This window comes from Elephas maximus, chromosome 3 (assembly GCF_024166365.1).
Source record: "Elephas maximus indicus isolate mEleMax1 chromosome 3, mEleMax1 primary haplotype, whole genome shotgun sequence".
NCBI classification, from domain to species: Eukaryota; Metazoa; Chordata; class Mammalia; order Proboscidea; family Elephantidae; genus Elephas; species Elephas maximus.
Window position 1 is genome coordinate 198,252,590 of NC_064821.1, and position 72,089 is coordinate 198,324,678.

General features: G+C 40.5%; 2 protein-coding genes across 2 annotated transcripts; both read right to left on the bottom strand.

The window, feature by feature from the left end:
• Window positions 1-26,208: 26,208 nt before the first annotated feature.
• Window positions 26,209-57,742, bottom strand: CRP (C-reactive protein). The gene is given in 4 exon segments (XM_049880913.1): window positions 26,209-27,252; window positions 27,524-27,782; window positions 52,813-52,933; window positions 56,671-57,742. Coding segments are annotated over 2 exon segments (669 nt in total). The 5' UTR covers window positions 27,588-27,782; window positions 52,813-52,933; window positions 56,671-57,742; the 3' UTR covers window positions 26,209-26,647.
• On the bottom strand, window positions 41,238-42,851 carry LOC126073820 (C-reactive protein-like). Its single transcript, XM_049880915.1, has one exon. The coding sequence runs from the start codon at window positions 42,009-42,011 to the stop codon at window positions 41,400-41,402; it is 612 nt and encodes a 203-aa protein (XP_049736872.1). The 5' UTR covers window positions 42,012-42,851; the 3' UTR covers window positions 41,238-41,399.
• Window positions 57,743-72,089: the final 14,347 nt, after the last annotated feature.

Here is a 72,089-nt window from a genome sequence, read left to right on the forward strand (position 1 = left end):
GGCTTGAACATATCAATGATTGTGAGGAAGGTGCAGTACCATCGATGTTTCATTATGTTGTACATAGGGCCACTATAAGTCGAAATCAACCTATAGCACCTAACAACAACAGATTAGTAAGAAAGGAGGAAACCTAACTTAAGCCATTATGAGCTAAATCAGGAATCAGTTGGTTCACTGAACTAAATCGCTGAAAGGAAAGAGGTGTGGCTGCGCCTCAAGGATGACCAGAAGTAGAGCCAGGCTTTCTCTCACTTTCACTTACCTTTGTTTCTCGCTTCATACTGGCTTCATTTTCTCAGACCTGGCTCTTCCACGAAGCTGAAACATGGTTCCTGACAGCTCCAGGCTCACATTTTCTTGTAAGAATAAACTGATTTTCCCAATTTCAAGTGATCCAGGAAATGGTCCAGGCAGGTTCAGGTTGGACCAGGTGCCTATCACTGGGCCAACCACTGGTTCCAGTTTCCCAACATTCTTGGGGTGTGTGTGTGTGTGTGTGTGTGTGTCTGTGTCTGTGTCTGTGTTGAGGGGTGGGAGGGAGGAGATGTAATTCACAGATTCTGGGGTTTCTAGATTGTTGTATGGTTTATTTCTTTTGCTCTTTCATTCTCTCTTTTTTCCCCTTCTCTCTCACACTCCATATCCACAAATATACTTCAAATTCCTGCCACAAAATCATTCATTCAAATATTTATCTAGCTAGGTTTAGTTTTTTTAGTTTCAGTAACACAAAACTAAGTTTCTGAATTTTGCTGTTTTACTGTTATTATTCATTTACCTTCTTAAATTATGAACATTTAAAAATTACATTTTCCAGTGAGAGCATGGATTATTTGTTTAACTGAAAGCTTGCAGTATAAGCTTGAAATCTCTTAAAATAGGATAATCAGTGAAATTCGGAAAGGCAGTCACCAGTGAGGTTATGGCAGATGTGGTGGTGTCCCTTGTGAACCAGACAGAGAAGATAACAAAGCTATCTTTATCATAACGAATTGTTACTAAGCACCAGAATTCAAACTAAAAGGCTTAGTTGTTCTTGGAAACCTATTCAAATATAGGCTTTATTACAATTTAAAAGTGAATGAGCATAAACCATTTTTTCTTATATGAGAAAGTCTGCACACTTAGCTGCACTCTTACGTTTGGAGGCTTCACCCTGTATTTTATGAAAAATATTAACATGTACCCAACTTTAGACCCTATGAGTTCTACTCTGTACACACGGGGTTTCCATGAGTCAGAATCAACCCGACAGCAACTAACAACAACCCAGCTGTCAAACATAATTTTTTCCTGGAAAATTTTGAAACAATTTTATAGTTTTGATTTTGAAATTATTTGACTAAAGGTAATATTTAATTTAAGATTGGATCATATCAACTGACACAGAAAAGGCATTTGACAAAGTCCAACACCTATTCATGATAAAAAAAAAAAATCTCAGCAAAATAGGAATAGAAGGGAAATTCCACCACATAGTAAAGGGCATTTATACAAAGCCAACAGCCAACATCATTCTAAACAGAGAGAGACTGAAAGCATCCCCCTTGAGCACAGGAATCAAAGATGTCCTTTATCACCACTCTTATTTGACATTTTCTTGGAGGCCCTAGCAAGAGCAGTAAGGCAAGAAAAAAATAAAGGGCACCCAAATTGGTAAGGAAGAGGTAAAATTACCCCTATTAGCAGATAATATGATCTTAGAAAACGCCCAAAGAATCCTCAAGAAAACTACTGGAACTAATAGAAGAGTTCAGCAAAGTATCAGAATATGAGATAAACATACAAAAATCAGTTAGATTCCTCTACACCAACAAAGAGAACTTTGAAAAGGAAATCACCAAATCAATATCATTTATAATAGCCCCCAAGAAAATTAAGTACTTAGGAATAAGTCTAAACAGGTATGTAAAAGGCCTATACAAAGAAAACTACAAAATACTACTGCAAGAAACCAAAGGAAATCTATATAAATGAGAAAACGTACCATGCTCATGGATAGGAAGACAGCATTGTGAAAATGTCAGTTCTACCTAAAGCCATCTACATATACAATGCAACCCTGATCCAAATGCCAAGGGCCTTTTTTTAACAAGATAGAGAAACAAATCACCTACTTCATATGGAAAGGGAAGAGGCCCTGAATAAGTAAAGCATTACTGAAGAAGAACAAAGTGGGAGGCCTCAAACTAGCTGATTTTAGAACCTATTTTACCACCACAGTACTCAAAACAGCCCGGTACTGGCACAACAATGGATACATAGACCAATGGGACAGAATTGAGAACCCAGACATAAATCCATCCACCTATGAGCAGCTGATATTTGAGAAAGGCCCAAAGTCCATTAAATGGGGAAAAGATAGCCTCTTTAAAAAAATTGTGTGGGCATAACTGGATACCTACCTGCAAAAAAATGAAACAGGAGAGGCAGGGCCAAGATGGCGGACTAGGTAGATGCTACCTCGGATCCCTCTTGCAACAAAGACTTGGAAAAACAAGTGAATCGATCACATACATAACAATCTACGAACCCTGAACAACAAAAACAGACTTAGAGACGGAGAACGAACAAATACAGGGAAGCAGCAACTGTTTTTGGAGCCTGGAGCCAGCGTCCCAGTCAGTGATGGCTCAGAGACAGCAGTCGATATCAAACCACATAAAGAAGCAGACCATGACAGCTTCTACAACCCCCCAAACAAAAGAACCAAAATCTTTCCCAAATGAAGATACAATCCTGGAATTATCAGATACAGAATATAAAAAACTAATTTACAGAATGCTTCAAGACATCAGGGATGACCTCAGAAATGAAATAAGGCAAACTGCAGAAAAAGCCAAGGAACACACTGATAAAACTGTTGAAGAACTCAAAAAGATTATTCAAGAACATAGTGGAAAAATTAATAAGTTGCAAGAATCCATAGAGAGACAGCATGTAGAAATCCAAAAGATTAACAATAAAATTACAGAATTAGATAATGCAATAGGAAGTCAGAGGAGCAGACTCGAGCAATTAGAATGCAGCCTGGGAAATCTGGAGGACCAGGGAATTAACACCAACATAACTGAAAAAAAATCAGATAAAAGAATTTAAAAAAATGAAGAAACCCTAAGAATCATGTGGGACTCTATCAAGAAGGATAACTTGCGTGTGATTGGAGTCCCAGAACAGAGAGGGAGGACAGAAAACACAGAGAAAATAGTTGAACATCTGCTGACAGAAAACTTCCCTGACATCATGAAAGACAAAAGGATATCTATCCAAGATGCTCATCGAACCCCATTTAAAATTGATCCAAAAAGAAAAACACCAAGACATATTATCATCAAACTTGCCAAAACCAAAGATAAAGAGAAAATTTTAAAAGCAGCCAGGGAGAAAAGAAAGGTCTCCTTCAAGGGAGAATCAATAAGAATAAGTTCAGACTACTCAGCAGAAACCATGCAGGCAAGAAGGCAATGGGATGACATATACAGAGCACTGAAGGAGAAAGACTGCCAGCCAAGGATCATATATCCAGCAAAACTCTCTCTGAAATATGAAGGGGAAATTAAGATATTTACAGATAAACACAAGCTTAGAGAATTTGCAAAAACCAAACCAAAGCTACAAGAAATACCAAAGGAAATTGTTTGGTCAGAAAACCAATAATATCAGATACCAGCACAACACAAGGTCACAAAACAGAACATCCTGATATCAACTCAAACAGGGAAATCACAAAAACAAATTAAGATTAATTAAAAAAAAATGCTCATAACAGGGAATCATTGAAGTCAACATGTAAAAGATCACAATAATCAAAAAGAAGGACTAAATATAGGTGGCATAGAACTGCCATATGGAGAGTGATACAAGGTGATATAGGACAATACAAGTTAGGTTTTTACTTAGAAAATAGGGGTAAATATTAAGGTAACCACAAAGAGGTACAACAACTCCATAACTCAAGATAAAAGCCAAGAAAAACGTAACGACTCAACAAACATAAAGTCAAATACTATGAAAATGAGGATCTCACAATTTACTAAGAAAAATGTCTCAGCACAAAAAAGTAAGTGGAAAAATGAAATTGTCAACAACACACATAAAAAGGCATCAAAATGACAACACTAAACACTTATTTATAATTTCACTGAATATAAATGGACTAAATGCACCAATAAAGAGACAGAGAGTCTCGGACTGGATAAAGAAACACGATCTGTCTATATGCTGCCTACAAGAGACACACCTTAGACTTAGAGACACAAACAAACTAAAACTCAAAGGATGGAAAAAATATATCAAGCAAACAATAAGCAAAAAAGAAGAGGAGTAGCAATATTAATTTCTGACAAAATAGACTTTAGACTTACATCCACCACAAAGGATAAAGAAGGACACTACATAATGATAAAAGGGACAATTGATCAGGAAGATATAACCATATTAAATATTTATGCACCCAATGACAGGGCTGCAAGATACATAAATCAAACTTTAACAGAACTGAAAAGTGAGATAGACACCTTCACAATTATAGTCGGAGACTTCAACACATCACTTTCAGAGAAGGACAGGACATCCAGTAAGAAGCTCAATAGAGACACGGAAGATCTAATTACAACAATCAACCAACTTGACCTCATTGACTTATACAGAACTCTCCACCCAACTGCTGCAAAGTATACTTTTTTCTCTAGCGCACATGGAACATTCTCTAGAATAGACCACATATTCGGTCATAAGACAAACCTTTGCAGAATCCAAAACATCGAAATATTACAAAGCATCTTCTCAGACCACAAGGCAATAAAACTAGAAATCAATAACAGAAAAATTAGGGAAAAGAAATCAAATACTTGGAAACTGAACAATACCCTCCTGAAAAAAGACTGGCTTACAGAAGACATCAAGGAGGGAACAAGGAAATTCACAGAATGCAACGAGAATGAAAATACTTCCTATCAAAACCTCTGGGACACAGCAAAAGCAGTGCTCAGAGGCCAATTTATATCGATAAATGCACACATACAAAAAGAAGAAAGACCCAAAAGCAGAGAACGGTCCCGACAACTTGAACAAACAGAAAGTGAGCAACAAAAGAATCCATCAGGCACCAGAAGAAAACAAATAATAAAAATTAGAGCTGAACTAAATGAATTAGAGAACAGAAAAACAATTGAAAGAATTAACAAAGCCAAAAGCTGGTTCTTTGAAAAAATTAAACAAAATTGATAAACCATTGGCTACACTGACTAAAGAAATACAGGAAAGGAAGCAAATAACCAGAATAAGAAACGAGATGGGCCACATCACAACAGACCCAACTGAAATTAAAAGAATCATACCAGATTATTACGAAAAATTGTACTCTAACAAATTTGCAAACCTAGAAGAAATGGATGAATTCCTGGAAAACCACTACCTACCTAAACTAACACATTCAGAAGTAGAACAACTAAAAAGACCCATAACAAAAAAAGAGATTGAAACGGTAATCAAAAAACTCCCAACAAAAAAAAGCCCTGGCCCGGACGGCTTCACTGCAGAGTTCTACCAAACTTTCAGAGAAGAGTTAACACCACTACTACTAAAGGTATTTCAAAGCATAGAAAATGACAGAATACTACCCAACTCATTCTATGAAGCCACCATCTCCCTGATACCAAAACCAGGTAAAGACATTACAAAAAAAGAAAATTACAGACCTATATCCCTCATGAACATTGATGCAAAAATCCTCAACAAAATTCTAGCCAATAGAATTCAACAACATATCAAAAAAATAATTCACCACGACCAAGTGGGATTTATACCTGGTATGCAAGGCTGGTTTAATATTAGAAAAACCATTAATGTAATCCACCTCATAAGTAAAACAAAAGACAAAAACCACATGATCTTATCAATTGATGCCGAAAAGGCATTTGACAAAGTCCAACACCCATTTATGAGAAAAACTCTTACCAAAATAGGAATTGAAGGAAAATTCCTCAACATAATAAAGGGCATCTAATTTTTTTTTTTTTTTATGCAAAGCCAACAGCCAACATCACTCTAAATGGAGAGAACCTGAAAGCATTTCCCTTGAGAACAGGAACCAGACAAGGATGCCCTTTATCACCGCTCTTATTCAACATTGTGCTAGAAGTCCTAGCCAGGGCAATTAGGCTAGACAAAGAAATAAAGGGCATCCGGATTGGCAAAGAGGAAGTAAAATTATCTCTATTTGCAGATGACATGATCTTATACACAGAAAACCCCAACGAATCCACCAGAAAACTACTGAAACTAATAGAAGAGTTTGGCAGAGTCTCAGGTTATAAGATAAACATACAAAAATCACTTGGATTCCTCTACATCAACAAAAAGAACACCGAAGAGGAAATCACCAAATCAATACCATTCACAGTAGCCACCAAGAAGATAAAATACTTAGGAGTAAATCTTACCAAGGATGTAAAAGACCTATACAAAGAAAACTACAAAGCTCTACTACAAGAAATTCAAAAGGACATACTTAAGTGGAAAAACATACCTTGCTCATGGATAGGAAGACTTAACATAGTAAAAATGTCTATTCTACCAAAAGCCATCTATACATTTAACGCACTTCCGATCCAAATTCCAATGTCATTTTTTAAGGGGATAGAGAAACAAATCACCAACTTCATATGGAAGGGAAAGAAGCCTCGGATAAGCAAAGCATTATCGAAAAAGAAGAAGAAAGTGGGAGGCCTCACTCTGCCTGATTTCAGAACCTATTATACAGCCACAGTAGTCAAAACAGCCTGGTATTGGTACAACAACAGGCACATAGACCAGTGGAACAGAATTGAGAACCCAGATATAAATCCACCCACATATGAGCAGCTGATATTTGACAAAGGCTCAGAGTAAGTTAATTGGGGAAAAGATAGTCTTTTTAACAAATGGTGCTGGCATAACTGGATATCCATTTGCAAAAAAATGAAACAGGACCCATAACTCACACCAAGCACAAAAACTAACTCCAAGTGGATCAAAGACCTAAACATAAAGACTAAAACGATAAAGATCATGGAAGAAAAAATAGGGACAACCTTAGGAGCCCTAATAGAAGGCATAAACAGAATACAAAACATTACCAAAAATGACGAAGAGAAACCAGATAACTGGGAGCTCCTAAAAATCAGACACCTATGCTCATCTAAAGACTTCACCAAAAGAGTAAAAAGACCACCTACAGACTGGGAAAGAATTTTCAGCTATGACATCTCCGACCAGCACCTGATCTCTAAAGTCTATATGATTCTGTCAAAACTCAACCACAAAAAGACAAACAACCCATCAAGAAGTGGGCAAAGGATATGAACACACACTTCACTAAAGAAGATATTCAGGCAGCTAACAGATACGTGAGAAAATGCTCTCGATCATTAGCCATAAGAGAAATGCAAATTAAAACTACGATGAGATTCCATCTCACTCCAACAAGGCTGGCATCAACCCAAAAAACACGAAATAATAAATGTTGGAGAGGCTGAGGAGAGATTGGAACTCTCATACACTGCTGGTGGGAATGTAAAATGGTACAACCACTTTGGGTATCTATCTGGCAATATCTTAAACAGTTAGAAATAGAACTACCATACAACCCAGAAATCCCACTCCTCGGAATATACCCTAGAGAAACAAGAGCCTTCACACAAACAGATATATGCACACCCATGTTTATTGCAGCTCTGTTTACAATAGCAAAAAGCTGGAAGCAACCAAGGTGTCCATCAACGGATGAATGGCTAAATAAATTGTGGTATATTCACACAATGGAATACTACGCATCGATAAAGAATAGTGACGATTCTATGAAACATTTCATAACATGGAGGAACCTGGAAGGCATTATGCTGAGCGAAACCAGTCAGAGGCAAAAGGACAAATATTGTATAAGACCACTATTATAAGATCTTGAGAAATAGTATAAACTGAGAAGAACACATACTTCTGTGGTTACGAGGGGGGGATGGAGGGAGGGGGGGAGAGGGTTTTTTACTGATTAATTAGTAGATAAGAACTGCTTTAGGTGAAGGGAAGGACAATACTCAATACATGGAAGGTCAGTTCAACTGGACTGGACCAAAAGCAAAGAAGTTTCTGGGATAAAATGAATGCTTCAAAGGTCAGCGGAGCAAGGGCAGGGGTTTTGGGACCATGGTTTAAGGGGACTTGTAAGTCAATTGGCAAAATAATTCTATTATGAAAACATTCTGCATCCCACTTTGAAATGTGGCGTCTGGGGTCTTAAATGCTAACAAGCGGCCATCTAAAATGCATCAATTGGTCTCAACCCACCTGGAGCAAAGGAGAATGAAGAACACCAAGGCCACACGACAACTAAGAGCCCAAGAGACAGAAAGGGCCACATGAACCAGAGATCTACATCATCCTGAGACCAGAAGAACTAGTTGGTGCCCGGCCACAATCGACCACTGCCCTGACAGGGAGCGCAACAGAGAATCCCTGAGGGAGCAGGAGATCAGTGGGATGCAGACCCCAAATTTGCATAAAAAGACCATACTTAATGGTCTGACTGAGACTAGAGGAATCCCGGCGGTCATGGTCCCCAAACCTTCTTTTGGCACAGGACAGGAACCATTCCCGAAGACAGCTCATCAAACATGAAAGGGACTGGACAGTGGGCAGGTGAGAGATGCTGATGAAGAGTGAGCTAATTATATCAAGTGGTCACTTGAGACTGTGTTGGCATCTCCTGTCTGGAGGGGGGATGGGAGGATAGAGAGAGTTGGAAGCTGGCAAAATTGTCACGAAAGGAGAGACTGGAAGGGCTGACTCATTAGGGGGAGAGCAAGTGGGAGTATGGAGTAAGGTGTATATAAACTTATATGTGACAGTCTGACTTGATTTGTAAACATTCACTTGATGCTCAATAAAAGTTAATTAAAAAAAAAATGAAACATGACCCATACCTCACACCATGTACAAAAATTAACTCAAAATGGATCAAAGACCTAAATACAAAATCTAAAATGATAAGATCATGGAAGAAAAATAGGGACAATTCTAGGAGCCCTAATACATGGCACAAATAGTATACAGAACATTATTAACAACGCACAAACACCAGAAGAGAAACTAGATAACTGGGAGCTCCTTAAAATCAAACACTTAGGCTCATCAAAAGACTTCACCAAAAGATTGAGCAGCGTCTGGGGTCTTAAAAGCCTGTGAGTGGCCACCTAGGATACTCCACTGGTCTCACCCCTTCGAGAGCAAGGAAGAATGAAGGAAACTAAGGATACAAGAGAAACATTAGTCCAAAGGACTAATGGACCACATCTACCACCGTCTCCACCAGACTGAGTCCAGTAAAACTAGATGGTGCCTGGCTACCACCAGTGATGCTCTGACAGGGATCACAATAGAGGGTCCTGGACAGAGCTGGAGAAAAATGTAGAACAAAATTCTAACTCAAAAAAAAAAAAGACCAGACTTGCTGGCCTGACAGAGACTGGAGAAACCCTGAGAGTATGGCCCCCAGACACCCTTTCAGTTCAATAATGAAGTCACTACTGAGGTTCACCCTTTAGCCAAAGATTAGACAGGGCCATAAAACAAAATGAGATTAAAGGGGTACACCAGCCAAAAGGCAAGGACTAGAAGGCAGGAGGGAATAGAAAATTTGGTAGTAGAGAACCCAAGGTTTAGAGGGAGAGTATCGACCTGTCATGGGGTTGTTAACCAATGTCATAAAGCAATATGTGTAGTAACTGTTTAATGAGAAACTAGTTTGTTCTGTAAACCTTCATCTAAAGTACAATTTTTTAAATTTAAAAAAAAAAAGCCTTCACGAAAAGAGTAAAAAGAGAATCTACAGATTGGGAAAAATGCTTTGGCTATGGCATGTCTGATAAGGGTCTAATCTCTAAAATCTATAAGACACTGAAAATCCTCAACAACAAAAAGCCAAATAACCCAACTAAAAAGTGGGCAAAGGATATGAAAAGACATTTCACCAAAGAAGACATTCAGGTGGCTAACAAGCACATGAAATGCTCATGATTTTAATCCATTAAAAAAAAAAAAAAAAAAAAAAATTTTTTTTTTTTTTTAGAGAAACGTAAATCAAAACTACAATGAGATACCATCTCATCCCAACAAGGCTGGTACTAATCCAAAAACACACAAAATAATAACTGTTGGAGAGGTTGTGGAGAGATTGGAACTCTTAGGCACTGCTGGTGGGAATGTAAAATAGTACGACCACTTTAGAAAACAATTCAGTGCTTCCTTAACACTCTAGAAATAGAAAATCATAAGATCCAGCAATCTCAAGCCTAGAAATATATCCTAGAGAAATAAGAGCCGTCACACATATAGACATGTGCATACCCATATTCATTGCAGCATTGTTCACAATAGCAAAAAGATGGAAACAACCTAGGTGCCCATCAACAGATGAGTGGATACACAAATTATGGTACACACACAACGGAACACTATGCTACAGTAAAGAACAATGACGAATCTGAGAAACATCTCACGACTTGGATGAATCTGTAAGGCATTATGCTGAGTGAAATTAATCAGTCACAAAAGGACAAATATTGTATGAGACCAGTATTATAAGGACTCAAGAAAAGGTTTAAACACAGAAAAAATCATTCTTTGATGGTTATGAGGGTGCGGAGGGAGGAAGGGCGGAATTCACTTACTAGATAGTAGACAAGGATCAGCTTCAGTGAAGGGAAAGACAACAAACAATACAGAAGTTTCCTGGACATATCCAAACACTTTGAAGGGCAGAGAAGCTGGGGCTAGGGACTGGGACCATAGTTTCAGGGGACATAGAGGTCAATTGGCATAACAAAATTTATTAAGAAAAAGTTCTGCATCCCACTTTGGTGAGTGGTGACTGGGGTCTTAAAAGTTTTTGTTTGAGTGGCCATCTAAGATGCATCAGTTGGTCCCGTTATACTTGGAGCAAAGAAGAAAATCAAAGACACAAGGAAAATATTAGCCCAAGAGACTAAAGGACCACATGAACAAGAGATTTCACCAGCCTGAGACCAGAAGAACTAGATGGTGCCCAGCTACCACAAATGATTGCCCTGACAGGGAGCACAGCAGAGAGTCCCAGACAGGGCAGGAGAAAAGTGTGGAGCAGAACTCAAATTCATGTAAAAAGACTAGACTTAATGGTCGGATAAATACTGGAAGAACTCCCAAACTATGGCCCCTAGACGTACTGTTAATGCAGAAGTGAAACCATTCCTGAAGCCCACTCTTCAAAGACTAACCAAAAAATAATACACATGAGGAGTGTGCTTCTTAGTTCAATCAGATACACAAGGCCAAAAGGGTGGCTCCTGTCTGGAGGCAAGAAGGGAGAGGAAACCTGAACGAATGGACATGGGGAACCCCAGGTGTAAAGGGAAAGGGGAGAGTGCTGACATATTGCACAGATTGCGACCTATGTCAGAAGACAATTTGTGTATAAATTTTTGAATGAGAAGATAATAAAAAAAAATATTCACAAGGGAAACTTTATACATATTCCTTGCGGTGGATCCTGTGTATAGCTCCATTCAATCTCCATTTCAGCCTGTCTTTTGGAATGATGATAAACTAAACACTGAATGTCCCTATTCCTTTGCATCTAGGATTCTGGATGTGCATACGGTTCTGCCAACTCAGTGAACTCACCTGAAATCTGGAAGAAGTAACTGCAGTAGAGACCCTTTTCCTCCCCTCTTTTTGTTGGTTTGACAACATCACATAGACATGTGATTTTCTGTGGCAGTGTTCTAGTGCCCATTCTCCAGTATCCTGGGTGATAAGAAACTGTTGTACTGTTTCTTGATTCTTACTCTCTCATCCTGGGATAGTAGCTAGGGAATTGTGTTCCTAGAGTTCCAGAGGTAGCCTCAAAGAAGACTGCTGTTTTTGATTGTTCTGGGAGTCACTCCATTTCCAGAGACCAGCCAAGAGTCTTCTTTTCAGTTTTCTTCAATAATTTTGCTATATTCCACCACCCATCTGTCAGTTTTTTGTCCTGTGGTTGTTTACATGTTGCTGTAATGCTGGAAGCTAGGCCACCAGTAAATACCACTTGGGTCACCCTCGGTGAACAGGTTTCAGCAGAGGATCCAGCCTAAGCAGACTAGGAAGAAAGGCCTGGTAATCTACTTCTGAAAATTAGCCAATGAAAACCTTGTGATTCACAACAGAATATTGTCCAACTCCAACTCCCTTACTTGCTTTGGACACATCATCAGGAGGGATCAATCATGTTTGGTGAAGTCCAGGGCCAGCGAGTACATGGGAGACCCTCGATGAGATGAGTTGGCACAACAGCCACGAAGATAGACTTGATCAAGCTTTGATTGTGAAGGTGATGCAAGACCCGGCAATATTTTGTTCTGTTGTACATAAGGTCATCATGAGTTGGAGTTGACGGCAACTAACAACAATTCCCTGTATTAAATCATTCCAACTTAAAATATTTAGAGTAGTTTCTGTTTTCTACATGGAGTATTGGCACAATCCCATCACTTTAGAAGTTATATAAAAGTAATAACAGAAAGTTCCCACCCCTGCCTATTTATTGTTACTTCCCAGATAGAAACACTGCTAGAGGAATCTTTCTCAATTTATCTTGCTTGTATGTAGATCTGTAGCTTATCTATCCGTCTAGCTATCTACCTACCTAATGTACCATCTACAGTGAAACCTGTGAAAGCCGGAACTCACTGGGACTGCCTTGTTTTTCCAGGTCTCGAAAGTTTTCCCCCTTTGACAGGGCGCAGTCTCACCACTTTTCTATCGCTTTCTGTTAATGGAAAATATTTGAGTTTTCCTTCTCTGACATGTTTCTGCCTTACACAGATTTCAGCATTTGCAGGTTTCATGGTATATATCCAACACATAGAAATGTTTTGTGTTGCAAAATGGAATTATTCTGCACATACTGGTCTGCAACTTGCTTTTTTCCCTGAGCATCTTTCCTGAAGGGAGCATACAGCTCTATCTCATTATTTTTAGTAGCTGCACAATATTCCATAATATGGTTGTAGCATAATTTATTCAACCATATTCAAGAATTCCCCTATTGTTGGCCATTTATGTCTTTTTCCTAATGTTTGCTGTTAGAACACTGTAATAAATATGTTTTTACATATCTCCTTAGGGACTTTGATCTTATTGCTGAAGGATAGATTTCTAAAAGCAAAATTACTGGGTCAGAAAACATGAGCACTCCAAATTTTTAATAGATATGGTCAAATTAAATTCCAAACACCTCCTACAAATTTACCCTCCCAGCAGAAATGCAGGAAATTGCTTATTTCCCCAAAACCTAGCAATAACTGGATATTAACCCCTTTTTTTATTGCCAGTCTAAAACATAAAAAATAGTGTGCCAGCCATTGTCGTCTTCAAATTGCATTTCCTGGATTACAGGTAAGATTGTCATTTCAGAGATTCACTTGCTATCTGAAATTTATTTTCGGTGATGCTCTATCAAGTATACACTTTGCCCATTTAGTTTCTTGTTCTTAGCCGTATGTAGGCACTTTAATTATATTAAAGATATTAGCCCTTTGATGCATACACATACAGAGAGAGAGTCATAGAGGAGAGAGAATATTTGCTCCCTGTTTATCATTTGGTATTTGTTTTTGTTTATATTGACTTTTGCCATCGTATGGTTTTTATTCAGTCACGGGCTTCCTGTATTGCTTTAAAAAGTCTCCATAACCCTGAGATTTTATAAATATTCCTCTAAACTTTCTTTTAAAACTTGTGGAGTTCTGTTATTTTATGTGTAAAAATTTAACCCACAAAATTTTAGTTTTGTATGCGTTAATGAAATTAAGATTTAATTTCATTTTATTCCAAATGGACAGACAACAGGCGTTGGAACTGAAATGAATTGTTATATACCCTGATATGTCTCTGAATTCTTTATTGTGCTTCAATGATCCACTGTCAATTCCTATTCGAATGCCATATTGATTTGATTCTAGCGGCTCTATAGATAGCACGTTCTGGTATCTATTAAAAACAAGTTTCCCCTTACTATGCTTTTCTTTTCAAAAATTTCTTTGCATTTATTGTGTATTTATTCTCTAAGGTCAATTTCAGATTTATTTTGTTGGATTGAAATGAATTGGACTTTTTATTTAAATTATGTTAAATTTATATATTAATTTAGGGATGATTGACATCCTTGGAATAACTGAGGTTTTGACAATATGAAGTCTTCAATTCCAAGAATATGACATATCCCTCCAATTTATTCACGCCTTGTCCTTCAATAACACTTTTTCTTTCATACAGATCTTATGATTCCCTTATTAAGTTTCTTCCTTAAGAGATTAGCAGAATATGATAAACTACCATGGGCTCATGGTTCCTTCCCTTGATGCAAACTCTGGAGAAAACTACCAAAGTGAGAGGGAGATTGCTGGATTCAGTACAAAAAATGGTAGAAATGCTTGGGAAGACAGGGAAGAAGATTAGGACAAAAGGAAGCCAGGCCCCATGATCAGGGGACAGAGTGGGGACAGTTTCCTAATTGGCCCTTTTATTTTCTTCAACACATTGTCCTGGCAGGATGATTGCTCACCCTACTGCAAAGCCTGCTGAGAAAGCAGTGCTACCACCCCAACACCAGCACCAGCCTTAAGTAGCAGACCCATATCAGGGCAACTCTATCAGGGTGAAGAGTTGATAACAACAGGAGAGCATAATCCAGCCAATTACTGACCATTCCCTTCTTCACCTTTGTCCTTATAGCACCTATGGATGAATCAATCACAACAGATGAAGATAGTCTGTGGAAAACAGACATGCTTGGGATAGGATTATTAGGTGGGTGGGTGGGGGATCTTGAAGGACAGGGTCACCTGGTGAGGGAAATAAGGTAAATAGGAAATGGTTGAGGCCATAACACAATGCGAGAAGTTCTCTACCCTGAGATATCCCCCACTCCCACTCCCAAACTCACCTAAAAGGGAACAAATCAGGACAAAGGATCATATTTCTCCACCAACAGACACGTGGCCTGTTCTGGTAACTGACAGTTCCAAAGGAATGTGAGGTTGCACAAAAAAATTTAACCAAAAACCTCCTGCTGTCGAGTAGGTCCCAGCTCATGGCAACTCCATGTGTTTCAGAGTAGAACTGTTCCATAATGTTAGGGATTGAATTGTGTCCCCCCAAAATGTGTATCAATTTTGCTAGGCCATGATTTCCAGTATTGCCATTGTCTACCATTTTGTCATCTGTCATGATTTTCCTATGTGTTGTAAATCCTATCTCTGTGATATTAATGAGACAGGATTAGAGGCAGATGCGTTAATGAATCAGGACTCAATCTAAAAGATTAGGTTGTATCTTGAGTAAATCTCTTTTGAGATATAAAAGAGAGAAGTGAGCAGAGACAGAGGTCCCTGTGCCTGAGAAGCTCCTATACAAGGGGAATATTGACAAGGACCTTCCCCCAAATCCGACAGGGAGAGAGCCTTCCCCGAGAGCAGGCACACTGAATTTGTACTTCTAGCCTCCTAAACTGTGAAAGAATAAATTTCTGTTTGTTAAAGCCATCCACTTGTGATATTTCTGTTATAGCAGCAGAAGATGACTAAGGTGCATAAGGTTTTCTAGGCTGTAATCTTTATGGAGGCAAATATCCAGGCCTTTCTTCCACGAACACATCTGGGTGGGGTCAAACCACCAACCTTTAGGTTAAAGATTGGATGCAAACTGCTTACCACCTGTTGTTGGTGTTAGGTGCCGTCAAGTCGGTTCCAACTCATAGCAACCCTATGCACAACAGAACAAAACACTGCCCAGTCCTGAGCCATCCCCATAATTATTGTTATGCTTGACTTCAATGTTGCAGCCATTGTGTCAATCCACCTCACTGAGGGTCTTCCTCTTTTCTGCTGACCCTGTACTCTGCCAAGCATAATGTCCTTCTCCAGGGACTGGTCCCTCCTGACAACATGTCCAAAGTATGTAAGATGCAGTCTCGCCATCCTTACTTCTAAGGAGCATTCTGGTTGTACTTCTTCTAAGACAGATTTGTTCATTCTTTTGGCAGTCCATGGTATATTCAATATTCTTCACCAATACCACAATTCAAAGGAGTCAATTCTTCTCCGCTCTTCCTTATTCATTGTCCAGCTTTCACATGCATATGATGTGATTGAAAATACCATGGCTTGGGTCAGGCACACCTTAGTCTTCAAGGTGACATCTTGGCTCTTCAACACTGTAAAAAGGTCCTTTGCAGCAGATTTACCCAATGCAACACGTCTTTTGATTTCTTCACTGCTCTTTTCATGGCTGTTGATTGTGGATCCAAGTAAAATGAAATCCTTGACAACTTCAATCTTTTCTCTGTTTATCATGATGTTGCTCATTGGTCCACTTGTGAGGATTTTTGTTTTCTTTATGTTGAGGTGCAATCCACAGTGAAGGCTGTGGTCTTTGATCTTCACTAGTAAGTGTTTCAAGTCCTCTTCACATTCAGCAAGCAAGTTTGTGTCATCTGCCTAATGCAGGTTGTTAATGAGTCTTCCTCCAATCCTGATGCTCCATTCTTCTTCATATAGTCCAGCTTCTTGGATTATTTGCTCAGCATACAGATTGAACAGGTATGGTAAAAGAATATAACCCTGCCACACACCTTTCCTGACTTTAAACCAATCAGTATCCCCTTTTCTGTCCAAACAACTGCCTCTCGTTTTATGTAAAGGTGCCTCATTAGCACAATTAAGTGTGCTGGAATTCCCATTCTTCACAATGTTATCCATAATCTGTTATGATCCACACAGTCGATTGCCTTTGCATAGTCTGCTTTCATCCAAGATCCCCGTGACATCAGCAATGATATCCCTGGTTCCACAACCTCTTCTGAAACCAGCCTGAATTTCTGGCAGTTCCCTGTCAATACATTGCTGCAGCCATTTTTGAATGACTTTCAGCAAAATTTTGCTTGCGTGTGATATTAATGATATTGTTCTATAATTTCCACATTCAGTTGGATCACCTTTCTTGGGAATAGGCATAAATATGGATCTCTCCCAGTCAGTTGGCCAGGAAGCTGTCTTCCATATTTGTTGGCATAGACAAGTGAGCACCTCCAGTGCTGCATCTCTTTGTTGAAACATCTCAATTAATATTCCGTCAATTCCTGAAGCCTTGTTTTTCACCAATGGCTTCAGAGCAGCTTGGACTTCTTCCTTCAGTACCATCGATTCCTGATCATATGCTACCTCTTGAAAAGGCTGAACATCTACTAATCCTTTTTGGTATAATGATTCTGTGTATTCCTTCCATCTTCGTTTGATGCTTCCTGCATTGTTTAATATTTTCCCTATAGAATCCTTCACTATTGCAACTCGAGGCTTGAATTTTTTCTTCAGTTCTTTCATCTTGAGAAACACCGAGCGTGTTCTTTCCTTTTGGTTTTCCATCTCCAGCTCTTTGCACATGTCATTATAATACTTTATTTTGTCTTCTCGAGAGGCCCTTTGAAATCTTCTGTTCAGTTCTTTTACTTCATCAATTCTTCCTTTTGCTTTAGCTGCTCAACGCTCAAGAGCAAGTTTCAGAGTCTCCTCTGACATTCATCTTGGTCTTTTCTTTCTTTCCTGTCTTTTCAACAACCTCTTACATTCTTCATGAATGATGTCCTTGATGTCATTCCACAACTCGTCTGGTCTTTGGTCACTAGTGTTCAATGCATCAAATCTATTCTTCAGATGTTCTCTAAATTCAGGTCAGTTGCACTCAAGGTCATATTTTGGTTCTCATGGACATGCTCTGATTTTCTTCAGTTTCAGCTTGAACTTGCATACGAGGAATTCATGGTCTGTTCCACAGTCGTGTCCTGGCCTTGTTATGACTGATGATATTGAGCTTTTCCATCATCTCTTTCCGCAGACGTAGCCAACCTGATTTCTGTGTGTTCCATCTGGTGAGGTCCATGTGTATAATTGCCATTTATGCTGGTGAAAGAAGGTATTTGTAATGAAGAAGCCATTGGTCTTCCAAAATTCTATCATTCGATCTCCGGCATTGTTTCTTCCACCAAGGCCGTATTTTCCAACTACTGATCCTTCTTCTTTATTTCCAGCTTTCCCGTTCCAACAACCAGTAATTATCAATGCATCTTGATTGCATGTTCCATCGATTTCAAACTGCAGCAGCTGATAAAAATCTTCTATTTCTTCATCTTTGGCCCTAGTGGTTGGTGATTAAATTTGAATAATAGTCGTATTAACTGTTTTATTCCTTGTAGGCATATGGATAATCACTGACAGCGTTGTGCTTCAGTGATTCTTGAAATGATCCTTTTAGACGATGAACACAACACCATTCCTCTTTGAGTTGTCATTCACAGCATAGTAGACTATATGATTGTCTGGCTCAAAATGGCCAATACCAGTCTATTTCAGCTCACTAATGCCTAGGATATCGATGTTTATGTGTTCCATTTCATTTTTGACAATTTCCAACTTTCCTAGATTCATACTTCGTACATTCCAGGTTCCGATTATTAATGGATGTTTGTAGCTGTTTCTTCTTATTTTGAGTCGTGCCGCATCAGCAAATGAAGGTCCAGAAAGCTTTACCCCATCCTCGCCATTAAGGTCAACTCTACTTTGAGGAGGCAGCCCTTCCCCAGTCATCTTTTGAGTGTCTTCCAACATTAGGAGCTCATCTTCCAGCACTATATCAGACAATGTTCCACTGCTATTCATATGGTTTTCACTGGCTAATACTTTTCAGAAGTAGACTGCAGGGTCTTTCTTCCTAGTCTATCTTAGTCTGGAAGCTCAGCTGAAACCTGTCCTCCATGGGTGACCCTGCTGGGATCTGAATACTGGTGGCGTATCTTCCAGCATCATAGCAACATGCAAGCCCCCACAGTATGACAAACTCACAGACACGTGGGAGTCTTACCACCTAGCGGCCTTAGATTTACCATGTGTTTCTGTTGTGTTCCACTCAGTCAATTCAGACTCAGCAATCCCATAGGACAGGGTAAATCTGTGCCATACAGTTTCCCAGGCTGTAATCTTTAAGATCCCCCAAATGTCTGTCAATTTGTCATACTGTGGGGGCTTGGGTGTTGCTGTGATGCTGGAAGCTATGTCACCAGTATTCAGATCCCAGCAGGGTCACCCATAGAGGACAGGTTTCAGCTGAGCTTCCAGACTAAGACAGGCTAGGAAGAAGGGCCTGGCAGTCTACTTCTGAAAAGCATTAGCCAGTGAAAACCTTATGAATAGCAGCAGAACATTGTCTGATATAGTGCTGGAAGATGAGCCCCCAGCGTTGGAAGACACTCAAAAGATGACTGGGGAACAGCTGCCTCCTCAAAGTAGAGTAGACCTTAATGACGTGGATGGGGTAAAGCTTTCTGGACCTTCATTTGCTGATGCGGCACGACTCAAAATGAGAAGAAACAGCTACAAACATCCATTAATAATCGGAACCTGGAATGTACGAAGTATGAATCTAGGAAAGTTGGAAATTGTCAAAAATGAAATGGAACACATAAACATCGATATCCTAGGCATTAGTGAGCTGAAATAGACTGGTATTGGCCATTTTGAATCAGACAATCATATAGTCTACTATGCTGTGAATGACAACTCGAAGAGGAATGGTGTTGTGTTCATCATCTATAAGGAACATTTCAAGATCTATCCTGAAGCACAACGCTGTCAGTGATTATCCATATGCCTACAAGGAATAAAACAGTTAATACGACTATTATTCAAATTTAATCACCAACCACTAGGGCCAAGGATGAAGAAATAGAAGGTTTTTATCAGCTGCTGCAGTATGAAATAGATCAAACATGCAATCAAGATGCATTGATAATTACTGGTGATTGGAACGTGAAAGGTGGAAATAAAGAAGAAGGATCAGTAGTTGGAAAATATGGCCTTGGTGATAGAAACAATGCCAGAGATGGAATGACAGAATTTTGCAAGACCAACAACTTCTGCATTGCAAATACCTTCTTTCACCAGCATAAATGGCAATTATACACATGGACCTCACCAGATGGAACACACAGAAATCAGGTTGGCTACGTCTGCGGAAAGAGATGATGGAAAAGCTCAATATCATCAGTCATAACAAGGCCAGGACACAACTGTGGAACAGACCATGAATTCCTCATATGCAAGTTCAAGCTGAAACTGAAGAAAATCAGAGCATGTCCACGAGAACCAAAATATGACCCTGAGTACAACCCACCTGAATTTAGAGAACATCTGAAGAATAGATTTGATGCATTGAACACTAGTGACCAAAGAGCAGACAAGCTGTGGAATGACATCAAGGACATCATCCATGAAGAAAGCAAGAGGTCACTGAAAAGACAGGAAAGAAAGAAAAGACCAAGATGGATGTCAGAGGAGACTCTGGAACTTGCTCTTGAGCGTTGAGCAGCTAAAGCAAAAGGAAGAATTGATGAAGTAAAAGAACTGAACAGAAGATTTCAAAGGGCCTCTCGAGAAGACAAAGTAAAGTATTATAATGACATGTGCAAAGAGCTGGAGATGGAAAACCAAAAGGGAAGAACACGCTCGGTGTTTCTCAAGATGAAAGAACTGAAGAAAAAATTCAAGCCTCGAGTTGCAATAGTGAAGGATTCTATAGGGAAAATATTAAACAATGCAGGAAGCATCAAACGAAGATGGAAGGAGTACACAGAATCATTATACCAAAAAGAATTAGTTGATGTTCAACCATTTCAAGAGGTGGCATATGATCAGGAATCAGTGGTACTGAAGGAAGAAGTCCAAGCTGCTCTGAAGGCATTGGCGAAAAACAAAGCTCCAGAAATTGATGGAATATCAATTGAGATGTTTCAACAAAGAGATGCAGCACTGGAGGTGCTCACTTGTCTATGCCAACAAATATGGAAGACAGCTTCCTGGCCAACTGTCTGGGAGAGATCCATATTTATGCCTATTCCCAAGAAAGGTGATCCAACTGAATGTGGAAATTATAGAACAATATCATTAATATCACACGCAAGCAAAATTTTGCTGAAGGTCATTCAAAAACGGCTGCAGCAGTATATTGACAGGGAACTGCCAGAAATTCAGGCCAGTTTCAGAAGAGGACATGGAACCAGGGATCTCATTGCTGATGTCAGGTGGATCCTGGCTGAAAGCAGAGAATACCAGAAGGTTGTTTACCTGTGTTTTATTGACTATGCAAAGGTATTCGACTGTGTGGATCACAACAGATTATAGATAACATTGTGAAGAATGGGAATTCCAGCACACCTCCAGCTAATGAGGCACCCTTACATAAAAAAGGGGCAGTTGTTTGGACAGAAAAGGGGATACCGATTGGTTTAAAGTCAGGAAAAGCATGCGGCAGGGTTGTATTCTTTCACCATACCTATTCAATCTGTATGCTGAGCAAGTAATCCAAGAAGCTGGGCTATATGAAGAAGACCTGGGCATCAGGATTGGAGGAAGGCTCATTAACAACCTGCATTAGGCAGATGACACAAACTTGCTTGCTGAAAGTGAAGAGGACTTGAAACACTTACTAGTGAAGATCAAAGACCACAGCTTTCACTGTGGATTGCACCTCAACATAAAGAAAACAAAAATCCTCACAAGTGGACCAATGAGCAACATCATGATAAACAGAGAAAAGATTGAAGTTGTCAAGGATTTCATTTTACTTGGATCCACAATCAACAGCCATGAAAAGAGCAGTGAAGAAATCAAAAGACGTGTTGCATTGGGTAAATCTGCTGCAAAGGACCTTTTTACAGTGTTGAAGAGCAAAGATGTCACCCTGAAGACTAAGGTGTGCCTGACCCAAGCCATGGTATTTTCAATCACATCATATGCATGTGAAAGCTGGACAATGAATAAGGAAGAGCAGAGAAGAATTGACTCCTTTGAATTGTGGTATTGGTGAAGAATATTGAATATACCATGGACTGCCAAAAGAATGAACAAATCTGTCTTAGAAGAAGTACAACCAGAATGCTCCTTAGAAGTAAGGATGGCGAGACTGCATCTTACATACTTTGGACATGTTGAGAGGAGGGACCAGTCCCTGGAGAAGGACATTATGCTTGGCAGAGTACAAGGTCAGCGGAAAAGAGGAAGACCCTCAACTAGGTGGATTGAGGCAGTGGCTGCAACAATGACGTCAAGCATAACAAGGATTATGAGGATGGCTCAGGACCAGGCAGCATTTTGTTCTGTTGTGCATAGGGTCACTATGAGTCGGAACCAACTCAACGGCACCTAAAAACAGCAACAACAATCTTTAAGAGAGCAGATTGCAAGGTCTTTTCTCCCTCAGAGCCCCTGGTGGGTTCAAACTACTGACCTTTTGGTTAGCAGCTGAGGGCTTAATCATTGCACTACCAGGTCCAGCAGACCTGAAACTGCTCTCCTTAGAAAGCCCTCCTTGCAAGGCTGGTCTCAGCTGGCATTTGGCATTTTGAAACATTTAGGGATTTGTAGGGTGGTTTCTGCAATTGGCAGATCTCATCTGAAGCTAACGTACCCTTATTTCTCTGTGCCATGTATTTTTTACAATCCTTTAATTTCCATTTTCCTCCATGCTTTATTACAAGCAATGTAATGCTGAATCAAATGTGGACCCTGTCTCTGGACATTCTCTCCCTTCTCTAAGGAGCAACCTCTCACGCATTTGTGACAGGCCATTTCGTGAGCAAAATTATGGTCTTACAACTTTCTGCTTTTTAAGTGTTTCTCCATTCTCAGCAGGATCCAAAGCATTTCTTAGCTGTAGCTGCCTTCTCTGAAATTAATTAATTCATCAAATATTTATTGAACATATACTATGAACCCATACCATTATCAAAACTGGCAATACAATAGGTAATAATGTCTCTGCTCTTGTGGCATTTACAGTCCAGTGAGGGAGGCAAGCAATAAGAGATAAACACCATTTTTTTTTCAAATAGTGATTTAAAAAACAAACCTATTGCCATTGAGTTGATTCAACTCACAGCGATGCTATAGGACAGAGTAGAACTGCTCCATAGGGTTTCCAAGGAGCAGCTGGTGGATTCAAACTGCTGACCTTTTGGTTAGCAGCCAAGTTCTTAACCATGTGCCACCAGGGCTGCCAGGTAGTGATATTTGCTTAGAAAACAATACTGGGTGATGAAAATGATGGGGGGAGGTGCTTTTTGAGGAGCAGACATTGCTTTGAGATGGAATGATGAGAAGTCAATCAGAAGATCTGGAGGAAGAGCCTTTCAGGCACAACCAGTTGCTGTCAAGTTGGTTCCGGCAACCCCACATGTTGCAGAATAGAACTGTGCATCATTGGGTTTTCAGAGGCTATGACCTTTTGGAAGCAGATAGCCAGGCCTTTCTTCTGAGGTACCTCTGAGTCAGTTTGAACCGACAACCTTTTGGCTAATAGCAGCTCATTTAACTGTTTGCCCCACCCAGGGACTCCTCTTTCAGGCATGTTTGTTGTTTTGTGCGGCCCAGCTGGGAACAGCGAATGCAAAGGCCTTGCGATAGAAACAAATTTTGAAACTTGTGGTAACCTAAGTTCGAATTAGACTGTAATTTTGACTGGGGTGTGTTTTTGTTGTTGTTCTACAGTTTATTCCAAGTATCTAAAGCTAGTGCCTGACCATCATAAAGGATGGTATATTTGTTGAAGAAATGAACAGAGTGGCAAAGGGGCTGCTATCTGGGAAATGAGAGAGAAAGAAGGGTGGGGTCAGGGGATAAGAACCACTTAAAAGGGAAGATGCAGGATGTTAATGCTGGGGCTAAATGTCTAGTAACTCCCAATATAAACCTAAGTCCACAATCCAGCTAGCTTAAGTTCTTAGTGAAACTAGTTATAGCCAGGTAGGCAGGATGGCAGCTAGAAGAGATTTCACCCCTCACACTGTTTTAGAACAAACAGTAGGACTTAAAAGTACTAAAATATAAATTAAAAAAAAAAAACTGAGGGACCAAATTACTGGGCTGAGGGCTGGGGACCATGGTCTCATGGGGCATCTAGCTCAATTGGCATAACATAGTTCATAAAGAAAATGTTCTACATCCTACTTTGGTGAGTAGCGTCTGAAGTCTTAAAAGCTTGTGAGCAGCCCTCTAAGATACTCTATGGTCTCACCTTGTCTGGAACAAGGGAGAATAAAGAAAATCAAAGACACAAGGGAAAGATTAGTCCAAAGGACTAATGGACCACAACTTCCACAGCCTCCACCAGACTGAGTCCAGCACAACTAGATGGTGCCTGGCTACCGCCACTGACTATTCTGACAGCGATCACAATAGAGGGTCCTGGACAGAGCTGGAGATAAAGGTAGAACAAAATTCTAACTCAAAAAAAAAAAAAAAAAACCAGACTTACTGAGACTGGAAAAACCCCAAGAGTACAGCCTCTGGACACATTTTCAGCTCACTAATGAAGTCACTCCTGAGGTTCACACTTAATCAAAAATTAGACAGGTCCGTAAAAGAAAATGAGACTAAATGGGCACACCAGGTCAGGTGGAAAGACGAGAAGGCAGGAGGGGACAGGAAAACTGGTAACAGGAAAACCAAGGTTGAGAAAGGGAGAGTGTTGACATGTCAAGGGGTTGGTAACCAATGTCACAAAATCATATGTGTATGAATTGTTTAATGAGAAACTAATTTGCTCTGTAAACCTTCATCTAAAGTACAATAAAAATATATATACATATAAATAGTAATAATTTAAATCATTCAAAAAAGTTTACTTTGAAAAAGATTAATCACCAGAAATTTTAGAAAATTTTAGACAGCAATTACCCTGAACTCTCAAAGAAATTGAAGAAAAGAGACTTGATTAAAGATGAGAGTTAAAAAAAACATACTACATCTGAGAAAGAATTTATAAAAACTCAAAAAGCACTACAGAATTTTAAATGGCATTAGAAATAATAAGGATCATGACACAACTGGACTAAACCAAAAGCTAAGAAGTTTCCTAAACACAAACACTTTGAGGGATAGACTAGCTGGGGCTGGGGCCTGGGGGCCATGGTTTTGGGGGACACCTAGGTCAACTGGCATAACAAAATTTACTAAGAAAATGCTCTGCATCCCACCTTGGTGAGTGGCATCTGGAATCTTAAAAGCGTACAAGTGGCCATCTAAGATGCATCAATTGGTCCCAACTCACTTGGAGCAAAGGAGAATGAAGAACACCAAAGACATAAGGAAAATATTAACCCAAGAGACAAAAGGGCCACATAAACCAGAGACTCCGTCAGCCTGAGACCAGAAGAACTAGATGGTGCCTGGCTACAACCAATAACCACCCTGACAGGGAACACAACAGAGAGTCCCTGACAGAGCAGGAGAAAAGTGTGGTGCAGAACTCAAATTCTAGTAAAAAGACCAGATTTAATGCTCTGACTGAGACTGGAGGAACCCTCGAAGACATGGTCCCCAGACATTCTGTTAACCCAGAGCTAAAACCATTCCCGAAGCCCACTCTTCAGACAAAGATTAGACCGAACTATAAAACATAAAATAATAACTTGTGAAGAATGTACTTCTTAGCTCAAGCACATAAAAAAAAAAACATGAGACTAAATGGGCAGTTCCTGTCCAAAGGCAGTATGAGAAGGAATAAAGAGACAGGAGCTGGTTGGATGGACACGGGACACCCAAGGTAGAAAGGCGAAGTGTGCTGTCATATTGTAGGGATTGCAACTAGTGTCACATAACAATATGTGTATAAATTTTTGTATGAGAAATTAACTTATGCTGTAAACTTTCACCTAAAGCACAATTTAAAAAAAGAAAAAAAAATTGGCTAGAAATAATAAGGATTGTGATATGCAAAACAAATCAGTAATAAGGAAGAAAGTTTTTGAAAAAACTCAAATGTGAAAATAAAGGACTCAGATTTTTAAAAAAGTGTTCTGAGTGCCTAGACTAAATTACATCACTCTGATCAAACACAAAATCTGAGTGATAATAAATGAGAAGGAAAAACAATGGAAATCTAATATAGTGAAAATCGATCTTAAAGAAGAAAATTTAACAAATTAAACAGAAACAACACTCAAGACATTTCTTCTTTTAGATTTTTGACTCTTCAAATGGAAAGGATTAAAGATAATTCTAATTTATAATGACCACATACTGATGACGGGAACAGAGTGCTGGGAAGACTCTACTCCTTTATTTTTTTAGTTAATGCAATAAAGAACAATAAAAGAAGAGAAATGAAAGCGTTGGCAGGATTACAGCTAAACTCATGCAATCTTTCGGGAGAAAAAAAGTTTGCTCACTTATTCTTAAACAGATGCTTAAATACAATGCTTCTCAGCCTCGGCTGAGCATAGGAATCACTTGGAGAGCTTTACAAAGTGCTGATTCTTGGGTCCCACCCCCCAGAGAATTTGATTTAATTACCCATGATTGAGACCCTCTGCTTTGCACTGTACCTCATGCTGATGAAAACAGAGTGGAGAAGAGAGAGGTTAAATACAGTTCCCCCAGGCATAAGAGCCATGGATATGGGACAAAAAGACACCAGAGCCCAAGACAAGGGAAATGATAGGTGTCAATCTCCAGGAGGCACCTTCAGGGCCCACGGCAGGGCCTCAGGACCACAGCTGGGGCTTGGTGAACACTTCACCATGTACTTCATACCTCAGAGCATGCCAGTTTAGCACATTAGGACTGAAGCTATTACCACGATAGACACTGTTAATCTCTCCTGGTGACAATACTAAGTCCCACATGTTCACATCTCCAATGTCTCCCACCAAACACTGCTTTATATCAAAGCTTCCACCAAAGGAATCCTGCTCCTGCCCTAGGACAATGCTTGCCTCTGATCCCACAATGTATCCCTTCTTCAGACTCTTCCTCACCTTGGGCTTCCCATTCACCCAGAACTCAACAATTCCTGAGACCGACTCCCAAGTCACACACAAATGCTACGGTGCAAATGTATCAGGATGCTGGAAAACTACTTCAGTCCCACCCACAGATAAGCTGTATTCTCCTGGCTTGTCCTTGAAGAGAAGGATCTCATTGTCTTGTGTTCTTGTGTTATAGGAGAAGATGCTATATCCACGGGGCAGGTCACTGTAGACACAGAGGCACAGAGTGAAGGCCTTGAGTGGCTGCTTTCTCAGTGATATCAACTTTGCAAAGGAATCATCTGACTCTTTGGGGAACACAAAGGCCATTTTGCTCATGTCTGTAAGACAGGAAAGAGAGACGGAAAGGCTGAAGGTTAAGCTTGTTAGGCCACAAAGATGTATTTCCTCTCTTACGTGGAGAGATTGGGACATTTGTTAGAGACTCCACAGACGGTAATTGGTGAATTAGGACCATCATATCCTGGGAATCTCAGACTGACTTCTTCCGTAGACCACGACCACCCCCCACGCCCCATTGTCCCTGACTTGGTTTTGCACAGTCATAATCTTTAGACAAGATCTCAGCTACCATCTGAAACAGCACCTCACCTGTCTCTGAAAAAGCAATGGAGAGGCTAAGGAAGGCCAGGAAACAGAGCAACAGCTTCTCCATGTTCCCTCCTTGCTGTCTGTGTGGCCAGAACTTTGGTTATCCTCTTGGAGAAAGCATCAGGAGCTGAGAGTCGACGCTTGTATGTCTGAGACCCTCTGCTCCGCCTTGATCTTCTCTGTGCAGCAGTTGAGGGCATTATCTGCTGGTGGGTAAATGATTTTCCAAAATTGCCCTGAGAAGCCCTGAGTCAAAGCTCTGAGAGCAAAGAAAGCAAGATAAAACACAAAATGAGAGATCGATATGGGTTATTTATTAGACACTCCACGGTGCCTACTGGCAGTGATGGGTGAATTAGGATTGTCACATCCGGGGAATCTATTCTAAGAAAATGATGCAAAATATGGGAGTGGGGGGAAGCTTTATTCACAAAGACAACCATTTAACATGACTTCGAATAGTGAAAAATAGAAAATTGGGGCAGGTTTAAGTAAATTGTGTACATCCACTAAACAGAATAGCTAACCATTTCCAATGTTGCTTGTGAATTTTATGCTATGACATGTAAGAATCCTTACAATATGACAGTGAAAGAAAAAAATAACAAACTTTTTTAAACACTATTTTTTAAAACAAACCAGTTTAGGAAAAACTCTAAGGAATTATCCCCAAATAATAAGTGTTCTTAATATGGTAAAGGAATTATAGAGGATTTCTTTTTTCTCCCCACTGACACTATTTCCTAATGAGGTTATATTGCTTCTAAAATGGAGTGCGCTTGAGTGTAATTAAGACACGAGGAAAAAGGGAGTGAAAATGAGTAGTCCTTGAAGGTCCAAAAGCTATTGCTTCATTTTAGGACTAGGACAGCCAGCCTGACCATGGCTATTTGGCTTCACTCCCAGAATGCCCCAAATGGGGAACAACATCAGTTAGACATACTGAGACATATACTTAGGTACAAAAGTAATTTGCAATTTATAAGTTCCTATATAAAAATGGAGCCCTGGTGGCTAAGTGGCTAAGAGCTCAGACTGCTAACCACCCCAGCCACTCCTCGGAAACCCTATGGGGCAGTTCTGCTCTGTCCTGTAGGTTTGCTATGAGTCGGAATTGACTCTACAGCAACATGTTTGGTTTATATAAACTATTAAGAGTCCCTGGGTGACAAAACAGCTAGGCTAATAGAATGATTGTCAGTTCAAATCTATCCAGAGGCACGCTGGAAGAAAGGTCCTGCAATCTACTTTTGAAAAATCAGCCATTGAAAACCCTGTGGAACAGAGTTCTACTCTGACACATGTGAGGTTTACTTGTTTTTGTTTTTATCTAAGGTGTAATTACATGTAAAAAGAATCTTGAGTTGATTCTTTATAGCCTCATAATAAGTTTCCCCATTGATGTTGTCGTTGTTAGGTGCCGTCGAGTTGGTTCCGACTCACAGTGACCCTATGCACAACACAACGAAACACTGCCCGGTCCTGTACCATCCTTACAATCATTGTAATGCTTAAGCTCATTGTTGCAGGCACTGTGGCGTTCCACCTCGTTGACAGTCTTCCTCTTTTCCGCTGACCCTGTACTCTGCCAAGCATGATGTCCTTCTCCAGGGACTGATCCCTCCTGACAACATGTCCAGAGTATGTAAGACGCAATCTCGCCATCCTTGCCTCTAAGGAGCATTCTGGCTGCACTTCTTCCAAGACGGATTTGTTCATTCTTTTGGCAGTCCATGGTATATTCAATATTCTTTGCCAACACCACAATTCAAAGGCGTCAACTCTTCTTCGGTCTTCCTTATTCATTGTCCAGCTTTCACACGCATATGATGTGATTGAAAACACCATGGCTTGGGTCAGGCGCACCTTAGTCTTCAGGGTGACATCTTTGCTCTTCAACACTTTGAAGAGGTCCTTTGCAGCAGATTTGCCCAATTCAATGCATCTTTTGATTTCTTGACTGCTGCTTCCATGGGCATTGATTGTGGATCCAAGCAAAATGAAATCCTTGACAACTTCAATCTTTTCTCCGTTTATCATGATGTTGCTCATTGGTCCAGTTGCAAGGATTTTTCCTGACTTTAAACCAATCACTATCCCCTTGTTCTGCCTGAACAACTGCCTCTTGATCTATATAAAGGTTCCTCATGAGCACAATTAAGTGTTCTGGAATTCCCATTCTTTGCAGTGTTATCCAAAGTTTGTTATGATCCACACAGTCGAATGCCTTTGCATAGTCAATAAAACACAGGTTTTTTTTAAACATCCTTCTGGTATTCTCTGCTTTCAGCCAGGATCCATCTGACATCAGCAATGATATCCCTGGTTGCACATCCTCTTCTGAAACCAGCCTGAATTTCTGGCAGTTCCCTGTCAACATACTGCTGCAGCTGTTTTTGAATGATCTTCAGAAAAATTTTGCTTGCATGTGATATTAATGATATTGTTCTATAATTTCCACATTTGGTTGGATCACCTTTCTCGGGAATAGGCATAAAAATGGATCTCTTCCAGTCAGTTGGCCAGGAAGCTATCTTCCACATTTCTTGGTATAGACAAGTGAGCACCTCCAGCGCTGCATCTGTTTGTTGAAACATCTCAGTTGATATTCCATCAATTCCTGGAGCCTTGTTTTTCGCCAATGCCTTCAGAGCAGCTTGGACTTCTTCCTTCAGTACCATCAGTTCCTGATCATATGCCACCCCTTGAAATGGTTGAATATCGACTAATTCTTTTTGGTGAAATGACTCTGTATGTTCCTTCCATCTTTTTTTGATGCATCCTGCATCATTTAATATTTTCCCCCATGGAATCCTTCACTATTGCAATTCGAGGCTTGAATTTTTTCTTCAGTTCTTTCAGCTTGAGAAATGCCAAGCATGTTCTTCCTTTTTGGTTTTCCATCTCCAGCTCTTTGCACCTGCCATTATAATACTTTACTTTGTCTTCTCAAGAGGCCCTTTGAAATCTTCTGTTCAGTTCTTTTACTTCATCAATTCTTCCTTTTGCTTTAGCTGCTCAACGCTCAAGAGCAAGTTTCAGAGTCTCCTCTGACATCCATCTTGGTCTTTTCTTTCTTTCCTGTCTTTTCAGTGACCTCTTGCTTTCTTCATGGATGATGTCCTTGATGTCATTCCACAACTTGTCTGCTCTTTGGTCACTAGTGTTCTATGCATCAAATCTATTCTTGAGATGTTCTCTAAATTCAGGTGGGATATACTCAAGGTCATATTTTGGCTCTCGTGGACTTGCTCTGATTTTCTTCAGTTTCAGCTTGATCTTGCATATGAGAAATTGATGGTCTGTTCCACAGTCGGCCCCTGGCCTTGTTATGACTGATGATATTGAGCTTTTCCATCGTCTCTATCCACAGATGTAGTCAATTTGATTTCTGTGTGTTCCATCTGGTGAGGTCCGTGTGTATAGTCACCGTTTATTTTGGTGAAAGAAGGTATTTGCAATGAAGAAGTCGTTGGTCTTGCAAAATTCTCTCAATTGATCTCTGGCATTGTTTCTTCCACCAAGGCCATATTTTCCAACTACTGATCCTTCTTCTTTGTTTCCAACTTTCTCATTCCAATCGCCAGTAATTATCAACGCATCTTGATTGCATGTTCGATCAATTTCAGACTGCAGCAGCTGATAAAAATCTTCTATTTCTTCATCTTTGGCCCTAGTGATTGGTGATTAAATTTGAATAATAGTCATATTAACTGGTCTTCCTTGTAGGCGTATGGATATCATCCTATCACTGACAGCGTTGTACTTCGGGATAGACCTTGAAACGTTCTTTTTGACGATGAATGTAACACCATTCCTCTTTGAGTTGTCATTCCCAGCATAGTAGACAACATGATTGTCGGATTCAAAATGGCCAATACCAGTCCATTTCAGCTCACTAATGCCTAGGATGTTGATGTTTATGTGTTCCATTTCATTTTTGACAATTTCCAATTTTCCTAGATTCATACTTCGTGCATTCCAGGTTCCAATTGTTAATGGATGTTTGTAGCTGTTTCTTCTCATTTTGAGTGGTGCCACATCAGTAAATGAAGGTCCCAAAAGCTTTACTCCATCCACGTCATTAAGGTCGACTCTACTTTGAGAAGGCAGCTCTTTCCCAGTCATCTTTTGAGTGCCTTCCAACCTGAGGGGCTCATCTTCCAGCACTATATCAGACAATGTTCTGCTGCTATTCATAAGGTTTTCACTGGCTAATGCTTTTCAGAAGTAGACTGCCAGGCCCTTCTTCCTAGCCTGTCTTAGTCTGGAAGCTCAGCTGAAACCTGTCCTCTATGGGTGACCCTGCTGGGATCTGAATACTGGTGACATAGCTTCCAGCATCACAGCAACACCCACAGTATGACAAACTGACAGACACGTGGGGGTCCCCATTGATACTCAATGAAAAATTGATCATTGATGCTGTTACTGTATTGGCTCTATCAATCAACATGTGAATAACATGTTCTAAAGAAGAAAGAGCTATTACAAATTTTAGTACATTTTAGAGAAGTTTTTTTTAATGGTGTACAGAATTTTTTTAATTTTCTTTTTAATCACACTTTCTCAGACTTCTTCCATCTGATTTTTAAAATACAAGACTCACTTAAAGTAAGTTGCAAAGAATTTTCTCCTCGCTTTCTAACCATTTTTCCAATAAAAGACGTGTGTGTGTCTGTGTGTGTATATATATATATAATTTGAACAGAAAAAAATTCTGATAGGTGAAAAGAAAGATTGGGACAAAGGAAGAAGAAGGTGTTCCCGTTGCCAAAATTGTCTTTTCATTAGCCTTTGGGTTTATGAGGTAAGTCAAAAGAATGCAACTACCAATATGATGAGTGGCCTCTTTGGAAATTTTGATTTCGTGAAACCCATCACATTATAAGAACTACATCTGAAATTGGTGTTCTAAACAAGGCTGAAAATTGAGCATGTAAGAGGAGGCCTTCCCTGTGAACTATTTCACAATCGGCCCCTGGTTCCAGCAATCTGCCAACCCAACACTGTAACCACTCATATCATACAACAGAGCATTGGGTGAACTTGATCAGGACAGCTTGCCACTGCAACCTTCACCCTTTTCTCAGAAATGTTTGTCTGGGAGGCCTCTCCTCCCCTCCTCATGCAGCTTGTGATGTTCCAGTAAAAACACTACTAAAGGATCTTAGCTTTTCTAGACATCGTGGCACTTTGGCTTCTTCCAGATTTATAGTCCTGGTAGATCAAACAAGCAGCCCAAATTACAGAGATCCAAGTTATCAACTGCGCAAAAAGAAAAACCATTCTAAGACAAGCAGAATGTTTGTTATCACAGTGAGGCTTTTTTGAATAAATAAGTACGTGCCAGTCCGGGGCTGCCTCTTAACCCTAGAGCAGCTACAACTCTGGACTCCAGTGCTTACCACAGAGTTTGGCATACTCCCCCAGTTCAAACTGAAATCACTATAACTTAAGAAAAGAAGGGAGCAAGGGACATGGCAGAAACAACCACACACCCAGTTGGAGACAGAACCTGCAACTCAGTGGTCTTTTCAAATCTGTCAGTCTAGAATAGTGGTTCCCCAGCACCCACTGTTGGAGACTTGGCTTCACATTGTAATCATCTAAGGAGGTTTAAAAATGTTGATGCCTGGGTGGCACCACCAGAGAATCTGGTGTAATTGACCTGAAAAACTGGATTTTTAGAAAGCTTCCCAAGTGGAGCCTACAGAACTCCTCAAATGATTCTCTATCTTTGGTGAATGCTTTCTAGGATATGAAATTACGTCTATGAGAGTGGAAGAGGAGGGGATTTCCAGTTCACAGGAGAACTTCGACAAGAGTTGTAGGCATAGGCTGCCCAATGCTGTCTTGATGCTGAGGCTGAGTGGAGTTTTTATGCGCAAGCCATTCTCCTAACCACATAAGAACCAAATGAAAAGTCAGGAAATTGCCAGTGCCCCGGCAATGCTAGTTAATATTCTGGACATGGCTGCCTAGAATGGCTTCCCCGTGAGAAAAAAACACACACATCCCTATCCCCTCCCTCCTCCACTAGGGGTATGAAACATTTCTTGTATGTGGCAGTAGGACACAGTGATTATTAGCACAGGACTCTTAGCGAGACTGCTTAGCTTCAAGTCCAATCCCTGCGAAAGTTGCTTAACCTCTCCATGCTTCAGTTTCCTGACTTGTAAAATGAGAGTTATAATAATACCACATATGATTTCCATGTGTAGTAAACAAGCAAATATATGTAAAGCACTTAGAACATTGCCTAGAACACAGTAAGAGCTTAATAAGCATATGTATTTGTAATGGTGAAGATTGTGTGTCAACTTGGCTGAGCCATGATTCTCCGTGTTTTGCAGTTACATAATGTAGTGATCACTTCCCTGTCGAGATTTGATATGTGATCACCCCCATGATGGGATCTGCTGTGAGTAGCCAATCAATTGAAAGGGAGTTTCCTTGGGCATGCGGCCTGCATCAAATATAAGTAGACAGAGGAAAGGGGAAAGGGCCAGGGGAAAGGCAGGAGTGGTGATTCCCACCACATCCCCATTCAACTTGCCCATTTGGCCTGTGGAAAAAAGAGATGAATCTTGGAGAATGACACTGGATTACCAAAAACTTAACCAGGTGGTGATTCCAATTGCAGCTGCCATACAGAGGTAGTTTCATGGCTTGAGCAGATTAATACATCTCCTGGTACCTGGTATGCAGCTATTGATCTGGCAAATGTCTTTTTCTCCATACCTGTTTCAAAGGACCATAATGAGCAGTTTGCCTTCAGTTGGCAAGGTCAGCAATGCACCTTCACTTGCCTACCTCAGAGCTACATCAACTCTCCAGCCCTATGTCACAATTTAGTCCAAAGAAACCTTGATCACCTGTCCCTCCCACAAGAGATCACACTGGTCCATTACATTGATGATATTATGCTGATTGGACCTAGTAAGGAAGAAGTGTCAGTGACTCTGGACTTATTGGTAAAACATTTGCACGCCAAAGGGTGTGAAATAAATCCCACAAAAATTCAGGTACCTTCCACCTCAGTGAAATTTCTAGGGGTCCAGTGGTGTGGGGCATGTCAAGATATTCCTCCTAAAGTGAAGGATAAGTTATTGCATCTGGTTCCTTCCATAACTGAAAAGGAGGCACAACACCTAGTGGGCCTCTTTAGATTTTGGAAACAAAATATTCCTCATTTGGGTGTACTACTCCAGCCTATTTATCAAGTAACTCAAAAAGCTGCTAGCTTTGAGTGGGGCCCAGAATGCGAGAAGGCTCTGCAATAGGTTCAGGCTGCCGTGAAAGCCAATCTGCCACTTGGGCCATATGATCCAGCTGATTCGATAGTGCTTGAAGTGTCAGTGGCAGATAGATATGCTGTTTGGAGTCTTTGGCGAATGGTGAATTATAGTGCGACCCTTAAGATTTAGGAGCAAAGCCCTGCCATCCTCTGCAGATAACTACTCTCCTTTTGAGAAACAGCTTTCGGCTTGTTACTGGGCCTTAGTAGAGACTGAACACTTAACCATGGGCCACCAAGTCACCATGCAGCCTCAGCTACCCATCATGAACTGTGTGTTGTCTGACCCACAAAGTCATAAAGTTGGACATACACAGCAGCACTCAATCATTAAATGGAAGTTGTATATACAAGATCGGGCCCGAACAGGACCTGAAGGCACAAGTAAATTGCATGAGGAAGTGGTCCAAATGACCACGGTCTCCACTCCTGTCACTTTACCTTCCATCTGCCAGTCTGCAGCTATGGCCTCATGGGGAGTTCCTTATGATCAGTTGACTGACGAAGAGAAAACTCATGCCTGGTTTTCAGATGATTCTGTGTGATATGCAGGCACCACTGGAAAGTGGACAGAGGCAACACTACAGCCCTTTTCTGGGAGCTCCCTGAAGGACAGTGGTGAAGAGAAATTCTCCCAATGAGAAGAACTTTGATCAGTGCACCTGGTTGTTCACTTTGCTTGGAAGGGGAAATGGCCAGATGTGCAATTGTATGCTGATTCATGGGTGGTGGCCAATGGTTTGCTGGATGGTCAGGGACGTGGAAGGAACATGATTGGAAAATTAGAGACCAGGAGGTACGGAGAAGAGGTATGTGGATAGACCTCTCTGAATGGGCCAAAGAAGTGAAGATATTTGTGTCTCATGTGAATGCTCACCAAAGGGTGACCTCAGCAGATAAGAATTTTAACAATCAAGTGAATAGGATGACACCTTCTATGGAAACCAGTCATCCTCTTTCCCCAGCTACTCCCGCCATTGCTCAACAGGCTCGTGAATAAAGTGGCCATGACAGCAGGGATGGAGGTTATGCATGGGCTCAGCAACAAGGACTTCTACTGACCAAGGCCAACTTGGCTACAGCCACTGCTGAGTGCCCAATCTGCCGCAGCAGAGACCAACACTGACGTCCTGATACGCATCATTCCTCAATGTGATCAGCCAGCAACCTGGTGCCAAGTTGATTACATTGGACCATGTCCATCATGGAAAGGGCAGCATTTTGTTTGTACTGGAATAGACGCTCACTCTGGATATGGATTGCCTTCCCTGCATGCAAAGCTTCTGCCAAAACTACCATCCATTGACTTACAGAATGCCTTATTCACTGTCATGGTATTCCACACAACATCACCTCAGATCAAGAGATTCACTTCACAGCAAATGAAGTGCAGCAGTGAGCTCTTGTTCATGGAATTCACTGGTCTTACTATGTTCTCCATCATCCTGAAGCAGCTGGCTTGACAGAATGATGGAATGGCCTTCTAAAGACACAATTACAGCACCAGCCAGGTGGCGATACCTTGCAGGGTTGGGACAATGTTTTCCAGGAGGCTGTATATGCTCTAAAGCAGTGTCCAATATATGGTGCTGTTTCTCCCATAGCCAGGATTCATGGGTCCAGGAATCAAGCAGTGGAAACGGGAGTGGCACCCACTCACAAGATTTTTGCCTCCTGTCCCTACAACCTTATGCTCTGCAGGTCTAGAGGTCTTAGTTCCAAAGGGAGGAATGCTCCCACCTGGAATCACTGATTCCATTGAACTGGAAGCTAAGAATGCCACCTGGTCACTTTGGGTTCCTTATGCCTCTGGATCAACAGACAAAGAAGTGATTTATCATACTGGCTGGTGTGATTGATGCTGAATACCAAGAGGAAATCAGATTGATACTATATGATGGAGGTAAAGAAAAGTATGTCTGGAATGCAGGAGATCCCTTAGGGCATCTCTTAGTACTACCATCCCCTGTGATTAAATCAATGGAAAACTACAACGACCCGATTCTGACATGACTACTAATGGCCCAGACCCTTCAGGAATGAAGGTTTGAGTCACCCCATCAGGCAAAGAACATGACCAGCTTAGTTGCTTGCTGAGGACAAAGGGAATACGGAATGGGTGGTGGAAGAAGGCAGTTCTAAATACCAATTACGGCCACATGACCAGTTGTAGAAATGAGAACTATAATTGTTATGAGTATTTCTGCTTTGTATGTGTGCATCAAATATTTTTGTTTTCTTCACTTTTAAAATATAACACGTAAGCAGGGCTAGTGCATTTTCATTTGTACGTGTGTTTGTTGTATCATGTTAGGTAAAAGTATGACTTTGTAATTGTCTTTATTTAGAGATTATGGATGGTTTAAGGAAATGTGTACAGGTGCCAAGTCGACAAGGGGTGGACTGTGATGGTTAAGATTGTGTGTCAGCTTGACTGGGCCATGATTCTCAGTGTTTTGGCAGTTGTATAATGTTGTGATCTCTTCTCTGTTGAGATTTGATATGTGATCACCCCCATGATAGGATCTGCTGTGAATAGCCAATCAGTTGAAAGGGATTTTCTTTGCGTGTGTGGCCTGCATTGAATAGAAGCAGACATCCTGGCAAGGCTTGGGGAATTTTGCTCTCACTAGATTCTGCAGCTGGCTTCTGTTCATCTGGCCTCCAGTTCTTGGGACTTGAGCTAGCAGCTTACCTGGTGTCTTGCCTGCCAATCTTGGGATTCATCAATCTTCACAGCCTGTGACCAAGAACCCTGCACTCTGACTTGCTGATCTTGGATTCACCAGCCCTACAGCTATGTGAATCAGGAGAAGACTCTGTCCTGACCCATGAACTTGAGGCATTCCAGCCTCTCCAACCACAGAAGCCGTTTCCTTGATATAAATCTGTATGTATATATATATATTTATACGCTTTACTGGTTTTGCTTAATGTTCACTAATGCAAATACCTGTTGTAAAAATTTTCCTGGCTAAAATTATTAGGGCCAGAGGCTGCTCACTCAACTATGTGTGGTGAGGTAACAGTAATTGAATTCTGAGGAAAATATTAACTCAGCCCACATCCCTAGGGAGCTGGAATGGCCTTCTGTAGCTAAGACATATCTCCTGGCTGGATTCTTTAACTGGAAAAGAGCACCAGCCCTGTATTTGGTTTATCAGGGCATATGGATCTGCCCTAACTGGACAAGAAAGAACATTTGCACTCCACATTTTTGCTCCAGAATGTCTCTTTAACTTCTGTGCTTCCAAATGGTTATCAAAAGTCAATTAGGGGAATCAATATTCATAGGCAATTCTTTAAAGATTTGCCGCTCATCCTCCTAATATTTTGAACTTAATTCTGAGCAAATCAAATCTCTCGATTGCTGCCAACCTGGACTAATTACACTGAATCGTACTTTCATGGTATATAAATAATAAACCTACGTTTTAAACCCACTGCCGTCGAGTCAATTCTGACTCATAGCAACACCACAGGGTTTCTGAGGCTGCAAATCTCTACAGAAGCAGACTGCCACATCTTTCTCCCGTGGAGCCACTGGTGGTTTCAAACCACTGACCTTTCAGTTAGCTGTCAACTACTTTAACCACTGTGCCACCAGGGCTCCTTTGGGGATATAATAAAAAACAACCTAAATAATAGTATCAGATATACTATATGCCAGGCACTGTACCAAGGGTTTTACGTGCATGATCTTATTTGATTCTTACAACAACCCTTTAAGCTAATCACTATTATTTCCCCCCACATACACACACTTTATAGGTAATGTCAAAGAGTAAAAAATTCATACTCTCTTAAAAGTAAAAGTGAAGAGATTTATTGAAGGCTTGAAGCAGTTTAAATCAGGGATATGTTAGATCTCACAGAGCGAAATCAAATGCTCCGAAGTGGTGAGGTTGCAAAGACATTTACACGCTTAAATCAGGAACTGGAAGTACAAACTTTCTGATTGGTACTCAGTGATTCAGAGGGGAGTAAGGAAGCATCTTGAAGTGGGGATCCTTCTGGGATTTGTTCAAGTGCTGGATGTGGGTCTAGTTGATTGTCTACTATGCAGTTTCTCTGCGAACATACTGATAATATTTTTTTTAACTCAGTTACAAAGACCACCATTTCCTTAATACGTTAACTTCGTTACGGAGACAAACATTTCCCTAGATACCAGATTACTTCTACGTAAAGGTTAACGTCTTAGAGTAGAGCAGGTTTTTCAAGACGAAATTTAAATTCAGGCCTAGAGGCAAGCTTCTTTTAGTTGTGTCAAATTCTCCAAAGAGTTTAATTTTAGGGTGCTCTTTCTCAGTAAGAACACAGACATAAAAAGGTTATGTTACCCAAGATCACACAGCTAGTAAGTTCTAAAGCCAGGATCTGAACATAGGTCAGAAACTCTACGTTTAGTTAGTCTACCATACGGCTTCCCTAAAGTAATCATTTGACTTATAGGTAGCTCCATATTTCATACCAGGCTGTGGCCTCTGCTGAGTCACTTCAATTATGCAGCTCAGTATTGAAAGGCCCTGGTGAAGGACAGCTCTGGAGAAAACCAGCAGTCATCTTCTTTGAGGGCTCCTCAAAGTTTGCTTGGGACGAGCACATTCCAGTCATTGAACCTGACAGTAGATTCTTGAATCCCAGTGATCTTTAGTTTTTTGTTGTTGTTGTTGTTGTTTGTTTTTCCCATCAAATTGGAGTGATGATGATAGGCTGAGAGCATTCAAACCACCACAGCTATTGCAAGACAGAGGCTGTGTTGTCAGATGGAATCATGGCAGCAGGCTCTCGGAAAGTTGAGGGTGCCACGGATATGTCATTGAAGGACAAGTAATGGTCAGTCTGAACTCACGGCAACTTGGATTTAAAGGGTTGTTAAATAATTTAATCACAACTTTAAATACAAGCATCAGAAAACAACTCACGTAAACAGGGGCTTGATTGGCTCTTTATTGGCTCATTGCCCTTTTGGGAAGTCGAGGGCTAGATCTGGTTTCAGACAAGTCTGGTTCAGGGACTAAGCATAGTCAAGGCGCCATCGCTCTGTCCATCCCCCAGCTCTGCTGGTCGCAACTTGGCTTCATTGCTCCAGCAATGCTCGCATGTGGTAAATAAGGTGCCTGCTGGCTGTCCCAGGCTTACACCCTCCCAACTTGGAATTCTGGCAGAAATAAGATGTCTTGTTCTCAAAGTCCATTAAATCAACGTTTGAGAAGATTATCATTGGTCCTGATAATAACATAACCATCTCCAAACAACCTCCAGACCAGGAGATGGGATACTCTGATAGAACTACCTGGATCACACACCCCCTCTTGTAACCTGCATATGTTGGAAATTTGGAGGTGAAAGAGGAATTCACAGTCCCACCAGGTTCACATGGAGTAGGGGAAGATTTTCCCAAAAGAACCGTAAAATTAAGAAAGCACTGCAGGCAAATAAAAGCCATGGCTACACATAAGTCCACAGCAGTGACAGTTAAAGTAAGCATATCTCGATGGTCAATAATATCCAAAGGGAGAAAAAAGTAATAAAAGACAAGGCCTTCTCTCCTAGGGCAATTCTTATTCCCTTTCCAGGCTACTCTGAAAAATTGAAGGAGCTACATAGTATTGCTGGGATCTCTCTTCAGAAGATCTGGGTCAATGTCCTAACTCTGAGATGGAAGAGCCTTTTGAGTGTGAGCAAGTCCATCCCACTTTCTGGGGGAATCCTGGGTAGGGAATTAGAAAGAAGACCAGCACACCAGAAATGACTAGCCCTGTGACTTTTTTGAAAAATCACTTCTATTTTCTGGGTCTCAGTTTTCTCACGGTTAAGTGAGACTGAGGGACTAACTCTAAGGTTCTTTCAATATTAAAAAAAAACTAGAATTCTGAGCTCTCTGGACAAAGAAAAGGAGTCCTGGTGGCACAGTGGTTAAGCATCCAGCTGCTAACGAAAGTTTGGCAGTTCAAACCCACCAGCAGCTGTATGCAAGAGAAAGATATGACGATCCGCTTCCGTAAAGATTACAGCTTTGCAAATCCTAAGGGGCACTTCTACTTTGTCCTATAGGATCGCTATGAGTTGGAATCGACTCAACCGCAATGGGTTTTTGTTTTTTTTCTTTTTCCTTTCTTTTTATTTTTTTGAGAAAGAAACTTCACAATGTAGCTCGCCAGCCCCCGAGCTTACTTCCATTCTCTGTTGCCAAGGAAGGCAAGGCAGGGAAGCAAAGGGCTATATGCACAGAGCAGGCCTGCACTGTGCATTAAAAAAAAAAAAAAAAACTGCCGCTGAGCAGATCCTGACTCATGAAGACCCCTTGAGTTACAGAGTACAACTGCTCTATAGGGTTTTCTTGGCTGTAATCTTTATGAAAGCAGATCATCAGGCCTTTCTTCCATGGCACTGCTAGCTGGGTTTGAACTGTCAACCTTTAGGCTAGTAGTCAACTGCAAACTGCTTGCACCACTCAGGGACCTACAGTGTATATAGTGGGGGGAGGGGAGACAGCTCCAGAGCCAGAGACATGGAGCCTGTCAGGCATAAGTGCCAGGAAGAGGCACCTTCAGGACCCACAGCAGGGTCTCAGGACCACAGCTCGGGCTTGATGAACACTTCCCCATGGATCTCAGAGTTCAGCTCCCGCCAGTTTAGGACATTAGGAATGACGGTCCCACCTAAATAAACAGTGTTAATCTCTTCTGGTGACAACACGCAGTCCCACATGTTCACACTGCCAAGGTCTCCCACCAAAGACTGGTTTATATCAAAGTCGCCACCAAAGGAATCCTGATCCTGCCCCACGATGATAATCACCTCTGATCCCACAGTGTATCCCTTCCTCAGGCTCTTTCTCACCATGGGCTTCCCATCTAGCCAGAACTCAACAATCCCTGAGGCTGACTCCCAGCTTGTACAGATGTGTGCTGGAGCAGCAGTGGTTTCTGGGACACGGAATAATACCTCAGTCCCACCCACTCCAACAATATATCCTCTACTCTTAGACCCAAATATGAGGATCTCATTAGCCTGTTTCTGAATGGCATAAGAGAAAATGCCATAGCCACAGGTCAGATTCAGTTCGGAGTAGACGTGGAAGCACAGGGTAAACGCTTTTAGTGGCTTCTTCAGCTGTGCTTTCAGAGACACGTAGGAATCGGCTGACTCTTTGGGGAACACAAAGGCCTTCTTATGCATGTCTGTGAGACAGAAAAAACATGCATATAATGTTTGGGACTGAGAAATAGACTCGCCCCTTCTTCAGGTACACACACATGCACACGCACACACATACACACACACGCACCCATGCTAAATATTCCTTTGACTTCTTTTTGTACAATTCTGGGTCCCATCACCGCCCCCATATCAAATCTCAGGCATAGTCTTGGATATTCCCTGTCTGGCCAGAAACATTAAAGAGGCTGATCAATACCAGGAAACACTACCACAGCTCCTCCATGATCATTCCCTGCTGCTGATGTCATAGGATCTGGGCTCACCTCCTTCAGAAGGTGTCTTTGGGTGAAAGCTCAAAGACTAGATCCACTTCTTCAAGACCTGCCCCATCCTGCCTGGATTTATACCCATGCCTGCAGGGGAAGTCTGTGCCACTATGCAAATTATTTTCCATCACTGCCTCTTGACGTCAGGTGTCAGGGTTCTGAGAAGAAAGGATTCATAATCATTACAGAACAGAGAAATCAATATGTGTGTAACTGATTACAAACCCAGTGACTCCTGAGTCGCCAGTTCTTAGTGGGAGGAAAAATGAGGGAGCTCCCCAAGGACTCCAATTTGGCTATCTATCCTGAGAAAATAATGGAAAATCTTAACTTCATAGAGAAGTGGCCATCTGTGTGCACACGATAGTGGTTATCTCCAGTGCCTACTTCAGCCCAAGTCATAGAGTGTGATGGAGAAATGCTGACAGCTGCTAGAGACAGATGTCATCACTAAGCCCTTTCAGAAGCTGCTTGTTTACAGATTGGGAAATGAGGAAAACAATGATACCATTCACTGAGCCAAGGATAAATTTTTCTTAGCCAACTGAGTTTACTTATTAAGAACTTTCTGGTGTAGTGAAATATGCACCTGGTCACAAATGTACCACGCATCAGAGGTTCTTCAAACAGACTATTTTCTGAATATACAAAGCTTCAAGGAGGTATGAATAACTGGACTATCAGTGCTGGGAGCGGACTGGTCTCTCTCTAAATATATGACCGTAAAACTCGAGTAGTCCTCTATATTACCTGGCAATCTTACTACAGTTCCCTCCTGAATTGATTCTCCAGAATGACTATTTTGCTCCTTCTCTTCTCTCCTTAAGCCCCTAAAACCACATCCATCTTTGTTCTCAGCTGATGAAATCACCTCTTCATTGAGAAATTAGAAGCAACCAGAAAACGACCATTGCATCCCTTGTGGAAGAGGTTTCTGGCAGTTCCCCAATATCTATTCTCCACTTCTCATACAGTGAGAACAGAATTTTTAGCTGGACACATGGCCACCCAGCCAAACACTACATTTCCCAGACTCCCCTGCAAAAAGGGGTGACCATGTGATTAAGTTCTGGCCAATGAGACATGATCAGGAATAATAGCAATAATTTCCAGGTTGTGCCCTTTAAAAAGAAGACATGCGATTTCCCTTTCACATCTCTCCTTTCTTTTGGCTAGTATTCAAAAATAATAGCAGGAGCTGGAACAGCCACATTTAAACCACGAGATGCAAGCTACAAGTTGATATTGGCAGAGCAAGAAGAGGGATGGCGCTTGAATGACTGAATATGGAGCTTTTTTTTTTTTTTTTTTGTATCAGCCTACCTAAACTGCCTACCTGAACATTTTCTTAAAGGAGGAATTTTCTCTCTTGTTAGATCACTGTTAATTTAGTCTTTCTGTTATAGCAGCCTAACCAATATCCTTATACATCCTCCCACCACCAAATCATCACCAGCCTTTCTTCATCTTTACTCACATATTCTGCATCCCCCCTCTTACAAGGGATGAACTATCCCTACACATATCTAAGGCCAATGCTTGCACTTCTGCAGTGGATCCCAGTCCCTCTCAACTGGTCAAGGGATTTTGATACTCTCTCACTTCTGCATCATTAATGTCTTCATTTCTACTGGATCATCCCCAAAAACAATAACTATGCTTTAATATATTTAATATTTCATAGGAAGGAAAGAAAGAAGCCCAAGATTCCACATTCCCTCTAGCTACTCTCTGCTTTTTCTGCTCTTCTTTACTTCAAAACTCCTGGGAAGGGTTGTATACCCCCTCCATTTCCTCATCTCCTGTTCTCTCCTATCTATGCAAACCATGCTTTCACCTCCACCATTCCAGAAAACCAACATAAACAAAACCTCTCTCCTGTAAATTTAATAACCAATTTTCAGTCCTCATCTTACTCAACTTCTCAGCAACATTTGACACTTCATAACTTCCTCTTGAATACTTTCACATAGTTTAAAGAGTAAAATAATTATAAAGTCTCAAGCCTAAAAGAAGTGGCTCTCTGTCCCACCTTTCTCCACCCCTGATTCCCTAGGCAAGCTGAGAGAGACACAACCTCAATGACATTGCTTGAAACTCTGAATCCAGTCTCACCTGACCCCACATCAGGCCTTCTGAAGTCTATGAGCCAATAAATCCCCTGCTTACACATTTTTACACATTTCAGTTGTTTTTATGACATTTATATTTGAATGAGTTTTGACTAATAAAAATACCTTCATTTGTAAAGTCCTAATTTTTTTTTTTTAAATCCATAGCATTGTGTCCCTAGATTAGTCATTTCTTGCCCCTGAAATAATACATCCGTTGGCATCCTCACCACAGGAGTCCCCTCCTTTCCCCTCACCAGATAAGCATGAGATTAAGCTTAGCCACAAAAACGGAAGTGAAATATTCAAGATGATAATATGAGCAATGACCACTACCACGTTTCAATTTCTGCAGTTTCATACAAAAACTCAAAAAAAGCTTCCTTGAACCTCTATATCCATGATAGTCTATTTTATGAATCAATATCTTTCCAGTCCTCAAAATGTATTGGTTTGCAAGACAAAATTCTGAGACATCCTTACTCTAAAGATTGTATCAATTTGGTTTTTTGTTTGTTTTCCTGCTCTCTATCTTAATTGATTTATTAGTGTAACTTCTACTGGGCATTTCCTCTTTCCTAATCACTATTAGAATTGCTGTTCTGCTTTACCAGCACAATAGTTACAGTTGTACTTACGAAGCATTATTTTATGTCTCTGTTGCCACTATTCACACAAACTACTTAATAAAATCATCTCTAGAAAACGTGGGCCCAAGGTCTTTCACATTAAGCAGGTAAGAAGCTTTGAGGACTTTTTGAACAAGGAAATAATAGATCTCTGTCTTAGAATTTTTTTAGAATTGGTTGCAGTGGGAAGGATGTATTAGAGTTTCGGAAATTATAAATAGGGAGACAACTTAATGTGTCATAATTCATTAATTCAACCTGGGCACATTTTATGAGCATTTACTAGTGACAAGCACTAAGCTAGCTAAGTAGAAAAGTTATGCTAAAGACTAGTCAAAACTAAGTCTTTAACATAAGACTTTAATGTAAGAAGTTACATCAAAACTGTAGAGTGGAAAGAACGAGAATGCAGAGAAGCAGATTGAGAATCATGTCAGTAATAAAATGGATAGAACACCGATCAAACATGGAGCTACAGAGAGTAGTGGCCAAAGATATCTAGCTAGCTTTCTTAATTCAAACATTGTGTGAATGAGGCCAAGAGGGTTCGATCATTACTACATGGGCCAGTTAGTTTGACTTACTTGGTAGCCAACCACCACAGCCCTAAACAATCATCCTAAGAAAGATGAGTCCGAGGTCAAGAAAAATTGCTTGTGTAGATGGATGCAAATTCAGCAGCACCATCTCTGTTATGAAAAAAAAAAAGATAAATCCAGATCTTATTTGTCATGGATTGAATTATGTTCCCCCAAAAATGTGTGTATCAATTTGGCTGGACCATGATTCCCGGTATCGTGTGATATTCCTGCCTCTATGATGTTAATGGGGGAGGATGGGTGGCAGTTGTGTTAGTGAGGCAGGACTCAACCTACAAGATTGGATTGTGTCTTGAGGCAATCTCTTGAGATATAAAAGAAAGAAGCGAGCAGAGAAAAGGGGGATCTCATACCACCAAGAAAGCAGCACCAGGAGCAGAGAGCTTTCTTCGGACACGGGGTCCCTGTGCCTGAGAAGCTCCTCGACCAGGGGAAGATTGAGGACAAGAACCTTCCTCCAGAGCCAATAGAGAGAGAAAGCCTTCCCCTGGAGCCAAGGCCCTGAATTTGGACGTGTAAACTACTAGAATGTGAGAAAATAAACTTCTCTCTGTTAAAGCCATCCACTTGTGGCATTTCTGTTACAGCAGCTCTAGATGACTAAGACACTGTCATTTATGGGCAGTAGCATTACCTTCTTGAAAGGCAGCCTGTACAGAGCCTGGCACAGAGTTGGTATTCAGTAAGTACTGTGGGGTGAATAGATGAAGGGATGACAGAAGGAATGATGGAGAAAGTACAGAGGCTAAATATAATCAATGGTGAACTGAGCACAAGCACCAGTATCTTCTACCTATCTCAGTTCCTAAAAATGACAGAGAACATATTTTTAAAGAGTAAGTCGATACAGTGCCAGAAAAAAAAAAAGGGGGAAGAATTTCATGAGGAGAAAGAAGCTTGAGGGAATCTCTGAAAGACAGAACGCAGATAAATCAGATGGATAGAGGAAAACATATGCCAGAAAGGCTGCTATAAAAATTTGAAGTGTTTTGAGGGTGCTCCAAAATAATAGGCAGTGGAATCAAGCAGTAGAAAACAAAGCAGGGGACAGATTGGTTGAGGAGTAGCGGCCACCATCCCTTGCCCTCCTGGCCAAGTGTCAAGCTGCAAAGACCTTTGTCTTCAGGCTGGAGGACAGAGTGCTTTGGCCCCAGAGGCAGGGCACAGTCCCAGAAGGCTGGTGACACCCTGGAGGAAACCTTAAACTCTGACATCCAGAAGACAAATTACTGGTAGACTCCATAAGACATGCTGCCTATTCCTCATAATTCCTGGAAATGGACTACAGAAAATAGCAACAGCTTCTATAGACTGTCTGAAAGAATCAATGCCATGAAAAGAGGGCACCACACTCAACAAGCAGAGGAACACCTACCATGTTGCTGTTAGTTGCTGCCAACTTGGCTTCAACTCATGGCAACAAGAGAACAGGACGTTGCTCTGTCCTGCACCATCTTGCCAATCATGGGCATGCTTGAGTCCTTTGTCGCAGCCACTATATATTTTGAGTACCTTCCAATCTAGGAAATTCATCTTCTGGCATTATATCAGACAATAGTCTGTTGTAATCCATAGGATTTTCATCAGCTACTTTTCAGAAGTAGATTTCCAGGCCTATCTTCCTAGTCTTTCTTAGTCTGAAAGCTCCACTGAAACCTGTCCACCATGGGTGATCCTGATGGTATTTTAAATACAGGGTAGTATAGCTTCCAGCTTCATAGAAACATACAAGCCACCAGAGTATGACAAACTGACAGATGGATGGTGGACACCTATCTTAGGAAATAGAACTTCAGGCAAAAAGAGAAGTTTTTACTGAGAAATATAATTAACATACTCAAAACATAAAGCATAGACAAAAGACAAAAAGCTTGGGGATCAAAACTTTGAGACTCAAAACAGAAATTTCAGGGGAAGAAAACTTTGAAACTGGAGATAAGAAAATAATCAAAGGAATAATAGAATACTTCCCAGAGTGGAGGACAAAAGTGATCAGATTGAAATGGGCACAGAGTAACTAACACACAGGGTATGTAAAAAAGATCCATGCCCAAACAATGAGAAGGAGCTTGACCACTATGACAAGGAGAAGAATCTGAAAAGTATCCAGGTAGTGTGTAAATGTATCCTACAAAGGAAATAAGAATAATTGGATGTTAGAAAACTGTCAAGAAAAAATAATCCCTGTCTTATATAAACTTTTTCAAAGAATTGAAAAAAGAGAGAAAGCTAACTTATTTTCAGAGCCCAGTAACATGTTAACACAAGCAAGAAAAAAAAAATCAGGGGTCAATTTCATCCATGAGCATATATGCAAAAATTCTACATAAACTGTTAACAAAGTACATCAAGCTATACCCACTATAAAAAAAAATTTTAAACATCACCTAAGTAGAGTTGTTGAGCAAAGAAGGGCAAATGGCCAGGCAACATTCACATGCTGCTGGAGCAATATTTAATAGGGAACACTCACAGTCGCAGATGTGCAAGGCCCACATAAACCATTACATTTCTAGGGCAGTATGCAGGGATCTAGCAGGGCAAAACATCAGACTCTGGGAAAGGGATCCCTACCCTTGGGCTGGGAGGCTGCATGATTAGGGAAGTACTGGCCTCTCCCTTCGCATGATCAGCATTCTTGATACAACAGCAATACAGCATGACAGCTTGGCCTTCATGGCTGGAGTGGGCATCAGTCTTTCCCTCTGGCATGCTTGGGGGCTGAGGTCCAAGTCTTGCAGTTGTAGCTGAATAACTGGGCAAGCACGAGGAGGGTTCGGCACATAAATATTCATGGCAAGAGTCACATCAGCCATGTCCTGGCATGAGCCCAAACCTTGGAGTTGAAAAGGGTGGATTACCCAAGTGGTCTCTGTGGTGAGTTATAGTAGGCCAGCATCTTTTCTGGGGAGCCACCCACACAGGATCATCTTCCAAACCCATTGTCTTCAAGTCAGTTCTGACTCATGGTGACCCCATTGTGCAAAGTAGAACTGCTCCATAGGGTTTTCAAGGCTGTGATTTTTCAGAAGCCAGTCACCAGGCCTTTTCTCCAAGGTGCCTCTGGGTGGGTTTGAATCTCCAACCTTTCGGTTAGTAGACAAGTGCTTACAGTTTGTGCCATTGTCTTGAACAAGATAAAATAAGTTAACACTTATGTCTTTGGCTGGGTTTTCTCGAGAAGCAAAACCAGTAAAACATATAAATATATACAGAGAGAGAGAAAGATTTATATCAAGGGAACAGCTCATGCGACTATAGAGGCTGAAACATCCCAAGTCCATGGATCACGATAGAGGCTTCTCCTGATTCATGTAGATAAAGGGGCTGGTGAACACAAGATCAGCAGGTCAGGAAGCAGGGCTCTTGCATACAGTCTGTGAAGGTGAACGAGTCTTAAGATCGGCAGGCAAGACTGCAAGGCTTCTCCTGATTCACATAGCTGCAGGAGCTGGCGAACCCAAGATCAGCAGATCAGAAAGCAGGACTCTTGCTCACAGGCTGTGAAGATCAATGAAAATCAAGATTGGCAGGTAAGCTGCTAGCTCAAGTTCCAAGAACCAGAAGTTAGATGAACAAGAGGCAGCTGCAGGATCCAGAGAGGGCAAAAGCCAGAATGTCCACTTATATTTGGATGCAGGCTACATGCCCAAGGAAACTCCTTTTCAACCAACTGGCTACTCACAGCAGATCCCATCATGGGGGTGATCACATACAAACACTGAGAATCATGCCCCGGTCAGGCTGACACACAATCTTAACCATCACAGTCCACCCCTTGTCAGTTTGGCACCTGTACACATCTCCCCAAACCATACATAATTTCTGAAAAAAGACAAAGTCATACTTGAGCTTAACATGATACAACTAACACACATAAAGCAGAAAATGCACTAGCCCCATTTACAGCTTATTATTTTATAAGTGAAGAAAATAAAAATATTTGATGCACACATACAAAGCAGAAATACTCATAACAATTACAGTCCTCACTTCTGTAACTGGTCACATGGCCAAAACTTGTACTTAGAACCACCTTCTTCCACTACCCATTCCATATTCCCTTTGCCTTCAGCAAGCACCTGAGGTGGTCCTGGTTTTTTTCCTGGGTGCGGTGACCCAAACCTTCATTCCTGAAGGGTCTGGGCCATTAGTAGTCATGTCAGAATTGGGTTGCTGTAGTTTTGCATTGACTTTAATCACAGGGCATGGTAGTACTAAGAGACACCCTGAGGGATCTCCTGCATTCCAGACAAACTCTTCTTTACCTCCATTATGTAATATCAACCTGATTTGCTCGTGGTAATCAGCATCAATCACACCAGCCAGTACGGCAACTCCCTTCTCTGCCTGTTGATCCAGAGGCATAAGGAGCCCAAGGTGGCCAAGTGGCATTCTTAGCTTCCAGTTCAATGGAATCAGTGATGTGTCTCCAGGTGGGAGCATTCCTTCCTTTGGAATTAAGGCCTCTAGACCTGCAGATCATAAGGTCAAGGGGACAGGGAGTAAAAATCTGGCTAGTGGGTCACTAGGGGTAATAGTGAGTGGTGCCACTCCCTTTTCTATCCCTTGATTCCTGGCTATGGAAGAAACAGCACCATATATTGAATGCTAGTTTAGAGCATATACAGCCTCCTGGAGAACACTGCCCCAGCCCTGCAAGGTATTACCACCTAACTGGTGTTGTAATTTTGTCTTTAGAAGGCCATTCCATCATTCTATCAAGACAGCTGCTTCAGGATGATGGGAAACATGGTTAGACCAGTGAATTCCATGAGCGAGGGTCCATGTCCGCACTTCATTTCCGCAGTGCTGTGTGGGATACCACGACAGTGAATAAGACATTCTGTAAGTCCACGGATGGTAGTTTTGGCAGAATCATTGTGTGCAGGTAAGACGAATCCATATCTAGACTAAGCGTCTATTCCAGTAAGGACAAAACGCTGCCCTTTCCACCATGGAAGTAGTCCAGTGTAATCAACTTGCCAACAGGTTGCTGGCTGATCACCTTTAGGGATGGTGCCATATCAGTGACTCAGTGCTGCTATCTGCTACTGCAGACTGGGCACTCATCAGTGGCTGTAGCCAAGTCAGTCTTGGTGAGTGGAAGTCTATGTTGCTGGGTCCATGCATAACCTCTATCCCTACCACCATGGCCCCTTTATTCATGAACCCATTGAGGAATGACCGTAGATCCCTTTGGGGAAGGCTGGGAGAGAGATTAGCAGTATAAATTTTTGCAGTGCATTGGAGTCCCCCCCTCAAGGGGACCTGGTCTCCCCTTCATTCAAGGGGTTGTGGGTCTTTAAACTCGCTCTAGTGTGGAAAATAACTGAAGGACCGCGACTCTCTATTCTAGTGATTCAAGTTAGACTGCTGTTCACCTGACCTAGAATTCATCCTTTTGTACAGATCAAGTAAATATTTAGTAGATTATGTATTTCAGTCCTAGGGACACCATAACTAAGTAGCCAACACCAAAAGTTCATATGAGTCAGACTATTCTGATTACTGCTTTGACTCCACTGTCCATTACTGTAACCACACCTACCTTGTCTTTGTCTATTGAGTGCTGCCACTTGGCCCCTACTACCACAGGGTCCAATTAGCCCCATTGTAGTTAGGTGTCTTAATTCAGCTAGGGCAGTTCCCACTGTCAAATCTGATTTACATAAAATAGCAATCACAGCAGTCTTCAAGGATGCTGGCGTTCCCTTCACAAATTTGTTTCTCACCGTTGTGGTAAAAGGTGTGTTCTCTGGGCACTCCATGTGTGGTCCTGTGGGTCTAACCTGATAAATCCACTCTAGCATGCCAGTTTCCCTAAGCCTTTGGATACCTTCCTCTACAGTACACCAAGGCAGGTCTGGTACTCCAACTTGATTTAGTGTAGGCCATCGTGTAATCCATGCTTCAGAGACCTAACCAAATAAACTATTAGATCCTTTCCTAACTTCCCAAGCTGAAACATTGAATGAAGAATCTGTGCTTAGTGGACCCATATCAATAAACTCAGACCGATCCATCTTTATGTTCCTTGCACCATTATCCCGCACCCTGAATAGTCATTCCCATACATATTCCCCAGGTTTCTGTTTGTACCTATTAGAAAAGTCAAGCAGTTCTTTTGAAGTGTAATGTATCTCTTCCTGGGTCACACTTGGTACTTCACCTTTTGGGGCTAGCTAAGACTTAATTCTAGTTGTAGGTCTAGAAGCCAGAATCAGTAGTGTGGAATTGTTTTGAGAACATTCAGCATTGTCTTGTAAAGCCTGCCTCAGGCGATGCCCCAAGCAATGACTCAGGCAAGGGCTCTTTAGAGACAGCTGGGCCAAGGCTAATCTCATTAGTTGGGAGTGGAGGGGCTCATGGCTTTCTCAGCAGGATGGTGGAGCAGACAAACATGAAGTAATCTCCTCAGATGGGAGTGGTTTTGTTGAAAGGAGTAATTCAATGGAATTTAGGGGTTCTCTATCTCCAGCTTCCTGATTACCCATATGTCCCCATCCCAAGTTTTAGGATCCCATTTCTTTCCAATCAATGCCCTCACTGTAACTTCAGGCATCTCTCAAGGTTGGCAATTGAGCTGGTGTTGTAATTCAGCCACTCTTACAATAAGCCTCCGGGTTTGGTTTTCAACAATATCAGCTTTGTTACTACAAGAAATAAGGCTTTCTTTCAAAGCACAAGCAGAAACTTTGAGGTTGTTTATGCGACACTTGAGCTTTGACTCTGAAGCCCTAAGTGCCTCTCTTTCTTTCACCAGTTTGTCTAGCGAAAGTAGGACCAACCAAACAGCTTCTTTATACTTCTCATTATGACAAAATTGTAGAAAGGTATCTATATGCAATCACCCAGAGCCTTGCCTTTCACCAATATCTGATCCATTGGTGGTGATATTTTGCATATTTGAATTGCCACTTCACACCATGGATTAACAGTGCCCACTTCACTGCTGGAAGCAGAGTCATCAACATCTTTAAGACTAACCAGACTTGAGAACCAACTTAGAAAACTCATCCTTACAATTTTGTCTCTCTAGAACCATTCTCGATACCAAATGTCTCAGGCTAGGTACTCTAGAGAAGCAAAGCTAGCAAAGCATATAAATATACAGAGACAGAAAGAGATTTATAGCAAGAAACAACTCACACGATTGTAGAGGCTGAAACGTCCCAAGTCCATGGATCAGGATAGATGCTTCTGATTTACATCCCGACAGGGGCTGGCAAACCCAAGATCGGTAGGTTGGAGAGCAGGACTCTTGCTCACAGGCTGTGAAGATCAATGAATCCCAAGATCACCAGGTAAGCTGCTAGCTCAAGTCCCAGGAACCGGAGGTCAGACAAACATAAGGCAGCTGTAGGATCCAGAGAGGGCAAAAGCCAGAACACCCACTTATATTTGGATGCAGGCTACATGCCCAAGGAAACTCCTTTTCAACTGATTGGTGACTCACAGCAGATCCCATCATGGGGGTGATCACACATAAACACTGAGAATCATGGCCCAGGCAAAGTGACACACAATCTTAACCATCACAATTTAGCTCTCAAGGGTTTTCCTCAGAAGCACGGGAATGGTTTGAAATTAGAAAACCCTATCAACATAATTTATACATTGACAGACATAGATAGCAGTATCATAAGATCATCTCAATGAATCCAAAAACATTTATAAAAGTCAACATTCAGCCATCCTTAGTAAATTAAGAGTAAAAAGAGTAGCTACTAAAAACCTACAGCAAATATACTTAAAACTGAAATGTTAGAAACTTCCGTTTAGAGTCATGGACATAGCAAGGTGCCTATCACCCTATTGCATTTGTCCAGTCCAATGCAGCAAGAGAAAAAAAAAAAAAATGTGGGTTAATCTTTAGAAAAGAAGAAAGATGTATGGTTACTTATGCATATGATTGTCTACATTAAAAATGTAAGAAAATCTACACATAAACTATTATAACCAACGAAAGTTCAATATTTGCATTGATATAAGAGAACCGTAAAACACATTAATAATGTTCCTTTCCCATAGCAGAAATCAGTTAGAATACCTAACAGATAAAGATCCCAGTCACAAGATCAATAAAACCTGGAAAGTACCTGGTTTTAAATCTAATGGAATTATGCAACATTTTAATAAAGAAAGTTATAAAATATTATTAAAGGACATAAAAATGAATAAAATCACAAGCAAAACCAGAAAGCTCCTTGGAAGTAAGGATGGCGAGGTCGCATCTTACATACTTCGGACAAGTTGTCAGGATGGATCAGTCCCTGGAGAAGGACATTATGCTTGGTAAAGTACAGGGTCAGCAGAAAAGAGGAAGACCCTCAAAGAGATGGATTGACGCAGTGGCTGCAACAATGGGCTCAAGTATAACGATTGTGAACACAGCACAGGACCCAGCAGTGTTTTGTTCTATGGTACTTAGGGTTGCTCTGAGTCAGAATCAATTCAAAGGCACCTAACAACAACAACAAACCACATTCACTGGACGATCTAATATCATGATGATGTTAATGTTCTCCCAAATGAATGTATACCAGTGGCTTCTGAGTCAATTCCAATTCATGGTAACGCCATGTACGTCAGAGTAGAACTGTGCTCCATAGGGTTTCCAATGGCTAACTTTTCAGAGGTAGATCACCAGGTCTCTCTTCCTAGGAGCCTCTGGGTAGACTCAAACCTTCAAACTTGTGGTTTGTAGCTGAGTGCACTAACCATTTGCGCCACCCAGGGACCATTTAAAAAGTTCATTCTTCATGATCCAGCAATCCTAATCTTAGGAATATATCCTAGAAAAAGTCCCTCAGAGTTATGTACAGGGAAATTCTTTGCAGTATTGCTTACAACTGGAAAAAAAAAAATAGAATCCAAACATCCATTGATCAGGAAATGCATATTCATATGAAGCAATAGTATATCTCAGTTAAAAGAAATGAGATAGACAGGCATACCTTCTGCTCTGCTATAAATACAAGTGTCTGGATGCAAATAAGTCACATAGAATTGGTAAATAAAAGAAGGGTGTCAGTGTAACATAGAAGTTATATTCATTCATATGCCATCTTGCCCAGTAGGTTAATGTCATGAAGTAATCAAGACCATGCTTTCTCACAATTAGAGAAAAATCCTTAGTGGTATATGAAGATCTTAACGAAAGTGCTAAGAATTCTGCCAAAGTGCTTTTAGTGCAAGTAGTAGCTGGTTTAATGGCTCCAAGAATTGCTACACGTTCTACAGCATCAAGCTGCATGGTGATACTCCAAATGCTAATGAACAAACTGCCATGGTATTTTGGCCTGTGTTAACATTTTTTTTGTTGATGACGAAAGCTGCCCTTGGGGTCAGATTTTAAATTTTGATGAAATCGATCTCTGTTGGAAGTGATTGCCCTCAAACATGTACATACCAAAGGAGGCCACATGAGCCTGGGCTGAAGGCTCCAAAGGTGTGACTAATTTGTGAGGCTGGAGGAAACTGTCCAAGGAGCCTTCTCTATGCTAATAATTTCATTAGGATTGTTATCGTTTATGTTAGCGCATAGGTTTTGCGTGGTCTGCCCCTAATTATTTTTGGTTCTAATTGTCTATGGGTGTAACTATCCCACATGCCCTGTTATTTTTAGTGCACAATTATGCAGAACCTGAGGATTTTCAGGAATGTATATATCGCATTATAGCAAAAAAACACACACTAATAAAAGCTTGGATCTCAAAAAGAATGGATCTCAAAAACAATGTTGAATTTTAAAAAGATAAGTTATAAAAATCTACTTAAATGGTATTGCATGTTCAGCTTTTAAAATCTGAAACAATTTATATATGTACATAAATATCTATACATCTGTTGTGTTTATAAAAGGATTTTTAAATGGGTAATTCATCCTGAATACCCATAACTCCTGCCTAATGAGAAAAACATCTAAAAAACCAAAATTGAGGAACTTCCCACAAAATAACCGAAGCCAAACGTTGCCATCAAGTTGATTCCAACTCATAGCGACCCTATAGGACAGAGTAGAACTGCCCCATACCCGGTTAGCATTCTTCAAAACTATCAAGGTCATGAGGAACAAGGAAAAACTGAGACACTGTCACAGACCAGAAAAGACTAAGAAGACATGACAATTAAATGTAATGTGATAGCCTGGATTGATTCCTGGAACGGAAAAAGGACGTAAGTGTAAAAACTGGAGAAATCTGAACAAAGACTGGAATTTAGTTCATAGTAATGTTTCATTCCTCCACCCATCTGTCAGTTTGTCACACTGTGGTGGCTTGCATGTTGTTATGATGCTGGAGGCTATATCACCAGTATTTCAAATACCAACAGGGTCACCCATGATGGACAGGTTTCCGTGGAGCTTCCAGACTAAGACTAGGAAGAAAAGCCTGCCAATCTACATCCAAAAATTAATCCATGATAGTCTTGCAGATCACAACAGAATATTGTCTGAAGTAGTGCTGGAAGAGAGCCTCTAGGTTGGAAGGCACTATACAATAGCCGTAACTATGGACTCATACACGACAAAGACCATGAAGATGGTGCAGGACCAGGCAACTACTGATCTGTTATATATAAGGTCTCCACGAGTCCGAGAAGACTAAATAGCAATAACAACAATGTACCATTTCTGGTTTAGTTTTGACAAATGCACATTGTAATGTAAAGATGTTAAAATCAGAGGAAGTTGGGTGCTGGGCATACAAGAACTCTATTATTTTTGAAACATCTATAAATCTAAAATTTTTCTAAAATAAAGCTCACTTTTTTAAAAAGTTGTACTCATTTATACACACATATAAGAAGGAAACAACCTAGTTTCATTACCTGCTTGCTTCTGGGACAGGAGATAAAACTTTCTTAAATTATCTGTCTTGTTTAAAATATCTATATATATGATGAAAATTTCTAATTTTTGATGGGATCATTTTCAAAATAAAAAAAATACAATTTTAAAAAACAGGAAAATTTTTTAGTTAAAGGTAACCACTAAAAAAACTCACCTTTGAGCCGATTCCTACTCAGAGTAGAATTGCCTTATAGGTTTTCCAAGGAGCACCTGGTGGATTCGAACTGCCAACGTCTTGGTCAGCAGCCAAGCTCTCAACCACTGTGCCACCAGGGCTCCAAGGTAACCACCGGACCTGTTATCTGTTGCCACAGCAACCCTAGAGGACAGAGTAGGACTGCCCCATAGGGTTTCCAAGGAGTGGCTGGTGGATTTGAATTGTCGGCCTTTTGGTTAGCAGCCAAGCTCTTAACCACTGTTCCACCAGGGCTCCAACGTAAACACTGTTATGTTGTTGTTAGGTGCCATCAAGTCGTTTCCAACTCATAGCGATTGTATAGGACAGAGTAGAACTGCCCACAGGGTTTCCAAGGAGCAGCAGGTAAATTTGAGCTGCTGACCTTTCGGTTAGCAGCCGAGCTCTTAACCACTACGGCACCAGGGCTCCAAAGGTAACTACTAGAACACAATACATACAACTTCCAAACAACTCGAGGCAGAAAAGGGGAAGCATTGTGGTTTGAGGAGGCTTATAAGTTATACTGCCCTCATTTCCATCTGGGTTTTGAACCAATTAAGATAAATGAGTCAGACAGATGGAGGTCAAATTATTGTTTTTAAATCTGAAAGAAGCTAGGTTGGTGAACTTGGCTTAGTACTGATCCCTAGATACAGACAAGGAGCCCTGGTGACACAGTGCTTAAGCGCTCAGCTGCTAACCAAAAGGTCTACGTTTCAAACCCACCAGCCACTCCATGGGATAAAAGACCCGGCAATCTGCTCCCATAAAGATTAACAATCTAGGAAACCCTATGGGGCACTTCTACTCTGTCCCATAGGGTCACTAGGAGTTGGAATCGACTTGATGGCACACAACAAGATACATGCAGCGTTCCTCACCTAGCCCCAGGTGGTGCTGGACAACAATAAATTCCCCCTCACAGGTACAGAATATTACTGTATGACTGAGAGCAGACCAGAGCACATGTATTCTCTAGGCAAAGAGATCCCCAAAACACACACACGCATGCACACACAAAGAAGGCAAGAGAAAGAGACTGTGAAACCCATGCAGTTCCTTACCCCAAAGTCATCAATAGGATACACAAGGTACTCTTTTCAGTGGCCTGCTGGTAAACCAGTATTCTGGAGCAAAAATCCCTGATTTGTAGTGTTTGTCAATTTCTGTGGTGTTAATACTCACTCTGTGGCTGATTTTAAGTTACCAGTGTGACCAACGTCACTAAGAGCAGAGGCAGGAAGAGGTATGCAGACCTAGCTGCAGAACACCACTGCCTCCTCCCCTGGAGCAGAGTGAGTACAAGGGAAATGAGGCCAGAAATGTTACTCTAATGTTGCTTCCCTCATATGGAAGAAAATATCAGGAGCGGGGAACAAAAAATTCATCCACAAATATGTCTGCTTCTTGTTCTTTTAGTCCACTGAGCTTAACCAATAAGCACGTGTTCGTTCCACCAGTGGTGTGGCTACCCCCAGTGATAATTTACGAATCCTCCTATGATGCTGCGGTCAAAGTAGATTTTCCCTCAAAAGCTGTGAAATGGATCGGAACAATTGATTGATTAAATTACCATATTTTAAGCAAATAACACATGTAAAACTTTTTTTTTTTTTTGCCAACCGCACCCTCCCCCCAAAGTATTTTCATAAGCTTGCTAGGCTAATTTTTTTTACAGCAACATGTATAAGGCCTTGCTATGATCAAGTCTAAAATTCACTCCCTATCCTATTCTCAATTCAAATTATTTCTAGTGATACTGTGTAATATAGTCCCATCAAAGGTCCTGCATTAAATTAAATGACAGTATTAAGGTTATTTCAGTAATAAATGCCAACAACACATAGGTGCTTCATATCTAAATATAAATTCCCTTCATTATTAAATTTCCAGAGAGAGATTAAAGTTCAACAACTAAATTTCCTTGTAAGTAAAGTCCAAATGAATTAGAGTCAAAGTCAAATTGTCTCCACCCTTATGAGTTAAAAATCCAAAGAAATTAAACTCCAAATTCATGCTACCCAAATTCTAATTCTGCTGGGCCCAGTCCAAGGATCTCACTGGAAAGCCCAAGTAGAGTCAGATCCCTCCAGTATCTGCAGTTAGGGCTTCTTCCACTAAGAGGATGTGGTCCCTTCGATCCCTGAGAAGTTGAATGAGCCCTTTTTAAAAATAATTCAAAGATTTTAAGAAGGTCACAAGAGATTATCACAGCATTGACTCCATGCCCACAAAAATGTAGAAAACAAGCTATTATCACAGCTACTAAATCAGATCTCACAGGCAAACTTATTTTCCCCAAACCCAAGACTTAGTATTGTCAAAAGTAGTAGTTTTTGTTGTAAGCTGCCATCAAGTCAGCCCCTGACTCATGGTAACCCTCTGTACATCAAAACGAAACACTGTCCAATCCTGCACCATCCCCACAATTGGTCGAGGTTCAAACAGTTGTGATCTATAGAGTTTTCACTGGCTGATTTTCAGAAGCAGACTACCAGGCCTTTCTTCCTAGCCCATTTTAGTCTGGAAGCTCTGCTAACTTGTTCAGCATCATAGCAGCACGCAAGCCTCCACTGACAGATAAGTGTTGGCTGTGCATGAGGTGCACTGGTCAGGAATTGAGCCTGAAAGGCAAGGATTCTACAACTGAACCACTGTGATGGCTAATGTTATGTGTCAACTTGGCTAGGCCATGATTATAATTAGCTTCCATTTTGTGAACTGGTGTAATTATCCTCCATTTTGTGAACTGGTGTAATTATCCGCCATTTTGTGAACTGGTGTAATTATCCTCCATTTTGTGAACTGGTGTAATTATCCTCCATTTTGTGATATTATGTAATTATTGTCCATTTTATGTGTTGTAAATCCTAACCGCCATAAGTTAATGAGGCAGAATTAGTGTAGGGTGTACCATGAGTCACATCCTTACTCAAGTCACACCCTTAACTGTATCTGATGAAAGGGGAGTTTCCTTGGGGGTATGACCTGCATCCAATAAATATGATGCTCTGGCAAAGCTCTGCTTTGCTCGGGATCCTGCACTGGGCTCATCATCATCTAACCTCTGCTTCTTTGGACTTGAGTCAGTAGCCTGCCATTTAGCCTGCCTTATTTGGGATTTCCCAGCTACCGTAGCCCTGTGAGCCAGCAGCCTGCCATCTGACCTGCTGATTTAGAGATCACCGGCCCCTGCAACCACATGAGTCAGGAGAAGCCTCCAGCCTGATGCCTGACCTGTGGATTTGGGCCTTGCCAGCCTCCAAAACCACGTGAGCCATTTCCCTGAGGTAAATGCCACTATATATATATATATATATATATACACACTTCACTGGTTTTGCTTCTCTAGAGAGCCACCTTAAGACAACCACCTAATGTTCTCAAAGTAATAATAGAAGCTCCATAATGCCTGAGGGAACGAGAACAGCTGAAGAAAATCTCGGCTTTGGCTTCATAAAATGCCAGTGAATTAATATCAGTCATCCTGAGTCTATATATAACCCATGAACATAAATTCGACTGGAAGAAACCTCCCAATGAGCGATTAACATGCAATCCATGCATTTTCACTCTCCAAGGGAGAAATCCACCCCTGCACACTCTGAGAGTGGCATCTGCAACATTGGCAACTCTGGGCACAATGTCAAACAGTATAAAAAAAAAAAAAAGATCTCTAATGCAATGTTCTAATACAAAAGACGAAAATGGATACCAGAAGAGACTGTGAAACTTGTTCTCGAATGTACGGTAGCTAAAGCAAACAAAAGAAATAATCAGGTAAAAGAGCTGAAGAGAAGATTTCAAAGGCAGCTCCAGAAGTCAAAGTAAAGTTATTACGATGAAATGTGCAAAGACCTGAAGTTAGACAACCAAAAGGAAAGTACACACTTGGCATTTCTAAAGCTGAAAAAACTGAAGAAAAAAGTCAAGCCTCGAGCTGCAATTTTGAAGAATTCTATGGGCAAAATATTGAATGATACAGGAAGCATCAAAAAAAGGTGGAAGGAACACACAGTGTCACAGTACCAATAAGAACTGGTCAATGTTCAGTCATTTCAGAAGGCAGCATATGATCAAGAACCGATGGTACCGAAGGTAGAAGTCCAAGCTGCACTGAAGGCATTGGCGAAAAACAAGGCTCCAGGTATTGACAGAATACCAATTGAGATGTTTCAACAAACGGGTACAATGCTAGAAGTACTCACTTGTCTATGCCAAGAAGTTTGGAAGACAGCTACCTAGCCAACCAACTGAAAGAGATCCATATTTGTGCCCATTCCAAAGAAAGTGATCCAACAGAATGTAAAAATTATCCAACAATATCATTAATGTCACACGAAAGCAAAATTTTGCTGAAGATCGTTCAAAAATAGTTGCAGCAGTACATCGACAAGGAACTGCCAGAAATTCAAGCCAATTCAGAAGAGGACGTGTAACAAAGGATATCATTGCTGATGTCAGATGGAACCTGGTTGAAACCAGAGAATACCAGAAAGATGTTTACCTATATTTTATTGACTATGCAAAGGCATTTGACTGTGAGGATCATAACAACTTATGGATAGCATGTGAAGCATGGGAATTCCAGAACACTTAATTGTGCTCATGAGGAACCTGTACATACACCAAGAGGCAATCATTCGAACAGAACAAGGGAAAAGTGAGAGGTTTAAAATCAGAATAGGTGTGCGTCAGGGTTGTATCCTTTCACCACATGTATTCAATCTGTATGCTGAGCAAATAGTCCGATAAACTGAACTATATGAACAAGAACATGGCATCAAGATTGGAGGAAGACTCATTAACAACCTACAACATGCGGATAACACAATCTTGCTTGCTGAAAATAAAGAGGACTTGAAGCACTTACTCATGAAGATCAAAGACTACAGGCCTCGATATGGATTACATCTCAACATAAAGAAAACAAAAAGCCTCACAACTATACCAATAAGCAAAATCATGATAAACGGAGAAAATATTGAAGTTGTCAAGGATTTCATTTTACTTGAATCCACAATCAACAGCCATGGAAGCAATGATCAAGAAATCAAATGATGTGTTGCATTGGGCAAATCTGCTGCAAAAGATCTCCTTAAAATGTTAAAAAGCAAAGATGTAACTTTGAGGATTAAGGTGTGTCTGACCCAAGCCATAGTATTCTCACTCCTCATATGCATGCAAAAGCTGGACAATGAATAAAGAAGACCAAAGAAGAAGAGATGCCTTTGAATTATGGTGTTGGTGAAGAATATTGAATATACCACAGACGGCTGGAAGAATGAACAAATCTGTCTAGGAAAAAGTATAGCCAGAATGTTCCTTAGAAACGTGGATGGCGAGACTTTGCTTCACGTACTTTAGACATGGTATCAACAGAGACCAGTCCCTGGAGAAGGACAGCATGCTTGGTAAAGTAAAGGGTCAGCAAAAAAGAGGAAGACCCTCAACAAGATGGGTTGACACAATGGCTATAATAACAACATAGTAAGGACCTTGAGGATGGTACAGGACCAGGCAGTGTTTCTTTCTGTTGTACATAGGGTCACTATGAGTCAGAACCAACCTGATGGCACCAAACAACAATAATGCAATGTTCATTAATTTATTTTTGGAACATACAGGCCCTAAAAATAAATCTTTTTTTTTTTTTTTTGTGAGGAAAACTAAGAGCACTAGTAAGCTTAGCATTCAAACACAGTTATCCAGGTTGGCTTTGGGAGCCTCATAAGAATTAGCATTACTCACTAGTTTTACTAATCTTCTAGGGAAAACTAGATTTTTTTACATGATTGTGGATTATAATAGCCGAGTGCACTGTTGATAGGTAAAAAGATTTTACATACCAAGTTTTGCTGCTGAAATTAAATCAATTCCCTAATCTGACATTACTGTAGAATGAGTATTTAGTACTGTATAGTGAATGAAATGACTGAATAATGATAATTATTACAATAACAATAATAGCAAACAGCTCTATGCTGCTGTCATGGTGATCCCAGGTGTGCAGACTAGAACTGCTCCACAGGGTTTTCAAGGCTTTGACCTTTTGGAAGCAGATCTTCAGGCCCATGTTTCAATGCGCCTCTGAGTGGATTCAAACCGCCAACCTTTCAGCTCGTTGTTGAGCGCTTAACACTTTGTGCCACCTAGGCACTGCAATCCATTCTATAGTGCTACTATATGCCAGACACTATTCTAATGTTTTTCCGTATTAGCCCAATTAACCTTTAAAACTCAGAGTAGGCACAACATTATCTGCATTTTATAGATGAGGAAACTGAGGCGCTGAGAAACTGTTCACCAGATTCTGGTATAAAGTGTGATAGATAAAAGGTATGCCTTACAAATAAGGGAATCCACAGACGTTTCCAATCATTCCCAGTTAATAAATCCGGTCCATATTTATAGAAAAGAAAATAATCTTTTTCTTTCCTTTTTTTTTTTAATTTGGAAACGTTTATTCATTTCTATTCAGCTTACGTAGTGTCTCTACGTACAGGGTCTTCCCCAGGCTGGCTTCGTGGGCAACCCGTGCTGTTGCACAGGCCCAGCTCTTAGAAGCATACCACACTTAGAAAGGCGCTACGCTGGCTTTAATGATCTGCTGTCGCGCCGTCTTGAAATTGCTCATTTTTTAACAATGGCCACGGGTATTTGCATTTTGCACTGAGCCGCACAAATTATGTGACTGGTCCTGATTGTTACAAAGTCTGGGCACAAATGCAACTTTTTTTTTTTTAATCTATGCTTTAAATCTTGTTTTAACTTGGGAACACAATTCTATTGATAAATAAGCTTTGCAAAAAGTGGAGTTCTGACTTGTGGGGAGTGTGGGATGTTGCCATTTAAATTGTAAATATTATCAAATCAAGGGAGTTAAGCTTGCAGCTATGTAAACTGATGAGTGAGGAAATAGGATCATCTCATCTGTTAGTTGCTGCATTTAGAAGTGAAATGGTTGTCGTGGGGATGCATAATGTTTATTTGGACTGAACATGAAGTCAGACATTTTGTGACAGAAAAAGTTGATTTGGCTGATTGGTTTGACAATGAATAATCACTTTGCTCATTAGACAAGGTGAACGTATATCCCAGTTTGCCCAGAGCAGTCATTTCTTTATGCCTGCTGTCCTGATATCATATAAATAGCCTCCATCATTAGGTTAAGGAACCCCACCGGCGCAGTGTTTTATTCATTTCTATTCAGCTTACATAGTGTAGGTCCGCAGCTCGAACCCAATGGCGGCTCCTCAGAAGAAAGCTGTGACAGTCTCCTTCTGCAAAGATTTACAGCCTTGGAAACCCTTTGGGGCAGTTCTACTCAATCCTATAGGGTTGCTGTTAAGTCGGAATTGACTAGATGGCAATGGGGACCATTAGGTTATATGGTAAATAATTCCCATAAACTGAGTTAAATCCCTAGCTCTAAGATTTTGACACTCCCTCCCCAAAAAATAGTACATAATAAATATATGTTATCAAAAATCATGTTTTAAAAGGTGTATTTAAATAGTTCTTGGATTTTCCTAAGCCACTCTAAGTGTATCAGGTTAAAGAAGTGCTTCTAAAAGCAATAGAAAAAAATGAATGGTTATTTGACAAGTCTCGACAAAGTCTTTCTAGTATTGTTTTTTTCCAGTTACCTTTGAGTTGATTCCAACTCATGGCGACCCCATGTGTGTCAGAGTAGAACTCTGTTCCGTAGGGTTTTTAATGGCAGATTTTTCGGAAGTAGATCTTTAGGCCTTTTTTCCAAGGTGCCTGTGAGTGGACTCAAATCCCCAATATTTCGGTTAGCAGCCAAGAATGTTAACCATTTGCACCTCCTAGGGGCTCCCTTTTCCTTATAATTCCTAGAAATTAAAAATTGGGGAGCAAACCTTTTTGCTAGTCACATGGTTTCTTAATTCTTTTTTTTCCCCCCCAACAAAATTTAAGGAGAATCTAATAAACTGATAGAGCAGTATATATAATTTTTGTGATAGAGAATTTTTGATGCGTGGTATATAACTTGAAAGGAACACAAATAATTAAACAAAACCTCTATTATAAAACTTGTTCTGATCTTATCTATTTATTTATGTGAACAAGATTTCTCAGAGGTTAAATTTTTTAAAAGGGCAGAAGAGGGAAATAGAACTGATGCTGAACCCAGCTTCATCATGGCTGGAAGTAATATCCATATACAGATACGTAAAAAAGTAAAAACTAGAGAGTGAAAATTTGGTGAGGAAAAGGATATTTACATACTTTTAAAATACCTCGCCGCCACAAAATACTTATTACAAAAAGGAAAAGAGTAATTTTATAGTGGAAATAGCTGGCAGACTTTAGATAATCAAGTGGTCACAGTCAGCATGGGCAGTAACGGGACAAATCGAAATTGTTTATCTCCTGATTAGATGCAATGATGAGAAACAAGTACCTAGGCTGTGATATTCCTGCCAAAAAAGGCATTACCTGAATCTAATCATGAGGAAACATCTGACAAACCCCAAGTGAGGGACGTTCTACAAAGTAACCGGCCTGTAATGCTCTAAAGTGTAAAGGCCAGGAAAGTCAAGAAAAAGCTGAGGAACTTTTTCAGACTGAAGGAGACTTTATAAAGGGACATGACAACAATGCAACATGTGATCTAGACTGGATTCTTTTGGTATAAAACAACATACCGTAACTGGAACAATTAGACAAACTTGAAGCTAGTCTGAGGATGGGAAGTTAGTAATATATCACAGTTAATTTCTTGGTTTTGATATTTGTTTTGTAGCTATAGAGGAGAATGTTCTTGTTTGTAGGAATTACACGTTACAGTATTTTAGAGCAATAGGGTACCATGTTGGCAACTTACTCTCAAATGGTACTGAAACAAAGAGTTCTTTGTATTGTTCTTGGGGTCTTGGGGGGGACCATTTCAATGCCTCCTCATGTCACTCAGCGGAAAGCCAGTCCCTACAATGGCCTACGAGTCCCTCCAGGATATGCCCTCCCTCACCTCTTGCACCTCATCTCTTAGGACTCTCCCCCTTACTCACTCTGCTCCAGTCACACGGGCCGTCTTGCTTTTATGCTAACCCCTCAGGCAGGCTCTCTGCTGGAACCTTCTTTCCTTCAGAAATCTACCTGGCCAACTCCCTTATCTCCTTCAACTATTGCTCAAATGGGCAAAGTTTTCCTTCAATGCAGCCTACTGTGACCACCGTATTTAAAATGGCCACCAAAAAAAAAGTCAAACTTCCTACACTCCTGATCCCCAAATCCTACTATTGTTTTTTCTCCCCCGAGCTCCCCAGAGCATTTACGACCTTCTTTTTTTTTATATATATATACTACATGGTGATATGTTGGTTCAGTGGTAGAATTCTCGCCTTCCATGCGGGAGACACAGGTTTGATTCCCGGCCAATGCACCTCAGTGCAGCCACCACTAGTCTGGCAGTGGTGTCTTGCATGTTCCTGTCATGCTGAACAGGTTTCAGTGGCGCTTCCAGATCAAAACAGACTAGGAAGAAAGGCCAGGAGGCCTACTTCCAAAAAATCATCCAAAGAAAACCCCATGGCTCACAACAGTCCAACGTATAGGGTCACCATGAATCGGGGGCCAACTCGACAACTGTTAACAATAACAACATACTATGCAATACAATCACACATTATGTTTATTATTCACTGTCTGTATCTCCTGCTAGAATGTAAACTCCACAGGAAGAAGGACTTTTGTTTTCTTCATTAATTTATCCCAAAGTTTTAGAACAATGTCTGGCACATAGCAGATGCTCAGTAAGTATTTATGAAATAAATTAATGAATTTCCAACTTTTGGTAAAGGGTAAGAGGTATTTGATATACTATTTTGTAGTCTTTATTCTTTAATTTCTCAAAAAAAATTTTATTTTTAAAAAGAGGGGGGTGATGAAAAGTAGAACTTCCATTTCTGGCAACATAACAAACCAAAACAAAAAAAAATCAAATTACAAAAGATTTATAAATTCCGAGGAAATATAACAAACATTCTTTTCGATGCATAATTGAACTATAAAAAAAGAACACAAAGATAATTCCCAAAAGACAAGATAAAAATGAGCAGGAAAGCCAGAGCGTAAGATAACAAGGGAATCTGGTGATCTTAGTTGCCTATCTTCTGCCTCTGGAGACTGGCTACAAGACTTTGTCCACACCAATGTGGAAGGCAAACTGAGACAGATCCTTCCCCACATACACATAAAGCCAAGACCATCATACAGCTACATTCTCAATGAAACGGTTAAAGAAAAAGTATAACTCATACTTTTTTTTAAAAATTTATCCTTGGTTTAGAAAAGCAAGACCAAAGTCAAATACTAGAAGCCTCACTTAACAATTGTTAATAAAGAACTTTTTGAAAAAAATGGGAGTTTGTTGACACACATGGTTTACGATGTCAAGTGGAGCTAGCCATCACATTTCATGAGATGAGGCAAAGGAGAGTAAATCTTCACGTACTTCCCGTCATAAAAGGAAACACCTCACGCCAATTACTTGAGGTAAGTGGAGTACAGCATATTTCTAGTCCTTAAAACTAATGAAGCCCAGAAAGTTAAGGAAGTGCTAAAAATAATAAACTACAGGGATGGGGATATGTCAAAGGGACACAGGAGCAAAGGAAGAGCTCCCAGCCAAAGCCAGAACAATTTGAGCAACAAAATAAAGTAGTATTGGATTATAACCCAGAGTATAAAATCAATATCCATGAGTGCATATTAATATAAATAAATGGCTGAATGAATAAATGGGTAGAAGAGAAAAATGACAACTCTACCATGCAAAAGAATTCCAAATAATTTATGTACATACTCTGCCCTCAGTGTGGGGGAGTATAACTCCCTACTCCTTATGTGTGAGTAACTTTATAGCACAGGAACATGACAAACGCTACCTCAGCCAGACGATCAAGGGCAACATCAACAGTGGTAAGTCATGTTACTAGTAAGTATCTTTGATATGATGTGAAGAAAATTACACTTTACCTCTGTGGTCTTGCTCCCAAAAACCAACAACCCAGTGTAATTATAAGAAAAACATCAGACAAATTCCAATAGAGAGGCATCCTACAGTACCTGACCAGTACACCTCAAAACTGTCAAAGACATCAAAAACAAGAAAAGTTTGAGACACTGTCACAGCCAAAACGTGTCTAAGGAAACATGACAACTAAATGTAACATGGTATACTGAATGGGATCCTGGAAAAAAAAAAAAAGGGAGGCGGGAAGAACATTAGATAAAAACTAAGGAGATATAAATAAATATAATAAGGAAATATAGAGGAGAGATACCATTGCTGATGTCAGATGGACCTTGGCCCAATGCACAGAAAACAAGAAAGATGTTGACCTGTATTTTATCAACTACACAAAGGCCTTTGACTGTGTGGATCATTGCAAGTTATGGGTAATAGTACAAAGAACGGGAATTCCAGAACACTTAATTGTGCTCATGAACCTGCACACGGATCAAGATGCAGTTTGATCAAGATGCAGGGGATACTGCATGGCTTAAAATCAAAAAAGGTGTGCAGCAGGGTTGTATCCTTTCACTTTATTTATTCCATCTGTAGGCTGAACAAATAATCTGAGAATGTGGACTACATGAAGAAGAACGTGGCATCAGGATTGGAGGTAGGCTCATTAACAAGCTGTAATAGGCAAATGACACAACCTTGCTTGCCGAAAGTGAAGACAACTTGAGGGACTTGCTGATGAAGGTCAAAGACGACAGCCTTCAGTACAGATTATACCTGAACATTAAAAAAACAAAAATTCTCACAATTGGACCAATAAACAACAGGACAATAAACAGCGAAAAAAAATTGAAGTTGTCAAGGATTTCATTCTGCTTGGATCAACAATCAATGCCCATGGGATTTCATTCTGCTTGGATCAACAATCAATGCCCATGGAACCAGCAGTCAAGAAATCAAACAATGTATTGCATTGGGAAAATCTGCTGCAAAAGACCTCTTTACAGTGTCAAAAATCAAAGATGTAACTTTGATGATTAAGATGCCCCTGACTCAAGCCATGGTCTTTTCAATCGCCTCATATGCATGCAAAAGCTGGACAATGAAAAGGGAAGATCAAAGGAGAATTGACACATTCGAATTGTGGTGTTGGTGAACTGCCAGAAGAATGAATAAATACATCTTGGAGGAAGTACAGCTAGAGTGTTTCTTAGAAGCAAAGATGGTGAGACTTCTTCTTGCTTACTTTGGACACATCATCAGGAAAGATCCAAACCCATGCCACCGAGTCAATTGGAACTCACAGCGACCCTATAGGACAGAATAGAACTGCCCCGTATGGTTTCCAAAACTAAATCTTTTTGGAAGTAGGCTGCCACATCTTTCTCCTGCAGAGTAAATGGTGGGTTCGAAACTCTGATCTTGTGGTTAGCAGCTTAATGTTTTAATTACTATGCCACCAGGGCTCCTTCAGGAAAGACCAATTTCTAGAAAAGCATATCATGTTTGGTAAAGTAGAGGGTCAGCAAAAATGAGGGAAACCCTCCATGAGATGGATTGTCACAGTGGCTGCAAAAATGGGCTCAAGCATACCAAAAATTGTGAATATGGCACAGGACCAGGCAATGTTTCATTCTGTTATACATAATATCACCATGACCAGAGCCGATTAACAGCAACTAACAACAACAACAACATGGATGTTAGTTAATAATAATATATCAATACTGGTTTATTAATTACAATAAATGTATCACACTAATGTAAGGTATTCCTAATAGGGGAAACAATAAGGAAAATCTCCATATTATCATCTCAATTTTTCTGTAAATCTGTTCCTAAAAAAATTAAAGCTATTATAAAATAACTGATAACAACAACAACAAAAAAAGAATCTTAACAATCAGAATCTCTATCACTATTCTCTTATCATTATTAAACTAGGACAATTTCTACCAGGAGTTTGAGCCTTTCCAACACACAGATCAGTCGCCACATTCTTTTTTTTTTTTTTTTTTTGCCCTTCCCAATTCTGAACCAGAGAAAAAAGGGTAAGACCAATTTTTAAAAACACAGGGGAAAGCAATGTCGCTGAGTGGTGTCTGGTGGGGGTTGGGTCTGCCCATCAGCTGAACGACCCCATGAGAATCAGCAGCAGCAAACACAGAAGCTTGGTGAGTGACAAGGAAGCTGAAACAGGGATCTCTACTTAAGTAAATGGTAATCAAGACCCTAGTAAGTTCAGAAAGAGCTGGAGGACTCTTCCTAGCAACAGACCATGGTGTCCCATACCTTCATAATTTGGAGTACAAATGACTGAAAGAAAAAAACAAAAAAGAAATGCTTCCTTACATATACCCACTCTATTTTCCTCCTTGAGACTTAAGTAAAAACCCCTTTAAACCCATTGCTGTCGAGTCAATTCTGACTCACAGTGACCACATAGGGCAGAGCAGAACTGCCCCACAGGGTTTCCAAGTTGCAGCCGGTAGATTCAAACTGCCAACCTTTGGGTTAGCAGCCAATGTCTTAACCACTGCACCACTAGGGCTCCAAAAACTGGTATCCAGAATACCTGATGAGGAAAAAAAAAAAAAGCCACCTTCTAGTTGATTCCAACTCATGGCAACCTCATGTGTTTCAGAGCATAACTGTGCTCCACAGGATTTTCAATGGCTATGAATTTTCAGAAGTAGACTGCTAGAGCTTTCTTCCAAGGACCCTCTGGATGGATTCAAACCTCCAACCTTTCAGTTAGTAGCTGAGAGCTTAAATGTTTTGTGCCATCCAGGGACTCCTACCTGGTGAGAAGTGACCGACTCTTCCTAAAGAGGTACTTTGTGCTCCTGGAGATTGGCACTTGGTGTAATTTCTGCAAAAGGATCGCTTGGGTGGGTAGAGTTGGCAGTTTGGAACAGCACTGAAACTGACAGGGATGCTTGTAATTAGCAGGTGAGTGCAAGGGATCTGCAGTAAGGTCTGAAGGGGCTGAAGTAATTTGAACCTTATGAACTCTTGAAATGAACCAACTAGACTTCTCTTCCAGGAAAAAGCTCTATAATGAGGCAGTGAGGCTGGAGTAGAATCCAAATTGAGCAAGACAGGGACAGGAGTAAAGGAAAAAGAAGGTCCAAATAAACATAGTGGAGGGATTCAGAGGAGGCGTATCTCAAAAAGTACAAAGCCATACTTTATATAATTTGGTGAAAATAACTGAAAAAAGAACTCTAAAGCTATGAAGCTACAAAAGCTACCCTGACTCACACAATCTCTCCTTAAAGTCTTAAATTTACAAAGAGCAACAGATAAATATTTTGGTTGAATCCCAAAGTTAATAAAAGAAAAATTAATAATAAGGAGCAGAATAATATCCCTATAGACAATGAAATACAATAGAAAGACAAATCTACAAATAGATGACAATTCTAACCTAATATTTAAAAATAAAAGAAATTACAAAATGATAAAATATATAAAAGAACATAAATCAGAATTAGAAAAACTCAGAAACTGAGGTGACTTAACTTAATAAGTAATTAAAAAATAAAAAAGAAAATATTGCACAAATGAAGGTTAAAATAGAAGAAACACAGGAATGAATAAACACCAAATAATTCCTTAAGATAAACTGGAGGTGAAAAGTAAGAAGTTTTTAAAAATCAAAAACAAGCAGATAAAAATGATTTGAGAGAAAGTGCTAGACATAGACAATAGATAAGGATGGTCCAATGTATCTATGGTAGAAGTCCCTAGAGAATACAATCAAACTAGTGGATGAGTGGACGAGAAAAGATACAAAAACTATAATTCAAAAAAAAATTTACTGAAATAAAAAGTATGGAAACTACATATTAAAATAATACACTGTGAACTTGGGGAAATCAATCCAGGACAACTAACACTGAGACATTTTCTACTAAAGTACTTTATTTTAAAAGTACTTTTAAAATACTTTTTAGTATCTAACCAAAAAGCCCAAGTCACTTATTAGAAAAAGAGTATCAGATTGGCATCAGACTTTTATACAGCAATATTTTAAGAAAGAGAATACCCAGACCAAACCCAGTGCCGCCAAGTCAATTCCGACTCATAGCAACCTTATAACACACGGTAGAACTTCCCATAGAGTTTCCAAGGAGCACCTGGCGGATTCGAACTGCTGACCCTTTGGTTAGCAGCCTTGGCACTTAACCACTACACCACCAGAGTTTCTGAGAAAGAATAGAGTAGCATATTTACGATATTATAATAGTCAGGGAAAGAACATGTGAACCAAGAATTTCATATCTAGCTAAACCGACTCTCAAGTATAAAGGTCACAGGCATATTGTTATAAATATACAAAAACTCATGGAATATTGTTTCCATGATCCCTCCGGAGAACCTACTAAAAAAT

What these genes read in the sequence shown, in the direction of transcription:
- LOC126073820 (XM_049880915.1), bottom strand. Translation starts at nt 42,011, where the DNA reads ATGCATAAGAAGGCCTTTGTGTTCCCCAAAGAGTCAGCCGATTCCTAC.